At 45.9% G+C, this 53451-nt stretch overlaps 3 protein-coding genes and 1 long non-coding RNA gene across 6 annotated transcripts; 3 read left to right on the forward strand and 1 right to left on the reverse strand.

Annotated features, from left to right (window-relative positions):
• Positions 1–3205: 3205 nt before the first annotated feature.
• EVX2 (even-skipped homeobox 2) lies at positions 3206–10698 on the reverse strand. 2 transcript variants are annotated; one of them, XM_034433096.3, is made up of 3 exons: positions 9943–10698; positions 8294–8544; positions 3206–6428 (listed from the first exon to the last, which is right to left on the reverse strand). In XM_034433096.3, exons 1-3 carry the CDS (start codon positions 10364–10366, stop codon positions 5754–5756), a joined length of 1350 nt encoding a protein of 449 aa, XP_034288987.1. In that variant the 5' UTR covers positions 10367–10698; the 3' UTR covers positions 3206–5753. The 2 variants fall into 2 exon arrangements, with proteins under 2 accessions (XP_034288987.1, XP_087747933.1); XM_087891807.1 differs by having other exon boundaries at positions 9904–10474.
• Positions 10699–22419: 11721 nt separating this feature from the next.
• On the forward strand, positions 22420–26271 carry HOXD13 (homeobox D13). Its single transcript, XM_034427955.3, has 2 exons — positions 22420–23444; positions 24930–26271. The coding sequence occupies exons 1-2, from the start codon at positions 22730–22732 to the stop codon at positions 25178–25180; spliced, it is 966 nt and encodes a 321-aa protein (XP_034283846.2). The 5' UTR covers positions 22420–22729; the 3' UTR covers positions 25181–26271.
• A 9792-nt stretch (positions 26272–36063) lies between these two features.
• LOC148116599 (uncharacterized) lies at positions 36064–38151 on the forward strand. Its single transcript, XR_015731163.1, has 2 exons — positions 36064–36153; positions 37774–38151. It is a non-coding gene; the product is annotated as an uncharacterized LOC148116599 (long non-coding RNA).
• Positions 38152–45333: 7182 nt separating this feature from the next.
• On the forward strand, positions 45334–51005 carry HOXD11 (homeobox D11). Of its 2 annotated transcripts, XR_015731161.1 has the most exons (3): positions 45334–46215; positions 47153–48060; positions 50286–51005. XR_015731161.1 is itself a non-coding variant. In XM_034428111.3 (2 exons), exons 1-2 carry the CDS (start codon positions 45594–45596, stop codon positions 47386–47388), a joined length of 858 nt encoding a protein of 285 aa, XP_034284002.2. In that variant the 5' UTR covers positions 45334–45593; the 3' UTR covers positions 47389–51005. The 2 variants fall into 2 exon arrangements, 1 of the variants encoding a protein (XP_034284002.2); XM_034428111.3 differs by having other exon boundaries at positions 47153–51005.
• The last annotated feature ends 2446 nt before the right edge of the window (positions 51006–53451 follow it).

The following is a 53451-nucleotide window of genomic DNA, read 5'->3' on the forward strand; positions in this document are numbered from 1 at the left end:
CTGTATAGGTACTTTTGGTGTAAACCTCCTAGTGAAATGGATGCTTTTGGAACATATACTTAGAATGGACCTTTTTATGTCCACTAATCAACATCCAGTTGAAGAATGGATGATCTAGAGTTCTTATCCAGGTAATAATAGAAGTGCTATTTTGAAGACATGTGAAATGTGTCCTCTCGCAGAGACACAAAGATACTGGATTCCTGATGGAGACAATTCAGTTTCACACCCAATAAAAAAGAGTAGCTTAATCACAGAAGAAAGTTCAAATAAACAAGAAAGGGTTCTGCCATTCTTGTCTTTCAGCTCTTTTGCCCTCCCTTTTCCTCCTTCAAGGGCAGTAGTCCTACATGAGAAAAAATACAGAGAAATGGAAGCTTCTGAATGGATGCAGTAGAGAATCCCATCGTACCTCGACATTCATAGGCACCCTGGTGTATAAGATCCACCAAGAAGGGACTTTAGTTCTGTGAGTAAGCATATATGGCAGCGGCTTTGCAGGGCTACCATCCTCAGAAATTTCCTACTCAAATCATGCAACTCAAGTCAGGGCTCTTCAAAGCTTCCCTAAAGATCAGATGTTGTTTGCAGAGGGGAAAGCGTGCAATACAACCCACCTTCAGAGGAAGAAACGTTTGTCATCATGCTGGATTCAGTTTTGGATGCCCAGCCAGAGAAAGAGTCTTGGGTGGCAAGAAGAGTATTGTTTTATAAACTTTCTGGGACTTCTTCAGGACAAACTCAAGTGTTACAACACAATCATTGGATAGGGATAGCCATGTAAAACAACCTTTAAGCGCAGCGAAGGAAAAGATCCTAGAAGAGGGAAATGTTTCCTTTAGCCAGCTAGGTATATTGCTTCTTCGTGTCTTCATCAATGGGGAGGCTTTAAAAACACTCTGCAGATGAAAACTAAGGAGGTATCAAAAGGCCACACATTCCTAAGCGACAAGGGCAGGCGGCAAAAGCTTTGCCTCTTGCCAGTCCTCTTCCCTGGCCAGATCTGATAACCCAAGCTACTCTTGGTTCTACCATTCACAACTTGAAGCTGACATCTTTTTATGTCCCGCTCCCCTAAAGAAAACCTACACCGAATAAACTTCAGGTTTTATTTTGGAATTGCCAATATGTGGGAGCAGAGAGGACATGTATTTGTAAATTGGGCACATAACACGCACGGTGAAAAACAACAACAAAAAGGCTCTGCTTGTCCCTGGCCCACCCCCTTCATATCTGACTATTGTTTCCCATAACACACGCTGATATATTTATTGGGGGGGGAGAGAGAAACTGTCCGCTCCGAGGAAGCCCCTGTCAAGCGCTTCAGTCGTTCCAGAGGTTCCCTCTGGATGATTGGTTCCACCTTAAATAACTTGGGCTTTTTGGTCCCAAATGCTCCCTGTAGTTCGGGTTTTTGTCCTCCCGCAGCAGCTGTCACCCTGCATTATTCGCAGTCAGCTAAATGAAACATTATTCTAAACATATGCATCGTAATCAGTTCGGTCACACTTACAAGAACACGCGTTAATAAGGCAATCAATCACCCTGGAACAAGCAAGTTCTTCTGTAGCAGCTCATAAACAGTGTGTAATGAAGAATTGGAGGTTAGCATGACATGCGTTGATCAGATAATCAATGTCAAAGATGCGATGAGTGTCAGTAAATGTAGTTTTCATGTCGTTTCTATAAAATCTTCAATTTACAACAAGCAGTTCAATTACCCAGAAAATACAGTCAATTAAATAGGGGCGATTGGACAGTAGGGGGGGCTGGATCATCGATCTTTGCATTTCTATCTAGCCGGTGGACATTTAATTTGGTTTTTCTATTAGCGCCGAAATAAAGAAAATATAAAATATATTAAACAACCTACAGATTTATTTTCTTGTCAAAAACAATTCAGGGGTGATGACAGACAGTCTTCTTGCATTTTATGATGAATTATTTTTTCATTCTTCGCACCCTCGAGACGACAACAATCAGGGGGGGAAAATACGTGGTTATTTCGGACAGGGTTTGGGGGGCACTGTCTTTTCCTGTTTGCTTTCCCATCTATCTCAATGCTTTTGTTTTTAAGGGTTACAACCCTCGCGTTAGCAAAGAGCACAGAAAAGCAGGGTGATACATCACTAGTCCAAATGTGCTGCTATAATCGTATTTCTTTAATGGGGGTGTTTTGGGAGCAAAAGGAGAAGGGGGGAGGACAGGGAGAAATAAGCTGGAGGAGGAGGGGGGAGAGAGAGAGAGACAGAGAAAGTGGGGCGTGTGTGTGGCTTATCTAACAAAGAACCCCAGGGAACACTCCAGTATATACTTAACCAAACTGCAATTAAAGACAGTATCAGCTTGTATCATTTAGAGCTAATGCAATAATAATGGTAAATTACAGGCCAAAATGGTTTGTGATAGCAGCCTCTGTATTCCCAATAGCTTCTGTGTCGTTGTAATTAATGCCATGGTGAGCAGTTGGTAAAGGTGAATTTTGTGCAAGGGACATCGGCAAGGATTTTTTTTTAAATGTTTTTAATTGAACAAAAATAGACTGTTTGATACACCTCACTGACTTTTTACATGTTCTCACTGATATATCGATTTTATGGGAAGGAGGGAGGGAGGGAAGGAGGGAAGGAGGAAGGAAGGAAGGAAGGAAGGAAGGAAGGAAGGAAGGAAGGAAGGAAGACAGACTTGTATTTTGTCTTAAGGAACTATCCTCAGCATGATTCTATGGGAACCACTATCTCTGGTTTTATTTTCGTTAAACGGTACTCTTTGGAGATTAAAGAAACTGCACTTCTTTGTCCTAAAAAAATGTGACTACTATTTACCTAAAATATCAGGAAAACATGAAAATACATGAACAGTGTGATACATTTCCTACAGAAAATGCACATAGTGTTTGTAAACACACATCTGTAGGGCCAGGCAATTATTTAAACCAATGTTTGGACTCACTGCATGTCTTGCTATAAACATGAGTAATGTGCTGCATTTGCAGTAAAAAACCAATTAGTATGAATTAATCCATCTGATACGTGTATGAAAAAGCAGCAAAAGTGGTTATTTTAAGAAGCTGTCATAAGGCTGAATAACATTTTTAAATATATTTGTATTAAAACAGCAAACAAACCAATATCAGGAAGACTTTCTCCCCTCCCCAAAATCTTAAATAAATCAGGTAACTTTTGATTTAAATAACATTTATTTTACATGACCAAACACAATAAATAACATAATATACAAAGCTTTGTTGTTATTGCACATTTGTAAAATATTTTACAGTGAATTCATACAGCCAGTGAATATCTGAAGCACAGGACTTATTCACAATTTTTTCGTTATAACTAGATCCATTGGACCTAACATAAAATTATTTTGTTTCTTTTTTTAATCTTATTTACCAGCAAACCTATCAACCACTTCCAAGTTATATAGATTTAATTTATCTATTTCTATTTTGGAAAATGTAAACATTATTGCCAAAATTGTTCTCTCTATATCCAGTAAGGGCCATCATTACCAAACTATTTAGAGAATTGGAAAAAAAAGTAAATGTTGATAAAAGAATGCCACATTTTTAAATTAGTTAGCATTAAATTATATATTAATTTAAAAGTTAAATATAAAGTCAGTGGACAATAGCTGGTATTTTTCTTTTGATGCATAAGGAGTCTCATCCTTGTTTCATTAAAAAAAATATTTACTATTTGAGGATTAAGTCCTTAATTCAATGTTCTCTATATATCTCATGTTATTGTTAACATAATCTACTCTTCTTTTCTTGCCACCCCTGTTGTTTTTAATCCTTCCTCTCCTATCTTCACACCAGCAATCTCTTGCTATATTTTGATTCCCCCCCCCACTAATAAAAATAATAAAAATAAAATACAGTTTTTGTTCACTGAACAAAACAGTACAGACTGGAAAATAATTTCCTGAATGTCCATTATCAAAATGTGGGGCTGGGAAAAGAAAAAGAAAAAAACCCCAACCAGTGTCTTAATATAAATTAAGGGAAATGAATGGGCTGCGCGCCTGTGCTCACGTCTTACACATGGGGCCTAAATAAGCAATAGCTAGTTATGTGCGAGCTTCAACTCTTCAGGAAAAAAATCTCATTATGTAGAAGAGTAAAGTGACTCTGCCAGGAGCATTATGGAAATATCCAAGTTTGATTTAATGAGGCTCTTTCACATTGGTGGAATATCAACTGAAAAGTCTACCCAGGGCGTCCAAGTTCCCAAAATGAAAATTGGCAATTGAGATGATCAGAACCATAGCTTTCTTGTGCAAAAAAAAAAAAAAAAAAAAAATCACTTCCAAGGTAACAGATCTAACGTTAAATAACCTACCGCCTTTTGCACCAGGAACAATGTTTTATGTACCAAGCCTCTTATCCGTCTCTTCTAATGACTTCCCTTAGCGGGTTGTTAGTACTTGACAGCAGGTCTCCGTGCGGGAAACTCCCCCCACCACTCTGCATTCAAAGGAGGGTCCATCAGAGAACATGATTGGCAATTTTCGTCATAATCTGCACATTATTAGCATCAAAATTGACACCGCAGTAACACCGGTGGTTTTTGATGCGTCTCTCAAGTTCACAGAAAGTTGTGGGGATTGGGGGCTCTCTGTTAGCCAGAGGGCGGGTGCCTGGGTTTAAATAAAGCATATTATTTTTTCTCCTTGGAGGGAGAGGGGACAGGGGAAGAATTTAACCTTTTTCTTTAAAAAAAAGTTATGTAGAAGATGCGTTTTAGGATAGGATACATGCCAAGAAAGTTTCAAGTATTTTCCAGATAATGCAGAGTAGAAGACTCGGAGGCAAACACGCCATGTGTTTTCTGTTTTTTTTTTTTTTCTAAACTACTCTTCTGTTTGTCCCACTCTGCCTTTCTTTTAACCAATCCATTAAAGGCCCTCCCTGCCCCGTTTGCTTTATTTTAGGGGAAGCGTTTTTTGGAGGCCTACAACAGCCATCTTCAAAGGGGGGGGGGAAGGGAAATCAGAAAGGACAGTTAAAACATGGGATTTTCCTCTTCCTTAAAACAGCCCCTCTTGAACCGCAAGGCCTCTATTTCGGCGGCCGGTTCCCCTTCGGTGTTTTGTTCCTTAGCTTCACACACCCTCAACCAAATTCCTATAAAATTGATACTGCTGGTATTTTGCTTCAGGACAAAAGAGAGAGAGAGAGAGGGAAAAAAGAGGAAGGAACCAGGGTATAAATATTAAACAATAAGGTGAACCAAACAAAAAAAACAAAAGGCCGCTTAACGTCGGGGGAAAAAAAGGCCAAACAGTTCCCAATGCCATCAGCAGGGGGAGCAGAGCCAAAGGCTCCCCCGAAGATTAAAAAGAAAGTACCCTAAATGTCTGGAAGGAATCGCGCTTTTTTTTTTCCTCTCCTTTTTTTTTTCTCTACACACACACAGTCCTTCCTTCCACTGAGAAAGAGGGAGGGCTTATAGTTTTTGGTCTACCGGGGCCCCAAATCCATCCATTACAACTTTTGCAACAGCAACAGCAACAGCAGCTCCTTCTCCTTTTTTTTGGGGGGGGGGGGATTCCGTATTAAACCGGAGCCTTCATAAAGCCAGAATCATTTAACAACAGCACTAGGTGGGGGGGGGGGAAACCCTTCTGTTTTTAGAGCTTCGGCTATGGGCTTCCTTCCCTTTCCCACCTTGGACCCAAAACGGTTCGCTCCAGCCCCGGGCCGCCCCGGGCCCATCAGCGCCCTCGGAGGCCGCCGGGGCTGGTTATCTGGTCAAGGGAGCTTCCTCCCGCTGGTCCGGGGAAGGGACGGCGGTTTTGCTGAGCACGGCCGCCGAGTAAGGCAGGAAGCTGCTCTCCGAGCGCTGCGAAGCGGCCGCCGCTGCTCCGGCTGCGCTGCAGGGGAAATCCGAGCTCGAGGAGCGCGATCCCAGAGCCGCCGCCGCCGCCGCCGCCGATTGGCTGCTGTGGCAACTGAGACAGGAGCAAGGGGCGGAGCCGGTGGGAGGAGCCGAAGAGGCGGCCGCCGCCGCAGCAGCAGCCGCAGCCGCAGCAGCCGCGGAAGCCGCCGCGCTGCTGTTGAGCCCCGCGGCGGCGGCGGCGGCCGGCGACTGGTAGAGGCCCGGGTGTCTGAAGCTGCACAGCAGCTCCGGGCGGGAATAAGGGTGCGAGAGGGCTCGGAAAGTGTCCAGCGGGCGGATGGAGGTGGCGAAGGGCGAAGCGGCTGCTCCGGAGGCTGCCGCCGCCGCCGCTGCCGCCGCCGTCACTCCGACGTGCGGGTAGTAGTGGAGGGGCACGTGGGAATGGAAAGGGTAAGGCAGGCTACCCGTGGCTGCCGCGTGGGTCATCATGTAGGTGTAGAAGCTGGGGTCCGCCGGGTGGGGCCAGGACATGGCCAATCTCTGCCGCTTGTCCTTCATTCGCCGGTTCTGGAACCACACCTGGGCAGGGGGAGGAAGGGGAGTCGCCGAGTGAGACTCAGAAAATGCGGGAGAGGCGAGAACTGCGTGCATAGCTCCCTCCCGTCCTCACTTTTTTTTTTTATCCTTCACATTTATTCGATTTTTATCCCACCGTTATTAGTTCATAAGCAACTCAAGACCTGAACGTACAAAATAGTCTTTTCCTCCTCCTCCTCTTCCTATTTTCCCCACGACAACAACCCTGTGAGGTGGGCTGGGCTGAGAGAAGAGTGACTGGCCCAAGGTTCACCCAGCCGGCTTTCGTGTCTTAAAGCGGGACTGGAACTCACAGTCTCCTAAAAAGGTCACTGTCTTAACCACTACGCCGCTTCCTAGTTGGCCAAGAGAAACTCTGCCACCAATTCGCATCCGTTCTAGCTGAGGCGGAATTCCGCTTCTATTTTAAATTAGCTTCGTTGGAGGCAGTTTTCCTCAGCTAACGGTTACCAAAATCGAAAAGAAGCTTCCTGCATTTTAATCCTGGATAAAATAAACTCGAAATCCTTCTATGAGATTTTGGCTTCTCTGATTCTAATTCAGGTTAGAAGTACATAAATGTCTCTCTGCAAAAAAAAAGCTTTTTATACGGTATTTTATTTGAACAATCACTGCCAGCAGAGCTTGGCAAAAGAGCAGCCATGTTTTGGTTTTTTTTTTTTTTTTAAAAAAAGGTATACATACATTCTCAAGAATCCCCCTTAAAAGTTATCTGAAATTCTACTTTTGTTTTATTCTGAACTGGCCCTATAATCCAATCAATTATGATTAATTCAGCTTCGTTTCTGTCCATGACAGGTAAGCATATACAGAACTGAAATGATCATCCGGTGCCAATTTTTCAGAAGGTGAAAACTGCTATAAGATAAAGTTTCCGCTGAAATTGTAAAATAATAATAATAATAATAATAATAATAATAATAATAATAATAATAATAATAATAATAATAATAATAATAATAATTTTTAAAAAGGGATTCGAGCTGCGGAATGCTTTATAAGAAAATGGAATATATTTTTCACTGTCATTTTATCTCAGTCCCCTTTGCAATTATTATTTAGGAAATAATTCGCATAATGCCTTCCTGAAGAGTTAGGCTGAAGGTACGATTCCCGTTCTTCAAGTTTAAAAGCATAAAGACACATTTAATACAAGACTATTTAATGCTGCTCTCTCTTTTTTTAATCTGTTTTTATTTGTAGTGCCAATCTACATTTTTTTTTTTTGGGGGGGGGAGAAAGTTACAAGAGGCCTCATGGCTTAGCATCCTCTTTCTCTTAAAGGGAAGAGAAAACCCCTATAGGGAAATATAATAAAAAATACACCAACTGGGTGGAAAAAACCCAAAATGTGTATATTCAGTTCTTAGAATGACTTGGCTAATTACCCGATACCGTTCCCGCTCCTTTTATTTTTATTATTGATATTTCATTCACTCCGTTTTTGCTTTTATCTCTTCTTTTTCTTTCTTTTGTGTGTGTGTATGTAGCTACAAATATGAAAAGCAATAACGTAAGGTGAACAAAATAAAATACGAAAATCTATCCCATGGAAGATTCTTAAATCTAGGAGGTTCTTAAAATAGCAAAGCAATGGGCTTTCCTTTTATTTAACTGATTCCTTTTTTACATTGATCAGAATTCCTTCCTCCTTTCTGAGGAAGCCAGCTCCGGAGAGGACATTTTTCCAGTCTCGGCCAAGCCCCGCTGAAACAGGATTACAGCCTGGGGAGCTACACACACGGAAGTGGCAACCCAAACCCTCAAATCGGGTCCTGAGCCGCCAGCCACCCTCCCTGCCCGACCCGGCCTGGCTCTCGCGAGTCCCTCTTCCTTGGCAAATATACCTTTATGGTAGTCTCGGGGAGGTTGAGCGCCGCGGCCAGCTCACACCGTCTAGGCCGGGAAACATAGTTCTCGCGGTAGAATTCCTTTTCCAATCGGGCGATTTGCTCCCGGGTGAAAGCGGTGCGGTACCTCCTCACTTGGTCGGCCCCGGAGCTGGAAGTACTCAGGCTGCTTCCGCTGTGCAAGTTGCTCAGTGTGGATCCTGAGGACGAGCTGGTGGTGCTGGGAGTCGAACTGCTCTCCGAATAGCCTTCCAGACAAAAAGTAACAAAAGAAAGACGTTGCTTTATTGTCCCGGAGACGCGCTGCCAGGCGGATTTCAGCCCCTGCAATTCACTACTCCCTCCCATAATTAATGCTGACTGTCGGGGGAAACAAATTGCCGGCCTGAATAGAATCAATAGAAAGTTTCTCCTTTTATCTCTTGTTTGCGGTTAAATGAGAAGTCATCGAGAAAATTAAGCACCCTTTAAAAAGAAAAATAATCTATTGATAAAAAGATTCCAGGCTGCCTAAAATATACATTCGATGGGAAAAGTTAGAGGCGTCTACAGTTAATCTTTTCTGGGACCCATCGCTCGGGATTTTTTTTTCCCCCCTTACTTTTTCGTTCACTTTTTTCAGAGATATACCAAAGGAAGATAAATGGAAAGGCTTGCCCAATTCGGATTGCAAACGAATACCCTGTTAAAATGTGTTTCCTAAAAGATCCCACAGTCCCACAGCGTCTGATAGTTCTAATCGTGCAACTTGGGTCCGACAGAACGTGTTCTTCCCTGCTTTAAAAATAAGTTATTGGACGAGTTTGTGGCATTATGATGCATTGTTTCTAGTCAAAGTTAACAGGGCTTAGTAGGTCTCACAGGAGGGAGGGAGAAGGCAAAAAGTAAGTATAGAAGAGGGCAAACTTTTTATTTTTTTGAAAAAAAATTCTGCGTTTCCAATGGAAGCCCAGAATAGAAAATCAGGCATATGTGGAGATAATTTACTTAAAGGACCCCGCTAACTGCGCTCTGAATAAACTGAGCTACATCAATTATACCAACAGGATCTAATTGCAATGTCGGAGTTGATCAGTATAGACACTCCTTTCTAAATACACTTCATCAAAATTCACCAAAAAACACTTGTTTACACTTGTGAAATGGGGGGAAGATTATTAAACATAGCCGGCAAATAAGTGACACTCGGGGTTTTAGATCAGCCGTGTAAAATCCCGTAGCCGATTTCCCGAAAGATCCTCAGATGTGGGGATATGCCGTGTAATAAATACACACATACATTTTCACTCCTGCCGTGCACACTTTGACACAGGGAATCCAAAGTATAAATGCCACTCGAGAGTCGCTGAGTGCGGACAGTTGTGTGCGGCCGCACAACTCTTCCAACCTTAAGATTCCTTAAGAGTGCTGGGAGGTTAGCGGTGTGTACCTACCACCTTCGGTTGATCTCCAAATTAATACCCTCGTATTTTACGGGATGTCTTCCCTAACTGGGGAAAGGGGATAAGTCAAAGAAGAAAATAGGATAAGGGTTCGATCCTGCTGGGCTTAGATTCCCCCGCGCCCCCTCCCCCGCCGCCTCAATCCTTGCCCCGCTAAAATCCGGCTTCGGGGGTGGGATGGGGAGCGCGAGAGAGGAGAGTTACCTTTGTTATTGCTTTCCTTCAGGGAAGAGGCCAGGCTGGTCGGCGAGCGAAGCGCGGAGCAGCCTACCTCCACGTCGCTGTTCATGTCTACCTCTCCAGCCACTTCTGAGTAATGGCTAATTTTCTTCCGGCTTTCGGCGGGAGGCAGTTCTGCCGCTACGGCGCTTTCGCTGTTCTGGTGCTGAAGGCTGAATAAAGCGTCGATCTCGAATTTCCCTTTGGCGGCGGGGAGGTCCCCGATGGAGCTGTGCAGAGAAGCGGAAGTTAGTCTCGGGCTGAGGCGGCCGCCGTGGGGCGAGTTTTCCAGGGCCTCCAGGACCGCGTTCCCAGCCGCCTCGGTCAGATTCGCCAGCCTTTTGCCAGCCGTGGGGCTGTGCAGCCCCCTTTCCATCAAAATCATCTCTTTTCTTATTCTTTCCATCATCTCAGCTCCCCCCACGCTGGAAAAAAATTGTACGTGAGAATGTATGCAGGCGCGCGTGCCTGAGTGTCCGTGGTTGTAGGTGTGATGTGTATAAATATATGATTGGTCCTTCTAATAATCAGCTCACGGCAACAAGGGCCGATTCGCTTTCGGGTCAGGAAAAGATCTCTCTATATCTCTCTATATATATTTAAGGAGGAGGCACAAAACGAAGAAGAAGAAGAAGAGAAAGGGGAGCGAGATGTAAACGCGAAGGGAATGACTGGTCAAAATGACCTATACATCCTTCCTAGCCCCGAAATGTCATTCATCACAGAAAAGGAGGGCTCGTCATTAAGGTACGAATGACGCTGGTCGAATAATCATTTATTGTAACAGGTTTATAAGCAAATAAATACAAGATCCTGTCAGCGAATAATGAAGGCGGCTTCAGAGCAGACAAATAGATCCAACAAGGGAGGCGGAAAGACCAGGACTGGAGAGGAGGAGGAGGAAGAAGAGGAGGAGGCGGAGGAGGAGGAGGAGGAGGCAGAGAGGAGTCCTCGTCCGGCGCTCGATCAGATCCTGCACGGGTTGCTGAGATTTGGCCTCTGGGGTGAAATTGGCAGCCTGATTAATAAACGAACTGAGCAACATTTCCCCCTTCATTTAGGTGAATCATTATGCCCTGATTCCAGCCCCCCTTTTCGCCCCCCCCCGTTTGCTTTTGTGCACGAGAGAGAGAGAGAGGAGACCGTGAGCTTGTGTGTGTGTGTGTGAGTGTGTGTGTGAACGCGTGAGTATGTGCCCCGCTTTTTTTAGTTCCTAAGGGGCGCCGTTTCTTTTTCGTTGTTTTTTTTTTTCCTTCCTCCAACAGCAACGCTGGATAAACGGCGGAAACAGATTGTGTGATTGCTGAGAAAAGGGGTTTGGGGGACAGCCCGGGAGAAGAAAACCTGCCCAAGGGAGGAGGGAGGCGGAGATTGTTTCACCCCCACCCATCTCCCTGCTAGCTTTTGACCCTCTTCCCCGGTGTCCTTAAAAAAACAAAAACGGGTTTTCCTGGAAGAAACTCGGCCTGGCCGCCGGCCACGAAACCGCCCCTTCTTCAGCCTTCCAGGCGTTCTCGGCAAATGCTTACCTATCAGACCGGCCGCATCAAGCGCAACCCCCAGCCGGGGAATGGCTCCATTAAGCGTCATCTCAGCGGGTTCCCTACATTTCCTTAGCGCGCCCACAGGCCCTTTTTTCCCCTCCCCTTCCAAAGTTTTTCTGACAGAGGACGGGTCTACCCACCCCTTTAACGACGGAAGTCTGCCTAAAGTGTTTCCTTCGCCTTGGGCACAACATCCTTTCACTGAAGGAAGGGGAGGGGGCAACGAGCCTTCAAAACACGATTTAAATCAGCGGAGAAGCGGGTGGGCTTGTTTGAATGTAGCTGTAGCAAAAGAGGGAAGCTTTCGTTCATTCCCTCCTTTATCCCCTGCCTAGATCTCTCTTCAATCTCTCCTCCCTTTTCAATCGAAACGGGATTTACTTGCTTAAAATATCAATTCCTTGTCTTTGGTAAAGGCCTCGATTGCCAAGTCTCAACGGTTCCCAGTACAGGCAAAGAATGTGACTCACCTAGGGATCTTCTCCTCTCTTTCAGGGCCTCCCGCCCTCCTTCCCCCCTCTCCCCCACCCCCCACCCCCAGCCAAACGGCAAGTTACCTGAACCAGAGTTTGCTCATCTGTTTCTCTTTCCCGGTTCGCACGTGCTCTCTCTCCCCCTCTCTCAAATTCCGCCGAAGAACCAGCGCCGAAAGGGGACGAAGAATGAGGGAGGGAGGGAAGAAGGAGGAAAGAGAGAGAGAGAGAGAGAGAGAGAAAGGGGAGAGGGAGAGAGAGAGAGATGGAGATGCTCTCCGCCGGCCTTCCGATCGGAAACGCGAGAACTTTGATTACTCTCAAGACGCCCAGGACGTGCGCTTAAGCGCCACTAATATTCTTGTCATTAATATCCCGGGCGCGTCTCTGAGAGAGCCAACACTGACATGGCCAGCCGTGCCAACCCAGGGAGGCCTGTTTCCTACCTTCTCCTGGCTGCTGAGCGCCCCGGATTGGCCGCGCGACCCTTCTACACCCCCAACCCCTTTCCCCTGCGTTTTACTTCCCAAGAGATTTAAGTCCCGCTGCTGATTTCAGAACGGGTGTATCTGGCAAATCCCGGGCTTAAAGCGAGCATTTGTCCATCCACCAGAAGGATTTCGACTGGAGAGAGTTGATCAGCGTGTGGTTTAAAACTAATAGGGTACCAATGCCGCTGCTTCGGACGCCAATGCGCACTTCGGCCTTCTTTCCTTTCTAGGGAGTGGGTAAAAAAAATTCGGGGTGCGTGGCTCAGGTGGGATGCTAAACCGGTGAATTTGGGCATGGAACTGGTTTTGGAGGAAAGGTGGCGCTTGAGTTCTGAGCCGAACTTCATTTAACTGTAAAGGAACGCCAAAAGCCCCTGAATTCTTTTGAAGAATTCGTTCCTCTCCAAACCAATTTTTAAAAAAATAAAAAAAATTTTTAGCTGATTTAGGCAATTCCTCCCAATCTTAATACTTCCGCAGACTAATAAGAACAGACGCATTCCTGCATACCGTAAGTAAGCCTGCCGATTCCCTCTCCCACCCCCCACCCCAAGGAAAAGGTTTCGGCTGCACCTTTAAGGTTCCCAAAGAGCGAATGGGCCTAAAATCCAATTCCTCCTTTAATTAAGGGGCGTCCTGAGTTCTTCCCAGTGTGAACTTCGTTGCAATAGCAGCCGCTATATTCAGGCTCCGCTTGAAACCGGAAGGGCTGGGGAAAGGGCAACAAGCTGCAAACAGAGAACGCCATTGCATAAACGGGCTCCCCTAATACTGTATTGTGAATCGTTGATTGTATTAAAATTGCGTTCCTATCCTCCTGCTTTCCTAACCTTCCTCTAAGATAAACGATTAATACACCCCAGCACAGAATACATACAGGAAAATACATGCACCCAGCTATGGAGAATTAACCAGCCAGTGGACAAAGTCGTCCTCTTCAGAGCCTGGATTAAGAAAGCAACCTAAACTGACAGGACAGGTCGAAAATTTGAACCCTGTCCGGCTGCCCCCCCCCCCGTCCCCGCTGTCTCATTTTCTCGAAGTCGAGAAGTCGAGACTGATGGTTAGAATCCGTGGCAATTCGGCGAAACGGGGTTGTTGGTTGTTGCTGTTTTTTTTAAACTCCTTCTGAGTCCCCACGAGGCCTCGTGACAGGCTCACCCGCAAAACCGGAGTGGGGGGGGGGGAGATTCCTGCAAGAAACAACTATTAACCCGCATCCCGTCCCGACACAAACGATCGAAGTAAAGGCGTTAGAACGGAATAACATAGGAAGCCTCTGCCGTTCCGGTGCCTGAGATCACCTGGACGAGTTTCGCTCCCAGACTGCAGCTTGGGCAACCTTTTAAATCAAAATAGGAAAGAGGATATCGGCGGGCGCTTTTTTTGCTGGCCTGTGGCGCCCCCTTCTGTTTTCCGGAAGGCTTTGAACCGGCCAGGAGTTTCTGTTTTCCTTTTTCTTTTCTAATCCCAGTTTACTGCCTTCCCTGACCGCATCTTCTGAACATTTGCGGATAGAGACGCGCGTTTATAGGCACCGTTTCATCCCAGATCAGAATTCAGAAGACCGCGTTATCCACCCACCCCCCACCCCCGGCTTTTCTTTTTAGATAACTGCTCAAAAGAAGAAATGGGAGTATTAGGTGCTCTTCGCGTTTCTCGGTCCTCCTTTTCCTTTATTCCACGAATTAGAATTTAGTAAGGTTTGTTTCTCAGTCAACAGGTATAGGGCCGCGTTGTAAGTGGATCCTGGGTAGTGTCTCAATGACCTCTGATTAATTATCTGCCCCTTCCACAAATATTTTTTTAAAAAAATATCCTTAGAAGCTTCTTATTTGAAATCTTATGTTATCTAGTCAGTTTTGTTTAGCTCCTCAGTGTTGTAACGGTGGATATACACACCCATACACAAACACACTCATACTTGTCTGTAGAGATTTTCAGTCATCCAGGTCAGTGATGGGTTTCAATTTTTTTTACTACCGGTTCTGTGGGTGTGGCTTGGTGGGTGTGGCATGGCTTAGTGGGCGTGGCTTGGTGGTGTGGGAAGGATATTGTAAAATCTCCATTCCCATCCCACTCCAGGGGAAGGATACTGTAAAATCCCCATTTCCTCCCGATCAGCTGGGATTCGGGAGGAAGAGAATAGATGGGGTCAGGGCCAGTCAGAGGTGGTATTTACCGGTTCTCCGAACGACTCAAAATTTCCGCTACTGGTTCTCCAGAACTGGTCAGAACCTGCTGAAACCCACCCCTGATCCAGGTCATGGTTGTCCCAAAGGTGATTTTTTTCAGGAGGCAGCTGGACTTGTGTGTGTTTTTTCAAAGAAAAAACAAGAATGTCCAGTTGCCTCCTGAAAAAGCACCTTTGGGCTATTCATACTTGCCATTCGGAAGCACATTCGCAAGAGGAAATCTTAGTGGACAAAGTGTAGAAATCGTATTTTTCTGGCTGCCTTGTTGAAAGGAATTGTGGGTGGTTGATTTTTCTACTCTCCCCCCATCCCTTCAAGTATTGGTGTTCCTTCCTCCCCCCGCGGAGGGGGGGAGATTTTCTAGGGGACCGTCCCCTGTGACAGCACCAAGGGGGCTGCCCTGTTTGTACTTTTCTTGGTTTTACGCACCTCCGCTGAAATGGAAGGCGCGTTTCAAGCGGATCTAAATCTCCCCCAGCTTTTAGAAACTCCGAGGGCTCCTAGACAGAAGGTTGAGCAAATATTTGCTTCTCAGCTGTACGGCGGGTTCTTTGAGGTGAACTGCGGAGCGTTTCTGCCAAGACAGGTAATAAACAATGGCGTCCTCTCTGGAGCTCCCTGAAGAAGCTCGTCCTAGAAGTCCTGGCGGTGTTTACATCTGTCTAGACCCTCGAGTGCCAGACGTTACATTGGGATGAACTTGGTTTCACCGCGGGTGTCAGCCAGAACAAGAAGGGTCAAAAGGAGGGTCAACTCGCTCGTGTTGCTCTCTGGGTTGGGAGGAGGCCTAGGGAGCCCTCTCTCTCCCTCTCTCTCTCTCTCTCTCTGACTCTCTGTCTCTGTCTCTCTCTGTGTCTCTCTTTCTCTCTCCCTCCCTCTCTCTCTGACTCTCTCTCTGTCTCTGTGTGTCTCTCTTTCTCTGTCTCTGTGTCTCTCTCTTTGTCTCTCTCTGTCTCTGTCTCTCTGACTCTGTCTCTCTCTGTGTGTGTCTTTCTCTCTCTCTCTCGCTATCTGTCTCTCTGTCTCTCTCTCTCTCACACACACATACACACAGCCGCTTGCAAGGTGGAAAAAATCCACTCTTCTTTTCGCTGATGATGAGTGGTATCCAGAACACCTGGGAATGCTAATATTCAATTCTAACTTTCTGGAAACGATTCGTTCCTTTTCCATAACAACTTACATTAGATTTACTGTTGCTTTGGTGGTTTTGTTTGTTTTTGTTTTTTATAAGGAGTGTGTTCAAAAAGAGAACCAAGCAAGCAAACAATAATTCCAGAAAGTTGGGGCTGTCAGAGTTGTTTGGATGCCTATCAAAGTTTAGTTCAATCATTGAACGTGTTGATATAATCCTTTCATAGCTGTAAACAAATAAGGCCATCTAACTTTGTAGTTGCTCAGAGAAAGCAATACTGTGTATGCTTACCTGCATACCTGCATACACACACATACACAGTATTATTTTAATCAGTCACCATCAGCAAGGGCCATCCCAATAAGCATATGATTTTCTCCAGCTCTCCTCTCTCTCTCCCTCCCTCTCTCTCTCTCTCTCTCTCCCTCCCTCCCTCCCTCCCTCTCTTTTTCTTTCCCCCCACACACTTCATGTATTTGTGGGGAAAGCTGTGCTTTCTAAGTCCAAACAATCCAACATAAAACAATCCTGTTTTTTTTTTTCTAACAGGCCACTTGTAAGAAAATGCCCCAGACAGTTGCCCAGAATTGAGATGAAATTCAAGAGGATCTTGTTTCCTTTGTTGCTTGGCTTCTTTCTTTAGGGATTCATGCCATTTTAAGATTTCTGGCTTGTTTACCTTTTCTGTCTTGCTATTTCCTAAAGAAGAGTAAGGCCATGTGGTTGTATTGACCCACTGGAAGATCGATTTATTTTTCTGAGAACTCTCTCCCTCCCCCCTCCCCCTTCTTCTCCACCCCCTCCCCCTCCCTCTCCCTCTCTCTGCAATTAGAATAATTTCAGTTTAGATATTTTAAGGCTTCAGATCTCTCGCTGCCATCCCAGGTCAGAGTCTGGCAGAATCTATTTATTTGATTTCTATAGCTGCCCATTAAAATAAAAAAGTGAATCTAGCATTTATCAGCCTCCTGGATTTCCACAGGAAAACCTGTAGAGCCACCTAGTGGTAAAGTGTGGACACTGAGCGTCGATTAGACTCAATAGAAGGCATCCGCCTTCAAAGGGGCATGCATTCCCCTGTTCCAGAGCCGGCATGGATGGCTCTCCCACCAGCAAGGGAAAAACTGTTGAACTCACATACATCTTATTCATGGCGTTCCCTGGGAACACAGTGGGTTTTTAACTCATTGCCATTCTTAACTGATAAAGTACTTTTAATCTCACATGTAACCTGCATCTGCAAAAGCAACTTAACTTTTATTTTCTATGTATTGATTTGATTTATACAGCTGCCTATCTCATCTGTCTATGACTCTACGTGGCTTAAAATAAAACAAATAAATAATACAAAAATCGAAATGTAAAACAAGAAATAAAAACCCATAGCAGCCGGGTACCACCTAAGCTATCATCCTTGCAACCCAAAGATGGGCTCTCATTTCCCACCCTTCATCCCCACCTACCTTCCTGCCATCCCAGTTTAAATCCTACATGGGTCTAGGCAGCTCACAAAAACTTATGCCTTTTAATAAAATAGTTGGAAAAGACCATTAAAAACCTTCCAGGTTCTTAATTTTTTGTCCCACTAAAATGTACAATCAAGAAAACATTCAGATCAACAGGAAATTCAGAGGCTTCGGAGTCATCTAATATGAAATCTAAAATACCAGTTCATTAGATAAGCTTTTCTAAACGGCTTAAATCAGTAATCAGTTGTTAGCATTATGGTGTTTCAGGTTTCCTAATAAGGTTATAATGTTACACCTCTTTGGAAGTAACCTGCTTCAAAATAGGTACCTCTGCTGTTTTACTGACACTTCTTCCATTTCAGGGAAGAATTTCACAAAATCCAGCAGAGTAAAAAGAGGCTGAAACAAATAAACTTTGGATACTTCATTTGGATGGATAAGCACAATAACAATTCTCAAATAAAGTAAAAATGTTACTTTACTTCATTTAATAAAATAATATAAAACACTGTGTGGTTAAAATGCTTTTGGGGGGCTAGACTATGAAGACTTTTTGCATTTAAACCACTCCAACAATGTTTAAGTAAAGCATTTTTACTCTTCTGCTGAATTCCACAGAAGCCACTGAGTCAATTAATTGTCCTGTTAAAGCGGAGGGAATCTTGAAAAGGAGTAAAATCTTTTGTGAAGAACGTTGACTGCTCTGCCTGGGCAGGTTTCATTCTGGAACTGATAACCCATTCCTCCTGACCTCAGTCTATTGGCATTAAATCTCATGGAGTTCTCTCTGTTTTAACTCAGTGGAATGACTTCAAATGGACGGGCAATGGATCTCACTGTCTCTCATTCTGCAAGTGTTACTAGGTATTTTAGCACACAGTTAACTGACACAGTGGCCCATTAATGGCTCAAGAAGTGAAGCAGCATCCTGCTTTTCATTCCCTCTGACTGTCAGAGCTACAACTAAATCACAGTGGAGTGCTGGAGACTTTCCTGTGAGGAAGTACAAGCTCTGAACTTTAAAAAAAATGGAAAAGAAGAGGAAGAAGAAAATGAACCAGAGAAAGAAGGGGGAGAAAAAAGGAGGAGGGGGAGGAAAGGAGGGGAGAAAGGAGGAGGAGGAAACAAGGGGGAGAAAAGAGGAGGAGAAGCAGAAGAAGGAGAAGGAGAAGGAGAAGGATGGTCAAAGAATATGAGGATTAGCAAAATAAGTAGGATTACGTATTTGTGCAGCTATTGCTAATATTTTAAAAACCTTCAGTATCTTCAAGCAATCTCATTCAATAGGACATTGGAGACCAAACACTGAAAATAAACGAAGAAGTTTCTCCCAAAGAAAAGTCAGTGATGCCAAATCGGCAATTGAAATGATAATCTGGTCAGAGTTTTCTTGTATCCCTAAATGATACCACTTCCAACTGTTTGAAAACACCTTGGCATAAAGGCAACACTTTGAAGCTTAGTCTTTGCATTTTAAGAGAGATAAGGGGGTGGGATGTAGAGGCTTGGGAAAGGTTTGAAAATGAATGGATTTTGGAAATGGCCTTTTGAGGCTATTAAGTTACGACATTTTGTCTATTTGTCTCAGTGCCAAGCAGGCGGAGGAAGAAAAAGTTCCACAAGGGCGGAGTTGGGAGCAAAAAGGTGCTTTTTCAAAGTGGGCAATCTGGTTGGGCAAGTTGGGCTTGGCAAATCCTTGTTTTATGTCGTTTTCTCCTGCCCTTGTTTGCTGAAATTCATAGGGCAAGGTGAACTCCCATATTCCATAATGGCAGCTTGTGATGACGCTGTGCAGGAAACATCCCTCATCTGGAACAGGCTCCCTCAAAATCAGAGCCACGGGTTTGGCACAAATGCAGAAAGTGGCTTGGAGTGTATCTCTGGCCTTGGTAGAACGTGATTTTGATTCTCCAGGGCTGAGAGCATGCAGCAGGTTTTCTATTTCTTTTGTTTTATTTCTCTACACCTCTCAGCCGCCCCTCCAAAACACACATACACACACACATTTGAAGGTTATATAGATGCTCCCTACATAATGGATTGTTTCTGAGCACATAGGATGCAACCTTTGGATTTGGGAATAAATTCCCAAATTTATTTATGATTTCAGAGGGGTTTATTCCCTGATTAGGAAATGCAGGGAGGGGATGGCTGCCAAAAATAAGCAGAGCTTTGACTGCAACTCATAGTTTAGTTCACCCTTCCCACTGACCTTTCGCCATCAAAGAAGGACCTGCTTCAGGAATCCTTTTATCCTTACACACAAATGCAACCTTAGCAAGATTCAGCGTGGATGTCCCAAAGCTGGGAACTTACTTTCCATTCTGAGATTTACTTTATCTGAAGACTGTTTCCAAATGAGGGATATAGCTGAAGTCTGCAAAATAAAGGACAACAGAAAAGGTGGGATACAGCTGAGTTGAAATGCACACACACACTTCCTAATTACTTGCTGCCTTACAAGCCCACAAACAAATCTGAACTGGATTTAAAGAGGAGGGAAAGAAAAGATCTCGATCAAATCGAATAACTTTATTACAGTCGTCAGGCCAGAAAACACTGACATAAAAATTTAAAAGTCACTGAATATACAGTAGGTATCTACGGTAGGATACACAGAATATAAAAGCACAGGGCTAAAAGTGCGATAATGATGTAATAAATTTAACATAAACTGCAAGTCAGTGGGGTCTTAGTTTTTGCTATATTGGCTTCAAGGGTGGATTAGAAGCAATTTGTAGAAAGTTAAAATAAGCACTCAGGATTAACAATGGTGGATTTCTGTGTGTGTAGTTGTGTATGTTGCCAACCTCTGGCTGCCGTGCCTTTTCTTCACTTCTTCTGTAAAACCACCCAGAGTCACTAAGGCTACTAACATGAGCCCAAAGGAGGTTTTTATCCAACAGAATATTGGATAAAATATTCTATTTTATGACTATTCCGGGTCGTTTGGAGTGGATTGCTTTGTTCGGCCCGCACCTTTATTGGGATTCGGAGCAAACCCAAGATTCATTTGTTGCTAGCATCAAACAGGGCTTTTCCGCTTTATCACAGATTTAATTCGCCTGCTTTTTTTAGAGGAGTTCTTCCTTCAAGGGGAGAAAAACAGCCTTTCCCATTGCAGAGATGCTAAAGGGATTTGAAAGGCACTTTAACCGATAGTATGTTTTTTTTTTCAAAAAAAAAAACCTAGCTTCACGGACATTGTCCTCCATTCCTCCTTTTCTTCTCTACTCAACTATTACATATGAATAATTAAGCGCATCGTCATATAAGACAAAATCCCTTGCCCCAGATTTATAGTAAACTTCAAGCCCAAAGTTCACCCCAAGCCTTCCGGAATGCAATGGACTACGATTCCTTGCGAAATTTCAATTCTGATGAACATTTTAATTGGTCGCCCCTTGGGGAGACAAGCTGCTGTGAGATCTGTGCTAGAACTCTTGTTCTGGCGGCTTCCGTGAAAAGTTTCCTTCCCAACGTTGGAGATCCCGGCCAAGCCAGAATGACTTGCGGGAGGGGGGGGTGGAATATCTGGAGTTAAGTGGGCAGATCAACCGTCGGCTGTTTGAAGTCATTCATGTGGCCAGAAGAACTCAGAATACGAGAGTTAGTTGGGAAGTCATTTCCATGAAAAATTGCATGCAACAGGAGTTCCCGTTCTCTTTTATTTCGGGTGCCGGGGAATTTTTGTTTTGTTTTGTTTTCACGTAAACGGCTGAAGTGAAGGGCGACTCGCTGACTTTTGCTGTCTTTTTAAACTTAAATGTTTATGCCCCCAAACGAAGACGCCTAGGCTCTTCGGAACTTTACTAGGGGTGCGGAAAGTAGCCTGTGTATCTCAGCTCTTTCGGCTTATGGAAACATATGGAGGGGTTCCGGGATGTTTATTCTGGGCGCCCCTGATCCTTAGCGAGTGCACCGGCGGTACGATTACAGGCATACACAGATCACCTTTTTCCCACCCACCCCTCTCGCCTCCCATGTGCCTATCCAGGATCGCAATCCTTACTACGGTTGCCAGCAGTCGAATATAAAACAACCAGGGAAACTTATCCGACATGGGGGGAAAAATAGTTCAAAAAAGGAAACGAAGTACTTCGAGCGTGAGCTGGGCACGTAAAATGCGTCGAGTGGGAGAAAGGACCACTGAAAAGAAATGCCGCAACCGCCGTCCTTGGAAAAAAATAAGAATCATTCTGCAGGTTGCTCAGTTTGTCTTCGGGGAGCTCCGAAAGTAACCGAACAATTCCCGGGAGCCAAAGTGTAATTCAATGGCCAAGAGCATTTGCCGTTCCCGCCTCCTGCCCTGCTACGTCCAGTTTCTTAACAGATTTTTTTTTAATCTAACCGGGGATCACAAGAATCAGCTCAAACATTCTGCTCATTTCAGTCCAATTCTGGAGACCTCCTGCTCCTGCTCCCGCCCAAGGCCAAAGGTTAATCTCAGCGGAGAGGAGGCGGGGAAGGCGAAGGAGCAGCCTCTCGAGAGCGAGGGCCTAAAGACGGAAGCCTCTTGATTCTGGGCCCGTCCCTTCCTCCTGATGAACTATGAGAAATCTACGCCGCTCCCAAGCCTTTGTGAAAAAGCGAGACCAGGCAGGGTCCGTGTGGATGTGTGTGAGAGAGGGGGTGGGGGAGAGGAGAGAGAGAGCACGTACATATATGTAAATATGTCTACGTGTAGGGATGTATCTTCGTGTTTCCGTTTTTAACAACTCCTGTTTCTTTCCCTTTCCTTTCCCTCCCCTTCCCTCCCTTCCCTCTTTCCTTTCCTTTCCTTTCTTCCCTCCCCTCCCTTCCTTTTTTCCCTCCTTTCCTTTCTTTTCTTTTTCGCTCCCCTCCTTTCCTTTCCTTTTTCCCTCCTTTCCTTTCCTTCCCTCCAGCTTTCCTTTCCTTCCCTCCCGCCTTCCTTTCCCTACTTTCCTTTTCCTACTTTCCTTTCCTTTCCTTTTTTCCCTACTTTCCTTTCCTTTCCTTTCCTTTCCTTTCCTTTCCTTTCCTTTCCTTTCCTTTCCTTTCCTTTCCCTTCCCTACTTTCCTTGCCTTGAGAGAACTCAAGCCAAGTCCCAAACGAAGTTGGAAGAGGGAGGTGAGGGGAGAGCAGGGATCGCCGGCTCAACTCCCCCCCCGCCACACTCACCCGCCCCGCAGAGGGAGACACGTGCACCGCCTGGCCAATGAGGCCCCGGACCAGCTCCTTGGACGGCCGGGTGCGATGCTCCCCCCTCCCAGTGTGGCCTTGGTTTTTATAAACCATCCCGGGCGCTCGGAGAGGGAGGCCGCCGCTCTGCCGCTCCTTCGCCCCGCGTCCCGTCCGACTCGCACGCCATGAGCGCCTCTAGGCCTTCCCCTGAGGGCCAAGCCGGGGAGGAAGAGGAGCAGCAGCGGCGTCGGCGACGGAGGCAGCTGGAGCGGGGCTGCTTCGCGCGGGAAGCCTGAGCCGAGCGTCGGGCGCCCGGGAGATGGAAGCGCTGCGCGGAGAGCCCGGGGCAGGCGGCGGGGGCTGCTCGCAGAGCCGAAACTTTCTCTCCCCTCCCATCTTCGGGCCGTCGGCGCCGGGTTCGACGAGATCGGGCTTCGTCTACGAGCGCTCGGGCCCGGGGACCGTGGCGCGCTCCACGCCGTCCTCGTCCTCTGAAACGCCGTCCTCGTCTAAGGACTGCACCGCCGGACTTCCTATTGCGGCGGCGGCGGCGGCACCACCCTCGGCCACAACGGCCGCCGCCGCCGCCCTGGGCTATCCTCCAGGTTACCCCCCCTTTGGCCACGGTTACTACAGCTGCCGCATGGCGCACGGCGTGGGGCTCCAGCAGAACGCCGCGCTGAAAGCGGCCCCGCACACCGCCTTCCCGGTGGAGAAGTACATGGACGTGGCCGGCCTGGGAGCCGCCACCACGACCTCGGGCGTCGGCAGCGACCCTTCCTCGCGGGCCAAGGAGGTCTCTTTCTACCAGAGCTATGCGGCCACCGCCGGCCCCTACCAGCACGTGCCCCCCGGCTACCTGGACGTGGTTTCTAGTTTTGGACCGGCGGCCCCTTCGGGGGAACCCCGGCACGAGACCTACATCTCCATGGAAGGCTACCAGTCCTGGACTTTGGCTAACGGCTGGAACGGACAGGTGTACTGCTCTAAGGACCAGGCCCCGGGCTCCCACTTCTGGAAGTCTTCCTTCCCAGGTAGGCGCGCCCAGGCAGCCGGGAAGAAGCCGTGGGGCTCCCGGTAAAAAGTCAAGGCAGGGCCGTTCAAAACCAGGCGGTAGGTTGCAGGCTGTGCCGCCGCTTTGAGAAGCGCGGGCCTTCGCTTGGGGTCTGTGGTAGCTTCCTGATACTATGGACGGATGGTGCGAATGGTAGTCTGAGGTCTGAAGGGCTTCGGGTGAGAAAAGGTTGCACGTTAGGAAGGGAGGAGGAAGGAAGAAAGGAAGGAAGGAAGGGAGGGAGGGAGGGAGGGAGGGAGGGAGGAGGAAGGAAGGGAGGAAGGAAGGGAGGGAGGAAGGAAGGAAGGAAGGAAGGAAGGAAGGAAGGAAGGAAGGAAGGAAGGAAGGAAGGTTGGTTGGTTCGTGCATCGGCTGCCGCGTCCAGCTGCGAGTTGGGTTCCTCTTACTATTCAGTTTTCCTGTCGAACTTTAAAACCAGGCGCTGCCATGTTCCCCATCGAGCTCAGCGCAGAAGGCCAAGAAGCAATGGCTGCCCTGCCCGAAATCTGCAAAGTTTCTCTGCTCCCTCGAGCTGCCGGAAATGTTCGGCCAGGCCTAAAGCCGAGACTCCAGCCTGGTCCCATACAGTCCTCGGTCCGTTCCCGTTAATGATTGTGGCGTCAGAGCGTTCCTAAATTACAGCGAAATAATCGCATGATGAGGGGAATAAGAAGGATCTGAGAACTAAGAAGGAACTGAGTACTTCTGCCCCCACCCCGCCCCAGAGCCAGATCCACTCCAGTTCGGGCAGTTATTTAACCTTAGGAACGGAGCAGGACTAGAGAGCTACGGCCCGATCCTGCACCGACGTCCTCTGAAGTTACCCTAAGCTTCTTACGGACAGCCAAGTCATGGTTGTCCCAAAAGTGCTTTTTCAAAAGCCAACTGCACTTTGGGTTTCTTTTGTTTTTTGTTTTGAAGTCTTTTCTCTTCTCATCCAAGAAGAAGAAGTTTCCTGGATGAGAAGCGAAACGTCTTCAAGAAAAAAACACACAAAAAGTCCAGTTGCCTTTTGAAAAAAGCACCTTTGGGTTTCCCTAAACTTATTCCCCTTGGATTTATTCCTGGGGGGCGGGGGGGAAGGGGGGAAGGGGGGCGAGGATGCTCCCAATCTCTGCAGCTGTGCTTTCCCAATCAAATCAGCTGTGAACGTGTGGAGGAAGATGGGAGGAGAGGAAATCAGTGATTCTTAAAACTGCAAAAAGGTTGATGAAGGCCTTGGGGAATCTACGGTTTTATTCGTGGGGGGGGGAGTAGGGGCTACATAGAAATTGTCCCAGAGCAGCTGTAACATATGCCAGGCACCTATTGAGGGGGAACGTCTGTTCTGAGACCTCCAAGAGGAAGGAGAGGAGACAGCCAAAAGTCTCTCTAACTAACTCTTCCTTTTGTGGTACTCTGGGCTCTTGATAGGGAAAAATATCTCCTTTCCTGCTCACTTGTTGCCCTTCTTCTTCTCCGGCAGGGGAAGTTGCACTAAACCAGCCAGACCTGTGCGTGTACCGGCGTGGGCGGAAGAAGCGAGTGCCTTACACCAAGCTGCAGCTAAAGGAGCTGGAGAGCGAATACGCCCTGAATAAATTCATCAACAAGGACAAGCGGAGGCGGATTTCTGCGGCCACCAATCTCTCCGAAAGGCAGGTCACCATCTGGTTCCAGAACCGCAGAGTCAAAGACAAGAAAATCGTCTCCAAGCTGAAGGACACCGTGACTTGATCCCAGGAGGCTTTACAGAGGGAGGCTGGCTGGGAGCATCTTCCCTTCAAAAAAGGACTCTTGGAAAGACTTGAAATATATTTAAGGTCTCCTTTGTGTTAAAGGGCAGATCTGGGGAAGCGCTTCTGATCATGTTTGCAACTTCTGGATTGTAATGGAATGCTGCAAGTTTTTAAGGCTCTGGTTTAATCCCTTGGTCTTTTCTCCATTGCTATACTTTGTTAGGGTTTCTTCTTTTGTTTTTGTTTTTTCTTCTCTCCCTCCCCCCTCCCCCCTCCCAAAGAGCAGTGTAAGTAGCACATCTGCAGTCACACACTTTTCAACGGCTATCGGGCTAAGAACATTCAGGTGCTAAAAGGAGCTGGTAGGATTGTGGGAGAGAGATGTGTGAGCACACAAACATATTCCCTGAGGTGCCTGTGCCCCTACTTTTTCCTCTGGTCCACCACCCCTATTTAATAAGGATCAGGATAAATAGAACAATGGTGGTCCTGTTTCTCTGAGCCTGACTAGGTGGCTCAGTGGCTAAGACACTGAGCTTGTCGATCAGAAAGGTTGACAGTTCGAATCCATAGTATAGGTCTCCTGTGTGAGCAGGGGGTTGGACTAGATGACCTCCAAGGTCCCTTCCAACTCTGTTACTGTTATAAACTGTTAAACTCTGATTGAGATGCCATGGCTTAAAATCAATGAAGCCCCCGACCCTCATTTGTGACCAATCTCGTGCTGTAATGGAGCGTAATTTCAATGGGATATTTGGCCTGATCAACAACCTTTTCCAACCCTGGTCCCAACTGAGATTCGTTCTAAACCAAATGGCATTGGAGTTTCAAAACTTTAAAAGCCAATTGTGCCTATATGTTTAGCTATATAAAGATGTGTATAAATCAATGTGTATTTTAATATAAATATTGTATGCCCTGATATCTTCATCACAATCACGGTTGCCTTCATTCACCCTTCTGGGCACTGGGGAAAAAAAATTGTCCAAAAGGTTGAACGCCACTGATAGCTTTCGTTACTAAGGGAAACGGGTGTTAGTGAAAGAAGCAATAAATGCTAAACAGCTACAAGAGACTTGAGCAATTGGACTTAAGAGTTGGTGTTTTATTTCACTTGCCTATCTTCTCCGAGGGTGCTCTTTGTTGAGTCAGATAGAGATGGTGACAGCTTAGGTTGCAGATAGAAATGGAAGTTCTTCGCCCCAGATTCAAGGCAGCTAGCTGAACAAGGAACTGCCCTTCTTCAAAGAGACAAAAAAAAATAGGACAGCGTCCATGCACACAAGGCCCTTAACTAAGAGGGTTGTCATCTTGCAGCTTCTTAATTCCGTAATTAAGAGGGGCATAGCATACTCCCTCTGGCCTGGCAGTGGCAATCCATTTTCCTGGAATGAATGGAAAAAGCTCATTCTATGTCGTTATTTATTTATTTATTTATTTATTTATTTATTTATTTATTAAATTGATACACCACCTATCTCACTAGCCAAGTTCAATGGAGGGCTTTGATCAATTGGTAGATGCCTAGTGGAAAATCTTATGGCTATTATGCCAATGAGAGATCAAGACTCGGGATGCCCTGAAAGTGGAACCCACTGATCCTGCTAGAGAAGAAGACCTGCAGGGCAGCCAAAACCTGACCCTTTGGGCTCGAGCTGGCTCTAACCTACCACAACAGGGGCACAGGTGCGCATGTATAGACTCTACTACTAAAATAAAAAAAAATGGCTTTATCCTAATCACTCTTTTCATACGAATATTGCTGTACTATTTCACACATAGAAACTGATTTAAATGCTGTTTTCTTTCCTTTTCTTTTCATCCCTCTGACAACATAGTAACTTCTTAACAAGTTTCTCCTTAGACTTCAAACTTGGCAGGAAAGAAACATACAAAGTTAGGATGGTAACTGACAACTCTCCCCCCCCCTCCCGCTCAGAAAAGCTGGTAGGGCTTTCAATCCTTCACACAGTTTGCTCAGAGTAAGGACAAACTGTATTCAAATGGAGCTTGGTATTAGGTACGTTCATTCGTTCTTTCGTCACCTTGAGTTATCTATAAAAATAATAAAAGCAGGATAAAAATAAATAAAAATGATCTCTGCCCAGATGCTCAAAACTCATACATGGGTAAAGCTGGGAGGTGGCAACTCCTCCAGCACTTTAAATTTAAAGCCAGTTGGAAGAAGTGAGCGCTAAAGAGATTCTGTTTTCACCTTTCCTTTAAATAAACATTGAGCTGACTCTGGCCTTGGGTTTCAGCTCCTTGTTCCTAACATGGTGGGTTCACCATGATGATTCCAGCTCATTCTCCGAGGCTTCTCGTCCTTTGGCAGTATGAGAATCTGGCCAATATTTTCTCCTTTGGTCTTCCCAAACTTCATCTTTAGAAAGTGAAGGAACGGTCTGTCCTGATAGATTACGGATTTGCTTTTCATCCTTTCTTCAACTCTGCTCTTCCCTAGATTAAGATATTTCCCCTTTAGTTTAAAAACATACATTAAAAGGTTAGGTTCCCAAAAAGCCTCCAGGGCCAAAGGGAAGCCTGAAGAATAAAAACAAGAATCCTGAAGGTAGCTGTGCAAATAAAGTGAGGGAGAGGTGAATTTAATAGAGCAAACAAAAATATAACAGGAGGAAGAGGAAAGAATGAATAAAGGGTGATTATAACATAACACGTTTTATTATCCCTCTCTTCTATTCCTATTAACGCGTATAATAAATATTACATCACAGAAAAATCAAACAATGTCTTTCAGGGATTCAGCTGAGATTCATTAAGAGCTTTCTTTCAAGTCTTATTTTGGTTGGATCAACTCCATACCAGCAGTAAGAATTAATGTGTGGATAAATATTGGGGAAAGTAAGTAGCTGCACAATTATGGTTTTGTTTCTCCCTGCTACCCACCCTTCGCAGCCTTCTGAAATACAGTATATTATAGTATATTTTTTGTACAGTCCAAAGCTGTGACTTTTCACAACAACTTTCTAATTTTTCTTCTAAACAGAGAACTCTCTCTCTCTCTCCCTCTCTCTCTCTTTCTCCCTCCCTCCCTCTCTCTCTCTCTCTCTCTCTCTCTCTCTCTCTCACACACACACACACACACACACACACACACACACGTGCACCCACAATGGCAGCCACATCCAATTATAGCTTCTCTCTCTCTCTTTCTTCCACGCTTTGGTCAGCTCTGACCACAGCTATGTAGAAGGACGCTTCGCTGGGTTGCTGGGTTTTACTTTCACTTTGCAGAATAGTCCCTGCACTCTTTTTTTTTCCCCTCCTGTAGAGGAGGGAGGAAGGGGTGCCCTTGGCCCAAAGACTCACTGAAACTGTGAATTGCAAGTTATTTCCAAGAGCCTAGGACAGATATCCTTGCAAAGGTTCCCAAGAAAGAGCAAGCAAAGAGCAAACCTAAAAAGAAGGGAGGAGGGAGGGAGGGAGGGAGGGAGGGAGGGAGGGAAGGAAGGAAGGAAGGAAGGAGAGAGAGAGATAGAGGAAGAAGGAAAGAGAGAAGGAAAGAAGGAAGGAAGGATGGATGAGGGAAGGAAGGGAGGAAAGAGGAAAGAAAGAAGAAGGAAGGAAGGAAGGAAGGAAGGAAGGAAGGAAGGAAGGAAGGAAGGAAGGAAGAAAGAAAGAAAGAAAGAAAGAAAGAAAGAAAGAAAGAAAGAAAGAAAGAAAGAAAGAAAGAAAGAAAGAAAGAAAGAAAGAGAAAAATTCCGTAGGTGAAGGGACTTTCACCTGAGGGCACATCAAACGGCAGCCCAACCTCTCCCGCAGCCGCCCTTCTTTTCTTTCCGGAGAAAAGGAACGAAAGAGGAGAAGAGCCGGAGGAGTAAAGGCGGCTGAGCGGGTAGCTCAGCCTTTCTCCAGCCTGGGCCCAGCTGAAGCTGCGGCGAGAACGGAAAGGCCGCTCCACCAGTTGCCTGGGCCGCCTGATTCCCCCGACAATTCCTGGCATAAGATCTAACGGGGGGCGCCAGCCGGAAGAGCAAATGGAAGAGCTACGGGAATACCACCCCTCCCTCCGGGCCAAGTCCCTCCATCTTTCCTCCCATTGTTCGATTCTTTAAACCGCAGTTGCTAGGATTCGAAATCGGGTCGAGGTCGAATGGATCTGGAGAAGTCCCGCGTTTTGTGCAAGCATCTCACGGCCCTCTCTCTCCCCCCCCCACCCCGACCTAAAAATAGCCATTCGCTTGCGAAGCCCCGCATTTCCTGTAATTCCTGATCGTGGACAATGACATCCCCAAGAGTCAGTAAGACAAAGGCGACGTCGCTGTTAGAGGACCAGGTTCTGTGGGAGCAATGAATGGGATCGTAGTGCCATCTGCTGGACAAACCGAGGTATAGCTCACTTGGAAACCAGGAGAAATCCCCCTCGCCCCCAGCTCGGTTTCAGAAACGGGCTCTTAAGGAACAGGTTCTGTTCTATCATTGAAAGAATCGGCCCACCCAGCGAAAGGGGGAACATGAAGTTAGGAATTCCTTATTCGGAAAGGTGGAATTTGCTTTCCTTGCCCAGGCTTGTGGGGAAAAAAAAATCACTGGAAAGAAAACAGCCGCGCAGGATCAAACCTCTAGTCAAGGCAACCGAGGTGGCCGAGCTCTGTAATATCAAATCCTTTTATTCATTTGTATGGCTTTTTGGAGTATGACACATGCCCCTGCGTTCACTGAGAATTTGTTCGGAGCAGGTATGACCAGGACTGAGATGGCTATGTAGGAACCAGCCACCAGAGTTTTCCTTAAAAAGAGGAACAGCAGCAGCACACCGGGGGTGGGGGGGGGGTTCAGAAGCGTGAAGGCGTCAATGGAAGCTGGCGGTGGTCGTTTTGTGTGTGTGTGTGTCAGGGGTGAAGTCCAGCAGGTTCTGACAGGTTCTGGAGAACCGGTAGCGGAAATTTTGAGCAGTTTGGAAAACTGGCAAATACCACCTCTGGCTGGCCCCAGATTGGGGTGGGAATGGGGATTTTGCAGTATCCTTCCCCTGCCACGCCCACCAAGACATGCCCACCAAGTCACACCACGCCCACCAAGACACGCCCACAGAACCGGTAGTAAAAAAAAATTGAATTTCACTGTGTGTGTGTGTGTGTGTGTGTGTGTGTGGGAAAAGCACGTGCTTACACGCATATGCCCAGTAGACAAGAGAACTGTGAGGAAAGAAAAAAATAACCCCAAGCCCCCCTCCTTTTTTTTCTTCATTTACACACATGCATAAGCATAAAACCACCATCTTTCCCACTCGACCTATTTACAAAACAAGTCAGGCTCTCCCCCCAAAAAATTCTCCCCTCCCTCCATCTCCCCCCCCACCCGCCCAGACTAACGACGGCCTTCTTGGCTGCCGGAGCCCCCTACCCTTCGGAAAGACCCCACAAAAGAAGGTTTCTGTTTTGCCCCTCACTTTGAAAGCGGGAGGAGCCGCCTTCTCGGGAAATTTGCACTGGCCGCGTTCACACGTGCTGAGATTCCCGGCCTTCGGGGATCTGAAAAATAATGGCCGTGATTTATTTGATAAACGATTTGAAGTACGGAGCTGCTTGTCGCCGCTGCTGAAAAGAAATTGCTCCCCTGCGGAACTTCTGCGATTGGCAGTTACGGGAAGATCCCGTTTCCTCGACACGTTTTCTTTTAAAGCATTTAGAAAGCAGGCTCAATTTATTTACCTGGTTGTCTCTCTTTTTCCTGCAGGCACTCAATTTGACAGCGTGTTTCCGATTCCTTGTTGCTGGAGGGGAAAGGATCTGAATGTGTTGGCCTGCTACGGGCTTGCTCGGAGCTTCTCATTGGCAAAAGGTAAGCCCCTGGCTCGGTTTGGGCCTTTAAGTTGTTTTGTGGCAATCCTAGGGGTTTTCACCATGCTAAACGATACAGTTTGTTTTTCATTATTCTTCGGTCTTCTCCAACCCCCAATTATATTGGAATTAGGGGTGCAGGACTCTGGTGAAATTCATTTTTTTTTACTACCAGTTCTGTGGGGGTGCTTGGTGGCCGTGGTGTGGCGTGGCGGGGAAGGATACTGCAAAATCCCCATTCCCACCGCTCCTGGGGGAAGGATATTGCAAAATCTCCATACCCACCCCACTCTGGGACCAGCCAGAGGTGGTATTTGCGGGTTCTATGAAATACTCAAAATTTCCGCTACCGGTTCTCCAGAACCTGTCAGAACCGGCTGGATTTCACCCCTGGTGGAGGAGGGAGAGAAATCACCCGGTCCTCTTCAAAAGAGTCAGCCACATTTTGGCTCCGAATGAGTAAGGGCCAGGGATTAGCTTGGCTGAACCATTTTGACGTCCTACTGGTGTCAAAGGGGAGCCCTCCCCACTGTCCCACTGATATTTCTCGTGAAGGTAATTAAGACTTGTACAAATGTTTTCCTTTTGGCAATCCCCCCCCCCAATAGTGTAGCAACCCAGAGAAATAAATTTGGATGAAAAGAAAGAATTATGATTTGGTAGCCTTGATTGGCCTTTAATGCCGAAAGTCGGCAGATGGACTGAAGTACCCACGTGCCAAGATGCCTCCGGATTCCAGTTCCAGGGACCTGCGTATGCTGCAGGGCTCCCGTCCCCGGAGGGAGAACAGCGATGGCTTGGCTGTAAGTTATAATTGTTAGACTAGGCCACGCCGGTGTGCGGGCTGTGCCTAATTTAAACTTCATGGGGGGAAGCTTTTTTCTAAAGGTTTCCCAGCAAGAAATGTGTCATCTGTAAGGTTTATCCTTCTGACCCCCGCGCCTTTGTTCAGCAGGGAAGTTCATACCGTTTCCACCCAACATTTCTCTCTCCGGCTAAGCAGTCTAGGAAGGAAGCTGCCGTGCGGGATGTCCGTGGGATGTCCTCAAAAATGTCAAGGTGGCACTGGCAGTCACTGTTTTGGCTCCGCCTGTTTTTCTGTGTTCATCCCACCCTGGTAGCCGCCATCCTGACTTCTTTGACCGGAGCCTGGCGGGCACACCTGATAGTGTGACTCTTCCTGTTTAGATCTCTTAAGTAGCTAGTACGGTAGCTAAGTAACTAAAGATTCGCAATTTTTTTCCGGTGAAGTTTTTAATGAGAAATGTCCATATTAAGAGAAAGAAGTCAAAACTTGAGATACTAAAGGGAGTCTGCAGAGAAAACTGAAACGCAGAGTCTCAAGAGAACGCGACCACCAGGTTCCGAAATGTAATCAATATAGTGAAGTGAGCTGAATGAATTATTTAATGCCTCATCCAATAAGCTGGGTTCCACCTCAGGTCCCAAATACACAGCAGCAATTCGTTGTTCTTTCAAAGAAATGCATTTTGAATGATTGCCCCTACATCTAGCGCTATGGTAGTAGTAGTAGTAGTAGTAGTAGTAGTAGTAGTAGTAGTAGTAGTAGTAAATAAATAAATAAATAAATAAATAAATAAATCATGTAACAGTGATACCCATTGTCATCAGGGCACTTGGTACCATGTCCAAGAATGTTACAAAACACATCAAGAAATTGCACCTTCCTGCAATAACACCAGCAGAACTGCAAAAAATTGCGCTACTCGGAACATCATATATTTTAAGAAGACACTTGATTGATACCTAGGACGCTGGTAGCAACCCCTATCAACCATTAGCGCCAGTCAATGGTATTTGTGATACATTTTTAAATGTTCAGTTGACTGAGTTTCATGTTTTAATGAATAAAAGAGATAATAAAGATAAAGATAATGTGAGATTCAAACCACAGGTCCTTGAATTGCCTGATAGAAAAGAGAGGTTATAAATAAAAGAAAGATAGAAAAGTAAGGCGCGATTCCTCTGAGTTCAGAGTATTTGTGAAAAGCGGGGGTTTTAAAGCGAGCTTCACTCGAAGGACCTCAGTTCAACAGAGGCCTTTAAAGCTAGGGCCGGTGAGGCATCGCCTAAATAAAATAACGAGGAGAAAAAAATTCTCGTCTCTGATGTCCGATGTAACTACGAATTCGAGATTCGGGCCAGCTGGAGGTTAAGAGACTGCAGATTCGCCGCCTCGGTGTTCACGGAGGTTTCGGGACGAACGAAAGCTACAGCCGAGCTTCTGAGGCTGGACGTACCGGCGATTTAGCATTAGGGTTTTCTCAAAAGCCCATCTGGAAAGCTGCCGCATTTCTCAAGGAAGGCACCCCAGCGAGCCCCTGGGCTTTGAAAGGCGAAGGGCAGCAGAATTCTCCTGCAAGGCGCCGGGGAAACGGCGGAGAAAAACAACCAGGCCGCCGCCGCTGCCCGAACGCAGCATCCCCGCGGGCCGACCAGCCAAAACACGGACGATTGGCTGTACGGTACTGAACAAATAGCCGGTCGAACCTTTGCCTTCTTTGGCTGGCAAAGGTACTGCTTCCATCAGCCCGACGCACGTACTGCTCGGGGTTAATGGGAGCGAGAGTTCAACCCGTTGGAAAGGCCGGTCAGTCGGCGCAACAGAGGCTCGGCGGGACGCTGAGTCCTTCCGCGCCTCCTACCTGCAGTTTTGACCACCGAGCGCCAAGGCCTGGCCCGATTCCGTGCTATTTGCGGAACCGACGATAGTTCCTTTCTACCGGTTTAGCATCTGGTGGCATTTGGAGAGAAGCCTCCTAAGGAGGCCCAAGGCGGCTGTGGACATTTCAGAAAGCCTTCGAGGCATTTTTCCACCCCAACAATAAATACTTAGGCCGCGTTTTTTATCTGCTCAGGCCCGCCTTTCCCGAGTATGATCTTAAAAATCCTTGTTTTAGGATTTAAAAAAAAAAAATCTGTTGGGAACTCTTCCTTCTTCAACAGATATTGCCTGCTTCAAACCTTCCAAGGCGGGTTAGACAATAATTCCTGTCCATTTGTTTAGGAGTAGAGAAGAGAACCGAAAGTGAGCGAAAAACAGAAAAAATAGAGATTCTCGTAATCCCCCCCCCAGTCCCTTCTAGTCTCCCCGATGAACAAATCCGCACTATATTTCTATCCTTATTTTGGGGCAGAGGCGGGAATGGGGTGAAGGAGATTTTCCATTTGCTTATATTAATAGTTTGGCTTAATTCTTTTTCCCAAAGGAAAGGACGCCTGCAACCTCTCCGTTCAGGGTAAGAATTCCAGGACTTTTAGTGTAGTGATTGGCATAAACACAGTCTGGGCACTAAAGTTTAGTGTCCCAGAGAAACGATTAGGGAAGTCTGGGGCCAGCGGGGATTCTTAGCAAGATGGCTATTTTCCACGACGCCCAGCGATTTTTAAAGGAATGCATACAAAGTACTTACAACTCATTGGAAAGAATACATACACCCATCGAGAGAAATAATATTCAACAGTACCGTGTGCTGTGTTAATGGAAATCCTGGGAAGAAAAAGAAAATTTGCAATGCTAAATCGTCGGGAACCTTTAAGGCTTAATCCTGCCGATGTCGGTTTCATAATAAAAGGAACAGAATTCAGTGAAGTTTCGGCACAGAGAAATTGGTCTGGGTATTTCAGCGTAAGTATAAAGCGAGGTTCTATTTTTTAAAAAAATATTATTATTTATTTATTAAATTTATATCAAGCGATCTCTGGGTGGCTTAACGTTATCAACGGCGAGCGATCTCCCTTATCGTGGAACAATTTGTATTAATAATCTGCAATTATAGTCAGCAACGATATGCAAAGATGGAGTGATCTTTTGTGAGTTAGTTTACAAGCAGTTTTTTCGATTTGCATACGTTTCGATTTCGCCGGGCTATCTGTAAAATCTCGGATATCGTCCATCTTCCGCAAAGCCTCTAGAAACTCGCCTTCCGGTTGCAGTCCCTTTGCACACTCATCAAAAGCACAATCCGTTTGCGTTTAGTAGCAAGACAGATAGCAGAGACCCGGGCTTGCCAAGTTCAAATTCTAAGTGAATCCAGACGGCCACCGTTCTCTACCTCCGGGAGGGCCCCGCGTGCAAGTGGCACACTTATTGGCCCAATCAGGGCTGAAAGGGGTCCGGAGGAAGGGATCCAGAATGGACTGGTGTGTACATGGCTCTTGCTAACTTGGGAAGAGTTCCAGGACAAGCCACGATGTGGTCCGAAATAGAACGAGGGCAAAGACAGGAAACTGTTTGGCTTCGGGCAAGGCGACTCCTGAAACCAGACCAGGGCGGCGAGGAGGGGCAAAGAGGAGGGTCTCTCTACACCATATTCCCCACCAAGGCATTTCCCCCCACCCGTTTAGCCTTGTGCTGGAAATGTCCCTTCTCTTTCCTTCCCTTTCCCTCCCTCTGGGCCATTATCCTCCTCCCCCTCCTCCTCCTCCTCCAGGCCCTGTGGCCCCCTCACCCTATTTCTTGTAGAACTTCTGGCCAAAGAGCCGTTGCAGGTGCGCCAGGCGGCGGTGGCAGAAGTGGGGTTGGCGAGGTTGAGGCCGTTTAGCGCCCTTCTTCGATGTTAAGGAATTGGGCCCGGCTTCCAGTCCTTCTCTTGCAGGGCCCAATTGCCATTGTAGCATCGGACCAGGAGGCTTCGGCTGTCTGGCCTCCCTCTCGATCTTGCCTTCGGATCCCGACTCCTTCTACTTCTCGTGCGCAGAATTCCAACTTTTGGAAGGGTGCTCGCGGCTTCTGTGCAGGTCCAGGCGATCCGCGCTTTGTCTTGTCGCCTTTGTCCGCCTTAACTTCGGCCCAGCGGCTAAACTTCTCCCGCACCTCCGTTTCCCCGCAAGCAGCAAAAAAAAACCAAAAATCCGCCCGGATATCCCAACAAGGCCTTCGCCCTTCACCCGAAGAGCGCTTCAACCCGGACAAAAACGATCGACAAAGGAGCCGCGAAGCTTTGGCTGAAAACCTCGGCGGGGAGAGCGGTAGAAGAATCCCCCGCGGGAGCTGCAGGGGTGGCCATCGGCGATTTCTTTTGGGAGGTCGGCCCTGCGCGTTTCGGGCTTCTGGGTAGATCTCCAGCAAGCCGTCAACTTGAACCTGGCGCTACCACTCAAGAGACCGCCGAGCCTGACCGGCGACCTTGCCTGCTGCGCGACGGTACGTTCAAAGGCACCCGAGGCCATTAACATTTCTTTGCTTTTAACTTCCAGCCCGGCAGCACCGCCCCCCCGCTCCCCCCGCTGCCAGACTCCAGGCGGGTCGGGTTTCAACCCCAGTTGATGTCCCGAGCCAACTTTTAGGAGTGCCCGATTTCGAGAAATGTGCTTCTTTGAAGGAAAGGGTTGGGGGATCCCCTCTCCATGCTCCCTATCAGGAAGCGCATAGGAGTAATCCGGTGGCCTTAAATCCCGAGAAAAGGTTTTAGTGTATTGGCGTGGCTATAAAACTGCTTTCATCCGGTCCCTGCTCCCTTCCTGTTTCTCAGATCCGGCTTTTTCGCCTCCTGAGCAGCTGGGCCTGAAGCTCACCGGCGGCAGGCTGGGAGACGGTTCCTTCTGGGGAAACCCCGACCCCTGGCCCTGTTTGTTGCAGGGCTGCCTTGGATGTTGGGGCGAGGAAAGGGCACAAAAGAAGCTGCAGAGGGCCAAACTGGAAGGCCCCGCTCCTCCTCGAGGAGTTCAACAGTCGATAATTGTCTCGCAAACTCGGTCTCGGCGACCAGAGAGTGAAGCTTTGGTTCCAGAACGGGAGGGAGGGGGGATGTAGAAGTGACGGCGGCGACATGCCAAGAGCCTTGGTAGTACAGGGGTTTAAGGCACCCTGTTATTAAGCTGGTTATTAAGACCAGCTGCCTGCAATTACTGCAGGGTTCGAATCTCTCCAAGGCTCAAGGTTGACTCAGCCTTCCATCCTTTCTAAGGTAGGTGAAATGAGGACCCAGTTTGTGGGGGCAATAAAATGACTTTGTATAAATATACAAAAGGATGAAGGCTATTGCTGAGCACATTGTAAGCCGCCCTGAGTCTTCAGAGAAGGGCGGCATATAAATCAAATTAAAAAAAAAAAAACCCGCAGGCGCTGGATCGCGACTAGGAGCATGGCAGCCCTTCTCACCCGGAATGCTGCGCGCTGGCGCTTCCTTCTGGAACTTTGAGCCCCGGTCCCCAGAACTTCTATTTCTGGAGTACCATTCGGGGGTGGGGAGATTTTAGAAGGGATCCAAGATCTTTCTTCAGGAACTGTTTTGAGTTCCGCGAGTTGGCCGGGCACGTCTTTCTCAGCGAGAAAAGGACGAGGAAGAAAAGATGCGGGCCTTTTCCTCCGATTTTTCTTCGGCCGCTTTGCTACTTGCCACTCGCCTCCACCCCCGCCTTTAATTCACAGGGGAAGAAACGAAGCTGCCAAAAAGGATAAATAGCGCGTGTGAGACGGATTGGCTGGAACACCGACGCAGTCCGGGCAAAAATAATAATCTGGGACTCCCGGTTGCTTTTCCAGAAGGCGGATGAAGCTCTGGGTTTCGATTTCTCGCTCTCCCGGTGGGCATTCACAAAATCAAAACGTTTTGCAAAGCCACAATCGCACCACCACCACCCACTCCCCTCAAATTTGGGCAGATTATTTGCAATCCGGGTATTTGGATTACGGACACGTTATTTGTCTGGTGCGATTGCACTTTATTCTTTTTTTGCGGGGCCGACCCGAGGCCTTCAGGGGCCTCACGTGATCATCCCTTCTTCCCAGTTTCCCCTTAATCTGCCGCTATTTCTTTTCCAGGAGCCGCCGAGATAAGCCAGGGCCACCAGCGCATCCCGCCTTCCCTTCCTTTTCAGTTTCTAAGGCTTCAGGAGGAGAAAAGGGCCTTTCCCCCCTTTTGGCAGAGGAGGGCGGCGGGCGCTAGAAGACCTAATCGCCTTTCTTCCTGGCCTTCTTGGGAAAAACTCCCGGCCGCCCAACCTCTGCCAAGCCTAACCCGGCTTCCTTCGATCGGGAAGCAGTTAAATCTTTGGAATTCGAACCCTCCGTTTGCTGGCTCCTCCGCGCAAGCCCTTTCCTGCAACCTGAATCGAAATCCGGGTTTCTAAGAACGTTTTGTTCATCTCGGAATCGGAGCTTTTGTCGGAGGATGATGAAAGTTCTTTGCATCCCTGGGTCGGTCTGTTTGTTCCGGAGTTTTCCTTGTACACGATTCGCAACCTCCGCTGTTCCTGTCTGTCCGCCGGACTCCACCCCTGTCTTCTAAGCCCCAACTTGGCCCCCTTTTAAATAGAAGAAACGCCGGGCGATATGGGGGCCCTGTTGTGCGGGATGAATGTGTGTGTGAGAAAGGGGGGGGAGATTAATTTCGTTCCTAACAAGCATCTCTGGCAATGGGTGACCCATTCCACCCATTGTCAAGGACAAATTCATTCTTTTTTCATCTCAGAAGAAAGAGGATCCCAAACTCTTCCTTATTTCCCGTTTTGCTTCTTTTTTTAAATGCGTCCTTCATTCATTCACACACACACACTCAAACACACACACACACACACACAGAGAGAGAGAGAGAGAGAGAGAGAGAGAGAGAGAGAGAGAGAGAGAGAGAGAGAGAGAGAGAGAGAGATCCCTCTGGCCAAAGCCAAACAAACTTTTGTCTTGTTCGGTTTTGCTCAGTTTTCCCTCGCTTCCCCAACCGCTGCCCCTTGGGCTGTATATTCCGCCTTTCCTTCCCGCAGGCGTCCCTTCTTGGTTTAGCTTGACTTTGGCCTTGTCCCTAAGCTACAGACAACGAGCAGGCACCAAAAAAAAAAAAAAAAAAAAAGCTTCGGTCTCGCCAGTCCGGCTTCCACTCGCCGCCCGCCCCCCCCCCCATCCTCATCCCGTCGCTGCAGTTGGAAGCTTCCAGTTGGCTCAAGTGGCTCTCGGGCGCAGAGGTCAGAAGAATCCTGGGTGCTTTGGTGGATAATCCTATAAATCGGCTTGGGTCGTTTTCTAAACGACAATATCTGAGTGGGATTATTGGAAATATTAAGCATGGGGCATGCATTCCTTCATTTCTCCCACAAAAGAGAGCAAAAAGTGTTTTGTGCAATATGGTTGCACTCCTTTCCCCCTCCCACCTTTCAGTCAATGTTTCTATTCTGAATTTCCATGACAAAAAAACATTCTACCAACCAACGCCTTCTGAAAGAAAAAAAAATCCCTGCGATCTACCTAAAAGGAGAAAATAGTAGCTGGTTTATATTAATCTATATATTAAATCTTAATTTAATTTGAAGAATCAATTTAGCACTATGCCACATCTGTGCTGAGATGTATTTTAATTTAAAACAGTAAATGGTAATAATAACAGTGATATGTCATGTGTGAAGGCATCTATTATATTTTATTTAATGTGGAATTACAAGATTCATTTACTTAAGAGATTCACTTGGACTTTTTTTTTTTGAAAGGACTGCCTAGAATTATATTTCAGAAAGAGTGACTATAGTTTTTATAGCCATTTACAAACCGTGCTTAAAAATACTGCAAACTTCTAAAGGGAAAACACAAATACTGTGGTATTTAATTTCATATTATCTTTATAATAGTCTAAATATTTAAAGATTTTTAAAACACCAAAAATGCCATCCCAAAATCTGCAAATAGTTGAATTCCAGGAACAAGATTCTATTCGTTTCCTCTGAATTTTATAGAATACATTTTCTGCTATGCTACCAAGGGTGCAATAGATATCAGTTTCTTAGTAATGCATTAAAGCCATTAAAAACCAAGCACATTTTCATATGAGCCTGTACACCATAAAATCAATTTTTCTTTCTTTCATTTCTTCTCTTATAGCTGTAGAAAAATACAGTTCTAACAATGAATTATTTATTTAGTGTAATTATTCCTTTGCTGTTTGTGCATATTGTCTTTTTGAAATATTTATCCTTCCCAATATTTAACCTTAAACTAAAAATAAGGAAGGGGGCAGAAACAACGCTTTATCTAATATGTGTACTAGGTGACTTTTCTACAGATTTATTTTGATTAGGCCAGTGAAATAGATATACAGAGTTTACTCATAAAGAATATAAAATGCTTTTTTTCCGTATCACACCAGACATATTTAATATACATATTTCAGTGTGCGATGGTAAGCATATGAAAGATAATAATCCTAGATTATTTAGGGCTAATTTAGAGATAGCTTTATAGCTGGTTGGTAGGCAGATAAATTGATAGTCAGCTTCTCGGTATTTTCAATACATATTTTTCTCTCTTTTTTTTAATTACGACATAGCTCGTTCACATAATCCTGACGAAATGCAGTACAAGCGTCTCTCTGTAAGAACTCAGATATTCAGGTCTAAGGGGATTCGTTCTTCTTCATCAACATTACACCAATTTCTCCTCGGGTTACCACAAATGCAGCCCTTACACTTCTTTACTCCAATGAAAGCTCCGTTATAAAACACAAGAGGCCTCTCCACCCCCCACCCCCCCGCACACATATACACAAGGAAAAGGACTTATGGCAGCTTTCCCTTACACAGACCAGAGTTTTTGTGTGTGTGTGTGTGTCTTTTGTTTAAAAAAGATCGTGGGTGGTTTCCTAACTGGGCAAGGGGATAATTATCTTCTCCAGGTTTTGGGTTTTTTTTTTAGAAAAATAAATTTGGACCCGAACCCAGTTTTTAACCGTCGAGTCTGAGTGATCCACCACGGGTGTGGCGTGGCGTGCTGGACTTCTGGGTTGTTGTTTTTTGTTGCTAGTGTGCACGGAAAGCATGCCCGCGCACGGAGCGCGCGCCCCGAGGCAAAAAAAAAAAAAAAACACGCCCAAGCTGGCTTCCTCGGTGACAGAGGCGCGCGCGCGCAGCGCTCTTCTTCCCAAATCCGCATCTGGCTAGGCGTCTGCCCTTCTCTCTGATAGGCTGAGCCCGGGGCGCTGGTGCAGTCCCCGAGACTTTGATAAGGCGGAGAAGGGAGGGCAGGTTGCTCGGATGGCTTTCAGCGGCGGTGGGCGCTTTTGTGCTTCCGAAAAGCGCATAAATAATCAAAGTTTGACAGGATGGAGAGACGCAGACCTGGAGCGGCCATAAATGAAATGACGCAGGATGGTTTCTCCCAGTCAAGCTTTTTACGAGAGATGCCAGACAGTGTCTGTTCACGTTCGCCAGATACCAGGGGCGCCATAACAAAGTTAAGGTCAAGTTAGTGCCTTATCTTGGGTGGCACCAAAATGCTGCTGTTGCTTCTCCTGCTGCTGCTTCTCCGGGCGAGGCGCGGGACGGGAGCCAGCGCAGCCTTTCTGAAGAGTTGGGCGACGACTCGTCCCCGCTATTTGCCCCGGAGGCTCTTCGGAGCTGCCTCACCTCACCTCGGCAGGCTTCCAAGACGGCAAACGGTAACGTCTCCGCAGCGATGCTACTAGCCCGAGCGCTGGGTTTGCAACGGACGAGGAGCGGGGAGGGGGGGGAAGGGGGAAGGGGGGGCGCAGGGATGTATTTATTAAGAGGCGGCCGAATCCCGCAACGAGTCAGCCGCTTCTTCCAGTTGCGGAGGTCTGAGCCACCGGGAAGATCCTCGCTGCTGCGGTCGGTTCCTCGGTTTTTGGGGATGCGAAAGAGAAAGAGAGAGGGGGGGAGGGAGAGAGGGAGGCTGGCTTTTGGCTCCCTCTTATTCTGATCGCCGCTACCCGCCCTGCTTCCCCCCCCCTTTTTTTTTTCCCTTTCTTTTTTCTTTTTCTGGTGAGCAAATGGTAGCCGCGTCCTTGAACTTGAAATGGTGGAACCTAGTTCGCTGCAGCTGCAGAAGCGTAAGTCTTTCAGCGGGTTTGGCTTTGAGCTTTCGGGTCGGTTTCTGGGCTGAACTGTCGGTATCCGGATTTTTTTATTTTATTTTTTTGGAGTAGGGGTGGGGGGTGAGGGGGAAGGTCGAATGAGAAAAGATCCTGGTGGAACCTTCCGCAAGGTTTTCATGCGCTTAGTCTGGAGATGACCGGAGGGATTGTTATACCATCCTCCACCCCCGCAAAGAAACATCCTGCCTTTGCTATTGGCGATTTGGACTACAGGGGCCATTTTAGCTGCGCCACGCCGGTTTGGGAAGGATGCAAGAATCCATTTACAGCAGAAGCAGAACCGAAAACCTTGGAAAAGCGGGAGGCGAGACTGCGCTCCTTTGGATGTCATTGCGAGGGTGCCGGGCAGGGAGGTTAGGTGCTGGGTGATGGTTGAATCTCAGGTGTTGGTTGGATCCAAGGCCCGGCCGAGGTGGACGTATCTAAGGGAGCAGGCGGCTGGGATCTACGGCGAGCCTTGAAGGAAGACTTGGAAAAGCCTTGAGGCGCAGGATAGCTCCCTCCTCCCTCCTTTTCCAAAAAAGGGAAAGTGGCTTTGATTGAGCACTGCTGAAAGGTATTTGGCCAGCCATGTTGTCTCTCCTTCTCGCCTTCTTTTCTAGAGCAGAGTGCAAAGAGGCGAAGTGGGGGGGGGATGTTCCCCCCCCCTGCGGAAACCAGAGGCTTCGCCAGTCTGCCTGCGATATTTATGTGATCCGACTAATTTGATACCGTTACTAAGATACTCTTATGTATACAGTACTGAAAACACTTGTTGGCTCATTTCTTTTGGCATCTGTTGGTAGGTGTGTGGAAACATAAAACGGTAATTAAATTTATTTGCCCTCCGTTCTCGCAGTTCGAGGAGACTCTGAGTGGCTTATATAATATGGATTGTATAATTGTATATAGGAATATATAATCGCACATACATGTACACGGTGCTTCACATGCTTATCTGCTTAAATACTTTTGAAATAAAATATTTAAAATAGGCTATGGTTAGCCATCTCGCAAATAATTGCTGGCATAGAATTTTATACAGTTGTATGCAAGATAATTTTGTTTTGGTCTTTCGTTATTACAGTTTACAAATTCCCTTTCCTTCCCTTTCGCTTTTCGTCTTTCCTTCCTCCACCATACTGCTAATATTAAACAAAAGAAACCTCATCGATTAACATTCTTTTGCAGTGATTTTTGGTTGTAATATGGATAACGTTTCACATATTTTGGATTGTTATTGCTAGAATCATCACAGCTAGTTTGCTTTCTAGAGTCTGATGCATAAGATATAGAAATACATTTGGAATTACTTTTCAGTTTGATTTATATATATATATATGTTTTTGCCAGATATATTTTCATTTGAAAGGCAAAACAACATCCTGGAGTTAAACGTGACTATGGCAGCTTAATCAAGCCAGGTGGGAAAGAAACAGCTAGTTGCTTTCCTAGAGTATGATCAAATTTGTTTAAATAGATGTAATATGGAGAGAAGATGTAGAAATATACTTGGAATTATTTTTCAGCTTGATGTCTTAAAAAAGATGCTTGTTTGGAAAGGTGTATTTTCATTTGAAAGGCAAAGGAATTTCCTGGAGTTAAACTTGACTGTGGCAGCTTAATTAGGTTGGATGGGGAAAGAAAGGAAGTGAAACAGATGGGTCTTCTAGAAACATTTGAATTCTGACTTGTGGAATGTGTCTCTTCTTGCTGGGGTTTTCTCTGTGGCTTGCTTTTCTTTCTTTCTTTCTTTCTTTCTTTCTTTCTTTCTTTCCTTCCTTCCTTCCTTCCTTCCTTCTTTGTCTGTCTTTTTTCTTTCCTTCCTTCTTTCCCTCCCTCCTTCCTTCTTTCTTTCTTTCCTTCCTTCCTTCTTTCTTTGTCTGTCTTTCTTCTTTCCTTCCTTCTTTCCCTCCTTCCCTCCTTCCTTCTTTCCTTCCTTCTTTCTTTGTCTGTCTTCCTTCCTTCCTTCCTTCCTTCCTTCTTTGTCTGTCTTTCTTCTTTCCTTCCTTCTTTCCCTCCCTCCCTCCTTCCTTCCTTCTTTCTTTCTTTCCTTCCTTCTTTCTTTGTCTGTCTTTCTTCTTTCCTTCCTTCTTTCCCTCCTTCCTTCCTTCCTTCTTTCTTTGTCTGTCTTTCTTCTTTCCTTCCTTCCTTCCCTCCCTCCCTCCTTCCTTCTTTCTCTTTCCTTCCTTCCTTCTTTGTCTGTCTTTCTTCATTCCTTCCTTCTTTCCCTCCCTCCTTCCCTCCTTCCTTCTTTCCTTCCTTCTTTCTTTGTCTGTCTTTCTTCTTTCTTTCCTTCTTTCCTTCCTTCCTTCTTTCCTTCCTTCCTTCCTTTCTTTGAATATGCTGCCCAAGGGGAAGAGGAGCACCCAGAGGGTGGAGAAGCAGGAGTTGTTTCAAGTGCACTGTAACTGAGATGAAACGGGAACAAAAGATGCCCCTTTATTCCCTATGGAAAAGCAGATCCGAAGGGGGAGAGTGGTTCACGTTCTCCTTCGAATGACCTTGACCGGCGAAAGTGAGATTTAAAACAGCCCCTCGACTCTCCAAAAGGAATCTTCCTTTGCACCTACCCTAAAATGCCTGATGCAGAGGTCTGCTAGGTCCGAAGCCCTCAGAAGGGGGCTCAGTACCTGGCAACTAGGACCTCATGCAGAGAGATTCGGGTGTCATCTTTTTGCCTCCCACCCCCTCCACCCTCCCTCTCTGGCTTTTACTACACCCGGAGGGTACGGAAGGCGCATGTTCCTCGGTGTGTGCCAGGGAATAACCGAACAGGCTGCTAGAGAAGAAGATCCTTCTGCCTGACGGAGATTTGGGGAATCCGTTTCCAAAATGAAAGCGGGAACAGTCATGGAGCGGCGGGGGGGGCGCCCCAAATGTGGTGGGCGAAGAGTGGGCGAAGAGACCCACTCTGCTCCCCGAACCTTTGCCAGCGAGGCTGATAGAGGAAGAGCCGGAGCAAGCAAGCAAGAAGAGGAGAGAAAGGGAGGGGAGAAAGAAAGCGCTTAGCAACAAGCCAGCCTGTCACTTTTAATGAAGTTGCCATAATCCGATATTGGGGGTGGGGGTGAGGGGTGTTGGGTCGCGGAGTAGGGAGGGGAGGGAAGAATTCCTCCAGGAGACTTTTCTGGCCTTACAGGCTCTCTGGCTGCCTGGTCGGGGGCTGCTTGCGTTCATAAAGAGAGAAGAAAAAGGAGGGGGGGGATGGCAGAGACGTCCCGGTTGAGCGTTGCTTGGCATCTGTGGGTATTGCTGGCAAGCCCAGGTGACCCCAGGCCCCATCTATATAGGTCGCCTTCGCTTCTGCTTCGGAAGGAGAGGGGGAGGAAGGGCTGAGCGGGGGGGGGGGAGGGACGGAAAGAGCTCGAGGGCTAGAAATGGTCCCGTTAGGGCGAGCCGGCACAAGGTTTGCCTCCGCAGAGGCCGGGGACTTGGGGTGTAGAGACCTCTTGTAGCGAAGTTTCAGCCAAGGCAGGAAGAAGGCAGCTGGCCCGGTTGGGGGGGGGGCGTGGGGGGGGGTGGAGGGAGAGGCTGATGTAGATATAAGGACGTTTCTCCATCGCCTTCGTCACGTGACATAATTACCCCTCGAATCAATCAAGATGAATTGCGCGTCAGCCCGCGGCGGGATTGCTTCCCTTTTCTCCCCGGCGGCTCGTGCCCAAAGCCTGGCGGGCACATAGATGGGGCTTCGGAAGATTGGGAGAGCTCAGCAGCTCCGCGGTTCCTGCTTCCGCCTGCTTCCACTCTTCCCAAGGCCAGCGGCGGAGGAGGTGAAGAAGCAGCCATGAGTAACTTGGACAACTGCGGCAGCCACGGGGCCCCCGGCGTCTACCTCCCCTCGGCCTATTACATCTCCCCCTCCGATTTTTCCGGCAAGACCCCGTTTCTGTCCCAGCCGCCGCCTTCCTGTCAAATGGCTTTGTCTTATGCCTCCGCCTTGCCCGGCCAGGTGCAACCGGTGGGCGAAGTGCCCGCCGCCTTCCGTGATTACCCTGGAGGAGGTGGAAGCAGCAAGTGGGCTTACCGGAGCGCTTACAGCCCGGGTTACTACGAGGAGGTCTTCCCCAGCCGGGACTTCCTGCAACCGCCCCCCGCCAGTAGGAGCGACGCCTTCCTCAAAAGTGACCAGCTTTGCGGCACCCACCCCGCACCTTTCTATGGTGCCGTAGGCAGGAATGGCGTTCTCCCGCAGGGCTTCGACCAGTTTTACGAGGCGGCCCGCGGCTGCGCCCCTTCCCCGACCGAGGCAGAAAAGGAGAGCAACGAGGACCTCAAGCCGCCGCCACAGTCGAGGGACGCTGGCGACCCAAGCTCCCACCTTCCCAGGCCGAAGAAGGAAGCGGGGAACGAAGACAAGGCGGATTCCTCCTCGGGGGAGGCCCGCACTCCGAAAAGCCAGAGTTCAGGTAAGATGGCCCTCGGCTTCCTCCTTGAGAGGGAATCCCAGATCGAGAACGGTGGAGAGAGACAGAGAGACAGAAAGAGAGAGCAAGAAAGAGAGAGAGAAAGAGAGAGAGAGAGAAAGAGAGAGAGAGACAGAAAGAGAGAGAGAGAGAGAGAGAGAGCAAGAAAGAGAGAGAGAGAGAAAGAGAGAGAGACAGAAAGAGAGAGAGACAGAAAGAGAGAGAGAGAGAGAGAAAGAAAGAGAGAGAGAGAATGAGAGAGAGAGAGAGAGAGAGAGAGGGAGAGAGAGAGGCAGACGACAATCCATCAGTTCGTCAAGTCTCAACTTTTCCAGGTGCCATTTTATAAGCACTTTAACTAGCACTCTTTACATCTTCTATGGTCATAAAATCTGTTTGGGCTTCGATTCTTTTTTCTTTTCTTTTTTTGGAGGAGAACTTGGAAAAAGATTGGAAGGAAAGAGCTATGCGAAGACATTTCTGGTCTCTTAAAAGCACTCAACCCAACAAAAGAAGTCAGTCGCTATTCAGAGGGGAGTGAGGGGGGGGTTGTCCGATAGGGTGAAAGGATGCTTCTGAAGAGAGGAAAGAGTTAAGAAACGGCGTTCGTTTTAACCCCATCCAAATCGCTTTCCATTCAGAAAAACACGAGCCCAAAAGTCACCTGGGACCAATTCCCATTGAGTTCAGTGGGACTTAAGCCTTAGAAAGCAACATAATAAGGATGGGAACCTAGAAACACTTTTCTTCCTCCCTTGCTTTTCCTTCTTTCCTTTCCAAGCCACTATCTGGAGGGAGGCCAGCAGTTATGGCGAGGGAGAGAAAGGAGTCAGTTTTCCAGGGAATAATAGTCGGTCTAGCTGTCCATGAAGATTTTGGAATGAGGCCACTGCTGTCACTGCCATTCCTCCTCTTTCCTTCTTTTTCTGACCATTTTCAGCACTGGCCCAGAGATCACGGAAAAAGAGATGTCCTTACACCAAGTACCAGATTAGAGTCCTGGAACGGGAATTTTTCTTCAACGTCTACATCAACAAAGAGAAAAGACTCCAGTTGTCCAGAATGTTGAATCTCACAGATCGACAAGTCAAAATTTGGTTCCAAAATCGAAGGATGAAAGAAAAGAAACTCAACCGAGACCGTCTGCAATATTTCACGGGCAACCCCTTATTTTGAGAGGAGAAGCGGGGAGAGGTGGGGGAGAGAAAGGAAGGACAGATCTCCCTTTATTAACCAACCAGACACATGAGCACAAAAACCCTAGAGGTTAATATGACTCCACCCGAAGGACAGAAGAAGCTTTTGTGTTATTTTTATTTTTATTTTTGGTTTATGCTATTTCTTTGTCTCCTGGTGATCTCATGGGATTGATAGAGCAAAACCCTCCTAAAAGCAACTGGGGTAAACCCAACACTCCATCCCAATGCTGTAGTGTTGTCTTTCTTCTTTAACAAAAGGGGAGGGGAAAAAACCCAAATCACCCCCAATGTTCATTTATTTTTATTTTCTCACTGGCTTTTCATGGCGGCAACCAGAGACCTTGTGTGAATCTGACAGTTTTAAAATCAGGGCTTTAAGCATCCTCGGTTATTCTTTCCTCTTTCTCCTTTGGGCTTTGAGACAGGAATCCATTTCTCCGCCTGCACCGTATATCATGGGTAAAGGAGATAATGTGCATTGGATCCATAACCTCATGCTGGTTAGAGAGGATTGGGAACTCTGTTGTCATATCAAGGCATGGGGACGCTGCCTTGTTCTTTTGTGCCTCCGCGATTTGCTAGTAAAGCTGAAACTGTATTTTCCACTTCCATTATCTGCTAAATTATCCATTTCTGGGGAAGCACCACTGTATCCTTTCTGAGCCCACATGAAACTGAATCCTAGGACATATAGTCCCATGATCAAATATTTTAAGAGGAAAAAATCCAGAAAGGGGAATGTTTTCGACACTAAGGGCTGAATAGCCGAACATGTGCAAAATCCATTCCACTGTTATCACTAAACATTGCAAGGATTTTATCCTAGGAGCCTAAATGGGCTCATAAAAATACCCCGATTAGACATCAGTTGTAAAGCCATAAGATGAAATTTCATCCTGTTGTAAGGTTTGGAGATGCTCAACTGTGGTCTTAGATGCAATCCACTCTTAGAAACTTCCAGCTCCAAACCTTGAACTTATTCATGGAGGAGGTGGGGGTGAGGAGAGGAACTACATTAAAGAAAGCAATTTTTAAAGGCATTCTTCCATATTATTGATGTGCAGAGACAAACTAATGGAAGGATTGAGGGAATCTCTGCTTTCCTACTAAATGGCTAACCCTTATTTATTTATTTATTTTCTCCAGAAGGAATTTGGTAGAGGTTCTTCTCTCCACTTTGTTGTTGTGGCCTGTTTGAGCTGTTTACAAAACCTTGAACTGTCTAGACAACACCATAAAAACCCAGGGTCTGTAACAGCTTAATTAGCCTATATTGAACACCTTGTGTTGGGTGGGAAAAAGAAAGAGATTTCCACAAGTGTAATAAAAGAGGCAAGTGAGAAAACAATTTGACTTTTTTTAAAAGAAAGAAACAGAAAAGGGGGGGAGGAAGGAACAGTTTGCATTCTCTTTGTGTTCATTAAAGGCCAGATTGGGAGGAATAAAATACCAGGAAATGCACAAAGTATGCCTTGAACTAAGAGAATGTAAGAAGACTGGGAGAATAATTTAATTTTTTTTAATTTAAACCCGACAAATTAAGTATATGCCTTTGAACTTCCAAGATGTCAAGGTCATCACCTTTAACCTTTCTGAATAATTAGAAGCCTCAAAGCTTTGCCTCTTATATTCAACTACCACCCACTCTTCCCACCCATTCCTCACTTCCTGTTTTCCCCTTTCCTTTTTCTGTCTCACACTGGCATATCCTCATAGGTGCATAACAAAGAAGGACTACATACTAATTCAGATCAATGGATCCATCAATTTAACCTTAGAGCACTTCTCTGTATTTATCTAGAATGAAACGGGCAGAATCACCAGTGTGTGTATTATAAAAATCCTTTTTAGTTGCCCTTTAAATAACAAATTTCTTTTTAAAATATTGTTATAAGGGTTTTTTCTATGTAAAGTATTAGTTGCAAAAGCATTATTGCTCTTTATCTAGGTAAATCATGCCTTACGAAACATTGTTTAAAAGAAAGAACAAGCAAATTGACTCAATCCCTCTAAAATAAATGAGAAAGAATTCTTGGATTCCTATGGAACATTGATTACTTCAAAAATTGATACTTTGAAATGCAGATGCTAGTCTATGTTTCACAGGAAATGCAAGTAATCTGAATTGTTGCCTTAAGATATTTGAGAGAAAATTATCTTTACAGGATGAAAAATATATAGCAGCCCTATTCAATGTCTAACCATTTTTACAAAGAGGAGTTTAATTTGCATTCCCTTATGAATAAATACTGTAAGCATTTAAAGGAATAATCCTAAATATATTGTACATATTTATATTTATCCTTATATTCTTCTTTAACAAAGAACGGGAACAAAATGATCAAAAGAAAAAAAAAAGAACAAAATACAGGGACTGAAAACAGAATACTCCATATGCTATGCACGTAAATTCCACGTGAGGGCGCACTCATATTCCAGAATATATATTTGTCCTGATACTCTGGTATTTCCCCTCAATAATAATGTCATTAATAAAACGTAGAAGTGAGAAAACAAAGCAGAATCAAGAAACATTACAGAGGTAACTCACAAATATAATACAAACAAACTATATTCAATTAAAATTGATTTTTCTGTCATTAACAATATGACACACAGAATACAAATTCAAAACTATATTTAGATGTGTGTAAGTGTGTATGAATACAGTTTGTGGTAGGGGGGTAATACGGTATGAGTCCAAAAGTGTCTTTTAATGAGATGGTAAATTGAACAATTTGGAAAATATGTAATCCTAATTAATGGATAAATGGTTGGCTGACATTTGTGAGTGTTTCCTCCCGGGTTAAAAAAAATGGAGAGAGAGAATTATTTACCAGAAAAAAGTTAAACTTTTCTTAAATGAATTACTAGAGATCTAAATTTCATTCATAGCAGGATGAAGAATCACAACAGTTTTTCAAAAGGTATCTAAGAGGTAATTTGTTTTTTCCTCAAGGGAAAGAGAAATCTGTCTCTGAGTTTTGTTCAGTCCTAAATTTCTCCAAAGATGCACTTTTAAAAAATAATACAGCAAAGGATGAGCTCGTCATTTTCCCAACTTTCTTCCTCTAATCCTAACAAATGAGGGAGAGTCAAAAAAAAAAAGAAAGAAAGAAAGAAAAAGGAAACAAGAAACCAGATAAAGTCATATTTGAGAAATAGATGCAGAATTCTTTGTTTACCAGATAGATTTTTATTTATTTTTTTTCATTTAAAAGGAAATCCATGGTTATTCTGGTTACCTAAAACAATGAATTTTTAAAAATACGAAATAATTTCTTAAAAATACTCATGAAAAATTGAAAGTCTTGGAACTGATTAATTATCTGCTTGAATCAAAAATAAAGAAAACAGCATAATATTCTGAGAACAGACAATGTCAAAACTGCCTGGCTGCCTTTTCCTTATTCTTCAATTGAAGCATGTGCTGTAAACCATCACTGTGAAGATGACAACAGATTTGTCCCCTGAATCCTTTCTTCTACTGTTTCTACTATGCTTTTAAAATGTAATGTTGATTGAAGGATTTTTGTGTTATATAAGTTTCTGTCTGTCTGTCCTCTGCCTATTAAATTGGATAAAGATTCGTAATATTTGCTTTGTCCTTTTGGGGACTTTAAAAACATGAACGATGCTGAGGCTGGCTAGCTTTGCTAGAATATTATTTCATGAATTCTCTTCCTGATTTCTAAACTCGGCCAGTGAAAATCTTGTTAACTATTTAGTTGTCTGTCTATATTAGCTTTTAAATTATGATGACTATCCCCCCCCACCCCAAACTACACTGGCTTGAGATTTTAAACATAAGACTTACCGGGGCCACTCGAATAGCTTTATGTCCTTTTTTTTCCAGGGCTTCTGATGAAAAGAAAGACTATATATAAACAGCTATAAGCCAATCCGTCTTGCCAGACCCCTTCCCGCTGCCCCCACTCCAGTGGAAAAAAAGCTTATAGCATTTGATATAGAACTCCGAGCTTTCCAATCCGTTGTGAAACAAAGGCAAAATATAAATTTATCTAAGGAGGGGGGATGCTATGCACCTCCTGAGTATAAAAATTATCATTTGTGTAACAAAAATCATGAAGGCTTGGGGGAGCTGTCCAAATATGATCCGGACTTTTGTCTGTGAATTTTGGGTTTGCACAATACTGTAATAATATCTCTCCCCCTCACTGCATAGAAATATTTTGGCTGTTGCATATGGTGGAATAGACAGGGAAGATGAAACAATTTAATTTTCATATTATTAAGAGTGGGGCACTTTAGTGTTGTTTGGCAGTATGTTAATGTGTCTTAATTAAAAGGAAATCTTCTTATGCAGCCCGCTCCACACCAGGGAGAAACGAAAGCAAATAGTTCTGTTTATAAATTCCTCCTGCAGGAAAAAAATGAAATGAAAAGAAGTTTGTCTTTATTACAGGTTTAGCCCGATTCTGTCTGATTCTGATAAATCCCAGTCTTTTCGTGATATTTAATGATCAAAAGTTCCATTTTGCATTTTTACAGTTTAATGTTTCTCAATTGATAGGAAAATTTTTAATAATTAGGGCAAATAAAGGAGAGAATAAAGAAGAGGGGGGAAATCCCGGCAAGAATTCGGGCTGGATGGGAGTGAGAGTGGGGAAACCCTATAACCCAGGTATATAACACATAGCATAAATTTGAAGGATTAAAATGTTAAGCAACGACATCCCCCACCCACCCCCCGTTTTTACATTCGATTATTTATTCAGACAGAAAAGTGTAGTGTCAACACTTATTTTATTGCAAATAATCATGGACATATAAATGGAGCTTCTAAGGCTTTCACTCTTTTGGAGGAAAAAATATGGAACAGTCAACAGGAAACCCTTTGCTGGTAATGCAGATTGTATATCTCATTTATGGCACAATATTGATTTATTTATTCGTGTTAATTACTCCAATTCCGGCTTAATATGATTTAAAACTTGAGTGACATTAAGCACACAAAGTCTAAAGAACCAGCTTCTTAAGAAAGATGTTTATTCACCCTCTGGAAGATGTTGCACAAATGTTACATTTGGATTTATATACCCATTTCTTCTGTTCAAATCACTTTGCCTGCTCAGCTGAAAGCAGGTTTTTTTTTTTTTTAAAGGAGCCTTTGGCCATGGCCAGGTTTCCTTAGGAGCAGGAGGGCACCCCTCCCCCCAATTCATCTTTATTTGGACCCAAATAATTGGAGGTTAGACTTTGGGGCGGTAATATCCGACACCCCAAATAATTTTTAAAAATGCAAAAGCAAAAGCAAGTCAACCTTAAAGCCTCTCGGGATATATAGGAGAGCGAGTCCTGGCTTGTTGTTTTAACGTGGCAACTGGGCTACAAACGCCAATAAAATAGAATAGATAAAATAAAACAAAAATAAATAAACCGCGGGTAAACAATGCCCTCGGTGGTCTACTGCCAGGGCCCTTCTTCAAACGACTGCGGAGTTACGGAATGGGAATAAAATCCCTGATTAGATTTCACGGCAAAATCTGAAAAAGGGCAGGCAAAGGGAAAAGGAGGTATTGGGTTGCTTTAAACTCCGCGGGCCGCCTGGCTTCTTGTTTTCCGAGGAGACGGGAGAGGGGGAGGAAAAATGGCTGGGAAGCCCATAAAACCCTCAGCCCCCCCAAAGAGAGAGCGTCGTGACCTCCACTTTTGTCTGCTTCCCAGCCGGGCCAAACGTTTAGCAATGGCTCTGATAATGATCTCAAAATTGAAGGTGAGCGAGCGGAATTCTGCTCGCCGCCACCCTAGGCGGCCGCTTAAGACTCCGGTGAGTGAGGGGCCTTCTTGTCTGAATTCTCCACCCCGCACGCCCCACGCGGGACACGGCCAAGAGTCGCCCGAGAATGGGAAAGAGTTTGGCAAACCCTGGACGATGTTGGGTGGGAATATAGTTAGGAAGGTGAGAAAGACTTGGGCTCTCGGATCGCAATGGAGCCTGCAGACAAAAGCTGTAAAAGGCGCCGCCGCTTTTAACCTGGCATTGATGTTGTATTTGAACAGCTGCGATCAGCTTCTT

Source organism: Pantherophis guttatus, chromosome 1 (assembly GCF_059756535.1).
Source record: "Pantherophis guttatus breed Tessera chromosome 1, ASM5975653v1, whole genome shotgun sequence".
NCBI lineage: Eukaryota > Metazoa > Chordata > Lepidosauria > Squamata > Colubridae > Pantherophis > Pantherophis guttatus.

Bases quoted from the DNA above. Each gene is read 5' to 3' on its own strand.
- EVX2 (XM_087891807.1), bottom strand. From the start codon at position 10,366: ATGATGGAAAGAATAAGAAAAGAGATGATTTTGATGGAAAGGGGGCTG. The intron at 8,545-9,903 runs GCCGGATTTTAG...TTTGTCTGGAAG, and splicing joins CTCCCCATCCCACCCCCGAA to GCTATTCGGAGAGCAGTTCG. The intron at 6,429-8,293 runs GTATATTTGCCA...CCCCCTGCCCAG, and splicing joins TCCCCGAGACTACCATAAAG to GTGTGGTTCCAGAACCGGCG.
- HOXD13 (XM_034427955.3), top strand. From the start codon at position 22,730: ATGGAAGCGCTGCGCGGAGAGCCCGGGGCAGGCGGCGGGGGCTGCTCG. The intron at 23,445-24,929 runs GTAGGCGCGCCC...CTTCTCCGGCAG, and splicing joins CTGGAAGTCTTCCTTCCCAG to GGGAAGTTGCACTAAACCAG.
- HOXD11 (XM_034428111.3), top strand. From the start codon at position 45,594: ATGAGTAACTTGGACAACTGCGGCAGCCACGGGGCCCCCGGCGTCTAC. The intron at 46,216-47,152 runs GTAAGATGGCCC...GACCATTTTCAG, and splicing joins TCCGAAAAGCCAGAGTTCAG to CACTGGCCCAGAGATCACGG.